The sequence below is a fragment of the Cherax quadricarinatus genome, chromosome 7 (genome assembly GCF_038502225.1).
Source record: "Cherax quadricarinatus isolate ZL_2023a chromosome 7, ASM3850222v1, whole genome shotgun sequence".
Taxonomy (NCBI): Eukaryota; Metazoa; Arthropoda; class Malacostraca; order Decapoda; family Parastacidae; genus Cherax; species Cherax quadricarinatus.
In genome coordinates, this window is record NC_091298.1 from 34,293,828 (window position 1) to 34,365,916 (window position 72,089).

Sequence of the window (72,089 nt, forward strand, 5' to 3'; positions counted from 1 at the left end):
AAAGAGCGTTAGTCTGGTGAAAAGAAAGTCTGATGTCTAAGGAACGGAGAGAGTTGTTGAGATTAGAAAGTCCGGAAATGTAGGGAAGACAGAGGACAGGAGAGTTCCCAGGAATAGAGAGTTTGGGAGAGAAGAAAGTCCGTTCAGCACGTGAGAAGGCAGAGTCCAAGAAATGGGAAAGGTAGCCAAGACGGGAAAATGAATTATGAAGAGTGAAAATTTCTGACTCAAGGAACTGAGGATCACAAATACGGAGACCACGGAGAAAGAGGGGGCTATGAACACCTTTCTTGACAGAGGAAGCATGATAAGAAAAGTAGTGGATGTACACCCCACTGTGCATAGGCTTGCGGCACACGGAAAAGGCAAAACCTGTATCAGAGTGGTGGATGTGAACACCAAGGAAAGGAAGCAAGGAATTAGATTCCCATTCAGCTTTAAACTTAATGGAAGGGGTAAGATTATTAAGAACATCAAGAAATGGTTGGAAGAGAAGAGAGTCATGAGGCCAAAGAGCAAAGATATCATCTACATAGCGGAGCCAGAGTGAAGGGCGCACATCAATAGTAGGAAAAAGAACAGTCTCGAAGTATTCCTTGTAAAAATTAGCAAGAACAAGAGAGAGAGAAGAGCCCATAGCGACACCGAAGGTTTGAGAATAATATTTACCTTGGAAGGAAAAGGAAGCTGAGTCCACGCAAAGGCAGATAAGATCAAGAAAGACATCAGTAGGTATAGGTAGATGAAGTAACCCTTCACTGTCCTTCTCTCTGAGAAAATTAAGAACATCATCAAGAGGGACATTACTGAAGAGGGACTCAACGTCAAGACTAAGCATCTTACAGGTCGGGAGAGAGCGAACCCGTTCGATGAAGTCTTGAGAGTGACGAGAAAAAGTACCAAGACAGGGAGTGAGGGTTTTTTAGTATTTAACTGACTCCACTACTACTACTACTACTACTACTACTTCCTCCACTACTGTCTCTCTTGCTCCCGTCAAATGTCTGCTGGGTTATATATACTTCCTCCTCTCCTTTCTGTTACTGCGACTTTGTAAATGGTCCAAGTCGGACCGAAACGCCGTCGTAAGCTCCTCTCCTCTATGTACGGTTTATTTGTGTATTGTTCCAGTCACGGCATTGTGCCTTTTTTTGTTATTTATATATGTTGTGGGTGGGTTAATTAAAAAAAAAAATACGTTTTAGTAAGATAATGATGATTAATCAGGAATAGTCTCAAAATACATATGACATATATGTTGTACCGAATAGGTAAAATTTGAGATTTTGGCTTAAATAGCAAAGCTCTTCTTGCCGAATAAGGCAAGCGAAATTTGAGTATGGAATAATTTCTCAAAAATCATTCTGAACCTAACGAAAGAAATATATTTCATTGTGTTTGTTTATTACTAAAATATTGTAAACTTATCTAAAATATATTTAATTGGATTAGGCTAAATTAAATTGCGCTTGTTATAATAAGGTTAGGTAAGTTTTCTAAGGTTCTTTTGGTACAAAATTATTGAATTTTAACAATAACATAAATGACAAAAATATATCTTTAAACGTACAAGAGCAAAGAGTATGCTATTAAAAATATTTACAGAAAGTATGACAAAAACTTTTCTTGAAATAGCTTAACTACAGAAATTATTAACTATTTTGAATGGTTCCACTTATAAAAAAAATCATGATGACTAATGCAAGAAAACGACTTCAGCTTCAAAATCTCTCTTCTATGTCAGTTGCTTTCTGTGAATCAACTCATAGAATATAATATCAAAGTGGTTAATTGGATACTAGGAAGTGTATTTTTCTTGTGATGACTAAAGTGACAACCGACTTAGGTTCAAATCCTCTGCCAGAGGAGGTCAGGAATACGATATCCTAGGAATCAAACCACTGTACTGGCGGGGATTGAGCTCGTGGCTAGTGTCATGACGATTTTGTGAGTCATAATACTAGGACCCTTGTGCAGTGGTCACGATTATTTCATCATCATTATTTCTACAACATTAAGTAGGGAATCTGACCCTATCTGACCCTAAGGTCAGCAAAATCATGTATCAATGCTCAACTGGAAACATAAAACAGTAGGAATTTTAAGCTTCCACTATTTTCTATGTCAAAGATCTGTTTCAGCTGCCTGTTAGGTTTTGAGAATAGTACTATAGTTTATTATTAAGAAAACCGACATTGTAGTTATTAGTCAAGATACCATTATCAAGATTATTATTTTTACTTTATTTATTTATTTATTTATTTATTTATTTATTTATTTATTTTTGGCAATTTTAATTAATTTTAGGTTAAATCTAATACATATGAATTTATTAAATATTCTGAATTGGAACTTTTTATATACCAAATGTATTTGCTGCAACTTATTCAGTAAACGGAGTCGTAGCTAAATTAAAGTCATGATAATCAATTATTTAGGTATCTTCATGTTCCTATCTTGATTTTCTGTTTTTCCTTATTTTTTCCCACTCTTTTTTTCCATTTTTTTTCCTTCAAATCCCGAGAATTCCTCAGCAAGTCTGTTTCAGATTTTCAACAATGGCCAAAATTCATGCATACCCTGGTACTCCATGGATAAAGTTGCAGTAACCATTCCACGATTTCTATTATGTGTCTGATAACTTTCACTTGCTTTAACAATTCGCTAACGGTGCTTCGTGCTACAACCACAGAAAAGAGTACAAATGAAGTGTATTGGTCAAACCTGTAGTTTTTTTTTTTTGAGGGGGGGAGGGGTAAAATATTGTGAAAATTTTATTACAAATAAATCACGTGAAAAATATTTGAATCTGCCTCTGGTGAATGGATTCATTATTTAATAATTAGTGCATCTTATGGATGATTCAGTACCCACTGAATTTACTAATTATTTAAAAACATGAAATAGTTGCAATGCTTGTGATACACAGGAGAAATTTTTTTCTGACTGGTTTTAAAATCTTAGTCCTGGAGTGATTTCCAGACAACAAGACATTTTTGCATTCTTTAAGATTTAAATAAATTTGTTAATTTATAACAAAACTGATAATGATTTCTTTTAAATAACTAAAGGAAACCTCTTCCAATCGGCTTTAAAATAATAACGCTGACACACTTGTTAAGAAGGATGACACCCTACAAGCTTACATTATTATATTCAGGGGTTGGAGTAACGTACGTAGATACCATTCTTGAGCAGCAGAGCGACCAAACCACATCTAGTTTACTTTTTCAATAAATCACAATTCCTGGAGGATATTCCCAACGGACGAGGTACCTCACACCCACCACCTCCGTTGTGTAAAACCGAGGACCTTGTTATTAGAGTTAACTTTCAATATTACCACGCGTTGGTAATATAATCTGCTTGTTAGATTTGAAGTAGACGAAATAGTAACAGCAGTTGATGTCGATCAGATAATCTTGTATTAAGATAAAGAGCTTCCTTCATCAAATTCACAGCCAGCGTTCTGTCGACGCAAAAAAAGGGCCGTATTAATGATAGTACAATTGCCGACAATATGTTAGGTAAAAGGAAACAAGTGCAACTAATGTGACATTTTATCGTGGCGACGTTTCTCTCTCCATAAGCTTAACAAAGCTACTGGAAAGTGAAACGTTGTCACTATGAAATCTCATATTGGTTACACTTGTGTCCTTTAATCTAACAAAAAAAGGGTCTCATAAGGATGCCGGACCACAGGAAACTCGTTTCTGATTTGGTGTAAGATTATTGTAGTGATGTGAAGGTCTTACAAGGGTTTCTGGAAGTCTCCCAGCGTGATGATGAGGGAAGATTTGAATTTAGGGGAACGGGGTGATTCTGCAGTTTATGAGCATGCATCACAAAATTTATTGCCATCAACAGAATACATATTGAAAACGTATGTGTAGTAGAATTTGACAGGTTAACACGTGCTAGAAATTTATAGACCTATTTACACGTTGTTACAGACACTGCGAATTGCATGCTGAGGGAACTGACGCAGGATGGTTCTTTTGGTTTTATTAAATCAATTTGTGCTAAATTAAATACTCTGTTATACATAAATCAATATTTTGCCTAGTAAAGAGTAACATATCTGAGGATCGTCCGCTTGAAGACAAAATTAAACAATAGAGGGCGTAGAGCAAGATAGTACAATGGATTACCAAGGCATTGACGCTGTCAGTAGAGTATCAGATGAAGAGTTGGAAGAGCTTTGATTAAGTTTATTCCAAACACTCTGCACAAGTTGCAAGAGAATTTGTACAGATGGTTAATGGACAGCGTAGGCACCTTGGGATCCGTATTGAAAGCATGATGGCTACTATACTGATACGAGGATCAGTAGCAACATCTGCTCCTAGTCCGGGTTAGTGTTAGGTTAACATCATTACTATGGACCCCATACCCATCCTATGGACGGTAATCAAAGGATTATAGATGTACATAATGGGTCCAGGGACTGGACCGCAAAGTTTTGATAACTGAACAAGTTACAGTAGTAATGAACTATTTACATGTTTAAATCTGGTCACAATCGTAATGAGTTGTTTATACAAACATTGATTAGGTCACACACACACACACACACACACACACACACACACACACACACTCCCACCCACCCACACACACACACACACACACACACACACACACACACACACACACACACACTCCCACCCACCCACACACACACACACACACTCCCACCCACACACACACACACCCACTCCCACCCACACACACACACACACACACACACACACACACACACACACACACACACACACCCACACCCACCCACACACACACACACCCACACCCACCCACACACACACACACACACACACACACACACACACACACACAAACACACACACACACACACAAGACTAGTTCCAGAGCTAAGGGAAATGTCCTATGATGAAAGGCTAAGGGAAATCGGCCTGACGACACTGGAGGACAGGAGGGTTAGAGGAGACATGATAATGACATGCAAAATACTGCGAGGAATAGATAAGGTGGACAGGGACAGGATGTTCCAGAGATGAGACACAGAAACAAGTTGAAAATTGAAGACTCAGATGAGTCAAAGGGATGTTAGGAAGTATTTCTTCAGCCATAGAGTTGTCAGGAAGTGGAATAGTCTGGCAAGTGATGTAGTGGAGGCAGGAACCATACATAGTCTTAAGACGAGGTATGATAAAGCTAATGGAGCAGGGAGACCGAGGGCCCAGTAGCGGTCAGTGAAGAGGCGGGACCAGGAGCCGAGTCTCGACCCCCGCAACCATAAATAGGTGAGTACACGCACACAAACATTAGTGGAGATTTCAAAATATGAAAGTAGTAACTAATGAATTTTATTATTAATATAATCAAAAAGAAGCGCTAAGCCACAAGGGCTACACAGCGCTGCAGTAACTAATGAAGTATGGGCGTCCGCCCACAGCCTTTGGATGTGCGTTTGCCACCTTCCATGACAGCTAAATAATGCCATTAGAGTTACTTGCTAAAACGTTTAATCCTGAATGTCTAGGTGAATTTAGACTAATGATTATTTTTGGTATAATTGTTCGGGTCTTCCATAAAATATTAACATCCATATTTGTTAAAAGTGTTTGGCTTCGCCCTGCTCAAAGGATCTTCCTTCTTACTCGTGGTTAAGACACAACGTTTTATTATTAAATGCTTGCATCAGCGAGAGTGAAAGAACTTAAACAACCGATGTTTACATTTTTGTTTAGATGTCAGTCTTTCGTAGACACTGTATAATCACTGTGTTCCTAATATTTTGATAAAATGTTTTATGTGCACTTTTGAAGGGGCCACAACTACCGTATTGGGTAAGTGTGGCCATATAAAGTTACCATATATAAATATAAGGTGATTTTCTCTCTTGTGTTTTAATGAACATGGTGATGAGTAATAGGCTCGGATAACAACTATGGTAAGATGCTTCGGGCGTATGATAAACGAATTCCAGCACTACTCTTAGCAGATCACATGGTGTTGTTGACGGAGACGGAGGCTGGTTTGAATGCCCAGCTTAAGACCTTGCAAAATTATACTGCGGCAGGATCAGAACCTAACGCGCAGAAATATCCATCCTATTAATTTAGGACAATTCCTAATTAACATTATTTTGCTGATGCTATCAGGGCGACATATATCAGGGAGATTTTAGATTTTGCCACCGAAGTGGCTCTACCATCCTGTGGATGGTAGAGCAAGGAAATGTGGATACACAAAAGGCCTAGGAACTAGACCCCAATAGGGTTAGCAGGAGTATATTTTGATTTATATCTGCAGTTCACTTATATTAAACAAATTTGATTGTAACAGATATCTGTGTCACATAGGCTATTATACTGTCTATCTCCATATTCCTTAATAAGTGGACAATTACGCACATAGTGTTCAAGATAGTGACCATAGGGCTGGTCACATACTTTGCATTTGGTTTGATCATCATGTATTTGTCTGCCAAACTGCTAGAAGTACTTGTAATCAAGCCTAAGCCTGGCCACAGCAATATCAGTCTGTTCACATTGCAAGTTGCTCCATAAACGTACTTATGTATGTTTGCATTATCATAGTGGATTATAGATCTACTCATGCTTCTAAATGAATTCCTATAACATTCAGTTTCATGATTTACTTCTCTCCTAATACTAGTCCTAATGTTAGACACAGATATACCGGTTATATTCTACATTCTCCTGTGTGATGGAATCCATATCTATTAGTATCTATATCTGGCTAATCCATTAAAACATACAGGAGTGCAAAAGTATCTTAAAATGCACTTCACATCAACCAAGAGAGTTAAACTTCCTTCTAGATAAATGAGGAGCGTTTAAAGAACTGAGATAATGCCTCTCTAAAGCACCAACAGAGAATGTATTTACTAAATAATAAATTTATAGCGGTAAGATTTATTCCATGGTGCTGGGCGGTGTCCATCAGAACACTTCAAAAGCAGGAGACAGATTGTTTAGATCCGAAGTCTCATAAAAGTTAAGCTTTCAAAGGATACAGTACTTTTTGAGCGTTTTCTACGCCCATTACATATGGTACAATGGGATATGCTTGATTACATATCCACTGGAAGGAACACAATCGACAGAATGACTGGACAACCTGTATTTGCTTCTGTTAGTATAGACAGAACCAAGAACCTGGGAAATTCATCTGCTGTCTAGGTTTCTCCTTATAGAGCTATGATTCTGGCCTACGATACCAGCGATTCCTTATGGTGTCCAAGATAGGAAATTTGTCTTGAAAGGAGGTGATGAGATATATACTGGGCCAATTCCCGTCGTTCTATTATGAAGACATCATCATCTTGAGAAATGCCGACAAGCCTCTACTAGCCCGAGTTATCGAAGCCCATTGTAATATGATAACAACAAGTGAAATAACATCAGATGTCATCCAAAAGGCGGAATGGTATGAGCCTGACGGAGGATGCTTACTGAGCAAGATGAAGATAGGGTTCAGAGATACTTAAGTAAAATAGCCAAGTCATATGCTGACTTTAGAAGTAAGTATTTTTGGGCAGCAACCGCCTTGTGTGACTGGTATGGAGGGGTCTTTCGATAAAGGATAACGTACAGCAGAGCCGGGGACAAACTTCCAATTATTCGGCTGTGAACATCAGGAGTGAAATGGAATTAAAAGGGAAGCAGGAAGAATTCCCTTGAAGGGGAAGTAACAAGCAGGAAGTAATCAGTTACATCAGGTATAAACTGAAGAGAGTGGGCTGTACGGACATTTAGGCAGAAAACGCTGATGTGGACATCGTTAAAGCGGCAGTTAATACAGCATGTCCATATTCCACCACTCTGAGCGGAGAGGAAACTGAATGGTTCTACGTTCTTCATTACTGTACGGTAGATGGTAAACCACTGTATTTTAGATAGGACAGTCAGTCAAGAGGAATTCCAAAAGTGCACAATTGCATAACGCGTAGTTGGCAAAGATTTGTGTACACAATTGTTATTTCGTATCCACAAAGGAACACCTGTAAGAAATCACGGAATGGGTGGGGAGTGAACACATGGCAAGTCCTAAAACTCACAGGCCAGCGTGTTAATAATTCTGCCAGCTGGCCTAGTGGTTAACGCACTGGTCTGTGAGTTTTATGAGTTCAAGCCCCGCCCATTCCCTGATATGTTTGCAATCGTGTTATTACGATTTCTTGAGACACCTAATGGTTGTTGCTTGATTTTATCTTTTTATTCTTCCTTCAGCCTAGTCCAACCGGCTTCAAATTTTCATTGTTTTAATAAAAAACTAAACTTTATTTCTACAAGTGCATATGCAGGATATACAAACCTAGTTGGTATCACTGACATACTACTATATAGAAAGCCCCTTGTTAGGCAGAGCATTTCGGGGAAATTAGGTCAATTTTGTCCCAGGATGCAACCCACACCAGTTGACTAACACCCAGGTACCTGTTTTACTGCTGGGTAAGCATGGACAGCAAGTGTCTTAAGGAAACACGCCCAATATTTCCACCCATGCTGGGGGTCGAACCACGGACCTCACTGTGTGAGGTGAGTGTGCTAGCGATTGACATGTTCACTTGCTCTGTGACTAAAGTTGCTGAACCGATTCCCAGTTTCCTGAAATTGTTTGGATAACTTTTAAAACCTGTGTTGTAGTCGCAAACAATGCCGCCAGAGACTGAAATTCTCGTGTGTACGAACAGATTAGACCATTTTCTCCCAGTTAAATCATATTAAATAAATCTCAGTTTACCTCTTTACGGCTTCAGTATATATAAATTTAATGGGTTATGCAGCTTCAGGCAAGAACAGAACCCATTAAGTTTGCAAAGTTTGCAGGAAGATTTGTTAGTAAAGTGATATAGTAAAGAGTTTTATAATCCTTTGAATCCGTTTCATAACTGAGGAATGAATCATATGATCGGCTTCACATTTTTACTATTGGTGTGGTTCCATAATCACAAAACTCACGCTGCTATTGGCAGGCGCAAATACCAGTTTGCAAATTTTAATGAATAGTGTTATTTATTTTTATTCAATAACTAAAGATTTTTTTTCTGGCTGCTTTCACAATATTAATGACGATGCGTTTTGTTCAAAGGATGATGACCTATAAGTTAGTCTGAGTTACTTTATATTTGGAATTTTACTGAAATTGTTACATAACTTGGAATCGGTGGCAACAAGGCTTTGCTGAGAGTGTAGACAGTAGCAAGAATATGCTGATGGTGTAGACAGTAGCAAGCGTACGCTGAGAGTGTAGACAACAGCAAGAGTATGCTGAGAATGTAGACAACAGCAAGAGTATGCTGAGAGTGTAGACAGTAAGAAGAGTGTGCTGCGAGTAAACTTGAGAATACCTCTTCAGATTGGCTTCAAACCCGAAATACTAGTGAATTTCAGTGAGAAATATATTTGAAATAATTTTTGGGAGTGTGAGTGCAAATTTGTTATTTTTTGCTGATTTCATCTAACTGGATTAAAAAAATAATAATTCAAATATTTATCTGTAAGGACTGAAGAGAACTGCAAATAGGATGTAAATAAAAGGAAATGTAAACTGTCAAAAAAAAAAAAATGTCCTTAGGGTTTTTAAATTTAGAGAGTGGAGACTTTTATTTTTCTGAATATTCACAACACCAGTATATACCTCCTCACAACTTTTCGTTTATTTCTAGAGAATGCCTTTATCGATCGGCCTTTTTTGATGGATAATAAGCAAGCTACTGCCGCCATCTTGATATTCAGAATCACCATCATCCTTGGAACTATCTTAGTGTTAAACTCCTTCCAGTGGCCAGATTTCAGTAGACTTATTTCTGTCCCTCACTGCACCAAGTAAGGCCAAAAACCGCTGACAGAACTTCCGTTAGAACTTTTTCAGGAGCCTCATGATATACTGGTCAGGCCATTTAACCTTTCTTAATCCTCTCCCTGTCCATCCACTACCTAGTATGATGAAAATGTTATACAGAGGACAATAGACCTTAACTATTGCGACTGATGCAGTGCAGTGTGTGTCATGGATGCATAATGCAGTTAAATATTAGTGTTGGATATTTGAAGCGAATGAGATGAGGCATTTACAAGATGTCAGATGAAATTTAATATCAAATTTTTTTGAAAGAAAATGGAAAATTAGGACATACCCCAAATCTAATTCAAACCTTTCATCAGATATTAATTTAAATAAAAGAAGCATTTTTTTCAGAGTATACAATAACGTAAAACACACAAACTACTCAGAAGTTGCGTTAGCAATTTGCAACATTGAACGCTTCAACCTAATTGGATGAGACACTGACAATTTTTCGCATGAATAGCAGCATCTCAGTTTTTACTATTTCTTCCATCATCTAAAAAGCAAACTTTCAGCAACAGAGGCTAAAAATCAATCCAAAATTTTCTCTAAGACTGACCATCATTAAGTAAGAAAATAAAAGTAAGCGATTCATCAAGTAAATTAATAAAAAAAAGTGGGTGTCGGTGAATACAACGATTTAATTTGTAGCAGTTTTATCATAACTCTAGAAACTATTATTTGATAACATCCACAAAAGCTGTACCCTGACTCTACTGTCTACAATTCTCCCATATCAGCGTGGTTTCAGACACGATCAGACCGTATATAACACTCATTTAGTTTAATGAATTTATGAGTGATAAAGAATTAGTTTCAGTTAAGGTATCAACCTTAGATACTTATATTTATTTGAGTGCAAGGAATACAGCAAATAGTTTATTCTGAAGGGTAGTCGTTCAAGTGTTGATGCGTGCTCAAATTTCAGTATGAGAACCATCATTCCGTACGACTATATAGGCACTAACAGGTGAACCAGTGCGTTGGTGAACAGCCAACAATGTACTATACATAATTTGTGAAAGAGAATTTTGTGTAATTAATGCCTCAGTACAAACTTAAAAGTCGAAGCTTTCGCTGAGATTTAACAAGCTTCTATGGGAGAAAGTGAGGATTAGTGGTATGGAATAAGTTTTCCATGGAGCAGTGAAGCCTTGTTGTTGTCTTACTTGACGATGATCCTATGTATGACTAATTCGAAGGTCAGTTCCAGTTTTCATTGTCCATATAGAGTGCTGGAAAAAGATTAGAGATCTACGCAAGGGGTTTGATGGGTTTGCTTGAACATATAAAGAACAATCCTGACATTTCTTTTAGTGAGAAGATCTTTGACGTTTAGAATAACAAGTCCTTTCTACATGTTGCGAATTCTGGCTGTACAAGGATATCTTGTGTGTTTCAAAAATTTTCAAGACTTTCAGTCTTAGAGTTTGACACAAAGGGAAAATATTGGGCGTCATAACCAGTGATCTAATGTAAGCAAAATACTTCATATTACAGTGTCAACATTAGTTCCATACCTGGAAGAAAGCCTGCAACAGCTCCAAGGGCTCTCAATTTCTCTTCTCATTTGCGAATTTCTGGGTTCTCATTATTCCCATTTAAATTTGGTTGTGTCACTTTGACTCTTTTGTGTTAGTCTAGGTAATTTACACAAAATATTAATATTGTATTTGCACTGAGCACTAAACCCTAACGAATCAGAGGTGACAGAGCCTTGTTATAACAAGTCGAAGTAGTTGGACCTCGAAGCCAAGACCCACCAAGCAATTGGATTGTGTGGACTGTGCCTCTCTGTCGGGAGGACACCTGTAAAGTATCTTCGATTTCTCAGCTGAGATGATCAACCCCAGGCAGCTCTTGACTCGAATCTAGTACATTGTTAAGGATGATGTTTTGGGAGTTGAAGAATCCAGTGGTGGGACTTTTCAATCATCAACAAATCTGTTCATATAATGATTGGGCTGAATATGCATAGCATTTATCAAGATATTGAATAAGGTTGTATTTTGAATTAATAACCCACTTACCTGTGGAGTTTCTAATTCAAAATCTTTAGTTACACTTCTAGTCCCTAGAACAGCAAAGAATATGTCTTGACACTAAGCCTTTAATCAGTGGAGAAGCCATATTCCGTAGTATATTCTTGCAAATTCGGTGATGATTATATAATGACTAGCTATATCAAGGGCAGATCCAAGGTCAAAGAAGGTGAGAAAGGTGGTTGTGTAATGATGCACATTCCATCATTGCATAAACTATGCAGCCGGGAAGACAGAAATTGTTTCTATGCTTAATTAAGATGTAAGCTTATTCTCTCAAATGGTTTACACAAACACCTACTAAGACATATTAGGCGAAATGTACTATGCTGACTGGGATTTAGAATGGAAAGAGCGACAATATTGGTCTATGATTTAGGGAGCTGTGGAGTTACATAACTCAAGTCGTATATTTCAAATAAAAGCTCACAGTAGCGGAAGCTTCCCCTCTTTCACGTATTGACAGTCTAGTAGACTTTGTGGGTAAGGCCCCTTTCGTTTCTAAACCTGATCTCCTTAAAGGATACTACCACGTACATTTAACGGATAAAACAGAAGGAGATTTCTGCCTTCGTAATTCCAGTAGGTTACTATCAATATACTATGACCCCATTTTTAATGAGGAACTCGCCCTCCTCATTTGAGCAATTGACCCATCAGGTTGGCCGACACCTTCTCCACATTGTAATTTGTTTAGATGTTTTAGGAAAAAATGGGTAGTAAGTTATTTTTTATTCCTTATGGCTATAAATTAAGATTTGAGAAAATCTGGCCATTTTTTTTTTAGTGAGAGGACACTGCTCCCGTTTGCAAGTGTCTTCAACCTTCGCTATCCCTACTGTCTGCTGTCTTACTCTAAGATCGTGCCTGACATGAAAGTCCCTTGGATGCTTAAGAGGAAAGACGATTCCATTAGCAATTCGTGCCAAGGTGGTATACTACCAATTCAGGGACGCCTAGCCTTGACTATTACAACTCTTTTGGGATAGGGGTGTGGCATGCTAAGGATACGTTACGTTTTATTTGGCGTATGTCATACATCCATATAGGCGTGTCCTAGCGACTAGCGAAACAGATAAGGGTATAACGAGTAGGGGCCCATTGTTATGTTAGCACCTTGGTTCAACCCAGCCAACGACAAGGAAGCCCGCCAAAGTTGTGAAGAGATGTTAGACACTCGAGAATCATCACTGGGAGACTTACCTGCAAGTGTGGCAAAAGACAGTTCTCACCGTGACTCTTGCTTGCATATTTGCCTTTCTGTACATATCCACTGTAACATTGTACATATAACTGGTTGTTGTTTACTGAAGTAAATATGTGAGTATTTACTCTCTACTGTATTTTTCTCTTTCTTCGTGCAGTTGTATGATGTTGTAGTAAGTAGTGTACTGTAATGAGCAATGGTGTACTCTAATATAAAGTTGTGCACAGTAATGTAGTCTAATACACAGTAGTGTACCGTGCAGTTTAATGCACTATAATGTAATACACAGTAATGTACTGTGTTGCTTGATGCAGGAGACTGTAATACACAGTAGAGTTCTATCATACACAGTAGTGTGCTGTAATGCACAAGAGTGTGTCGTAGTGCGCAATAGTGTACTGTAATTCACAGTAGTGTACTGTAATACATAGTCAGGGCTTGTAGAACAGAGTAGTGTACTATCAGTGACGGTATTATACTGTATTGCACAGTAGTGTACTATAATGCACAGTAGTGTACTATAATGCACAGTAGTGTACTATAATGCACAGTAGTGTACTATAATGCACAGTAGTGTACTATAATGCACAACAGTATATTGCAATGCAAAGTAGTGTACTATAATGCACAGTAGTGTACTATAATTCACAGTAGCGTGCTATAATGAACAATGGTGTATTGTAATGACAGTAGTGTATTGAAATGCAAGGTCCTTGATCTGTATTCCCTCGAACACAGGCAAGAGAGAGATACATGACAATATACACTTGGAAGGTCCTGGAGGGATTGGTACCAAACCTGTACACGAAAATCACTCCATTTGAAAGCAAAAGACTCGGCAGGAGATGCAACATTACCCCGATCAAAAGCAGGGGCGCCAAGAGAGAGACAACACAGTAAGTGTCTGGGGCCCAAGACTGTTCAATTGCCTCCCAGCATACATAAGGGGGATTACCAATAGACCCCTGACTGTCTTCAAGAAGGCACTGGACAGGCACCTAAAGTCAGTATCTGACCAACCGGGCTGTGGTTCGTATGTCAGCTTGCGTGCGGCCAGCAATAACAGCCTGGTTGATCAGACCCTGATCTCCCAAGAGACTTGGTCTCAGACCGAGCCGCGGGGGCGTTGACCCCGAAACCCTCTCCAGGTAAACTCCAGGTAAACAATAGTATACCGAAATATACGGTTGTGTACTACTGTAACGCACAGTAATGTACTGTAATGCACAGTAATGTACTGTAATGCACAGTAATGTACTGTAATGCACAGTAATGTACTGTAATGCACAGTAATGTACTGTAATGCACAGTAATGTACTGTAATGCACAGTAATGTAGTCTAAAACACAAAAGTGAATTATAATACACAGTATAATACACAGTAATGCACACATATAACAATGGTTATAAACGACCATAGTTTTTAAAGGGGTGGACCGGTAAGCCAGATGACCAAAAGCTCCAAAGGCGGGTCATCATCTGACTAAGACCCGCGTCAGGAAACATTTGTCCTGTTTCCTGACGAACCTTACCTAACCTAAGTAATGCACAGTAATGCACAGTAATGTACTGTAATGCACAGTAATGTAGTCTAAAACACAAAAGTGAATTATAATACACAGTAATGCACAGTAATGTACTGCAATGCACAGTATTTTACAGTAATGCATAGTGTACTATTGTGAACAGTAGTGTACTCAAATGCACAGAAGTATACTATCATGTACAGTAGTGTACTGTAATGCACAATAACGTACTATCATGTACTGTAGTGTACTCTAATGCAATGTAATGTACCATCGTGCACAGTAATATACTGTAATGTACAGTAGTGTGCGATCATGCACTGTAGTGTACTGTAATGCACAGTAGTATGCTATCGTGCACAGCAGTGTGCAATAATGCACATAATGTACAGTAGTATAGTTTGGCAAGTATTATATAGTTAGCTGTGTGGAGAGAACAGAAGGACAGAGTACTGTAGTGAAGAGCAGTATAGTAACAAAATAGTAGGTCTTTAATAGTAGGTCTTTAATAGTAGGTCTTTAATAGTAGGTCTTTAATAGTAGGTCTTTAATATTAGGTCTTTAATAGTAGGTCTTTAATAGTAGGTCTTTAATAGTAGGTCTTTAATAGTAGGTCTTTAATAGTAGGTCTTTAATAGTAGGTCTTTAATAGTAGGTCTTTAATAGTAGGTCTTTAATAGTAGGTCTTTAATAGTAGGCCTTTAATAGTAGGTCTTTAATAGTAGGTCTTTAATAGTAGGTCTTTAATAGTAGGTCTTTAATAGTAGGTCTTTAATAGTAGGTCTTTAATAGTAGGTCTTTAATATTAGGTCTTTAATAGTAGGTCTTTAATAGTAGGTCTTTAATAGTAGGTCTTTAATAGTAGGTCTTTAATAGTAGGTCTTTAATAGTAGGTCTTTAATAGTAGGCCTTTAATAGTAGGTCTTTAATAGTAGGTCTTTAATAGTAGGTTACAGTAGACTGAGTAGAGTGTACGAACTTGTATTGTCTAGTACAGAGTGGTGCTGTGAAATGACATGTAGAATAACATTATAATGCAATTTAATGTACATAATTGTGTGGTATAATGTTGAGTACAGTGAAATACGGTATAGTGTAGGATAGTGATGTGTAGTGTACCGCACAACAGTATAGTGAAGTACAGTGTAGTTGGCTGTGATGAATAGTGAGTAGTGTTATTTAAAAGAGAGATGGTAACATTACAGGTCTGGCGAGTGATGCATCACAGGTGGGGTGAGTGATGCATCACAGGTGGGGTGAGTGATGCATCACAGGTGGGGTGAGTGATGCATCACAGGTGGGGTGAGTGATGCATCACAGGTGGGGTGAGTGATGCATCACAGGTGGGGTGAGTGATGCATCACAGGTGGGGAGAGTGATGCATCACAGGTGGGGTGAGTGATGTGTCACAGGTGGGGTGAGTGATGCATCACAGGTGGGGTGAGTGATGCATCACAGGTGGGGTGAGTGATGTGTCACAGGTGGGGTGAGTGATGCATCACAGGTGGGGTGAGTGATGCATCACAGGTGGGGTGAGTGATGTGTCACAGGTGGGGTGAGTGATGCATCACAGGTGGGGTGAGTGATGCATCACAGGTGGGGTGAGTGATGCAGGTGGGTGATGAGTGAGTGATGCATCACAGGTGGGGGAGTGATGCATCACAGGTGGGGTGAGTGATGTGTCACAGGTGGGGTGAGTGATGCATCACAGGTTGGGTGAGTGATGCATCACAGGTGATGCATCACAGGTGGGGTGAGTGATGGTGGGGAGAGTGATGCATCACAGGTGGGGTGAGTGATGTGTCACAGGTGGGGAGAGTGATGCATCACAGGTGGGGAGAGTGATGCATCACAGGTGGGGAGAGTGATACATCACAGGTGGGGAGAGTGATACATCACAGGTGGGGAGAGTGATACATCACAGGTGGGGAGAGTGATGCATCACAGGTGGGGTGAGTGATACATCACAGGTGGGGTGAGTGATGCATCACAGGTGGGGAGAGTGATGCATCACAGGTGGGGTGAGTGATGTGTCACAGGTGGGGTGAGTGATGCATCACAGGTGGGGTGAGTGATGCATCACAGGTGGGGTGAGTGATGTGTCACAGGTCACAGGTGGGGTGAGTGATGCATCACAGGTGGGGTGAGTGATGCATCACAGGTGTGGTGAGTGATGCATCACAGGTGGGGTGAGTGATGGGTGGGGAGAGTGATGCATCACAGGTGGGGTGAGTGATGCATCACAGGTGGGGAGAGTGGGGTGAGTGATGCATCACAGGTGGGGAGAGTGATGCATCACAGGTGGGGAGAGTGATGCATCACAGGTGGGGAGAGTGATGCATCACAGGTGGGGAGAGTGAAGCATCACAGGTGGGGCGAGTGATACATCACAGGTGGGGTGAGTGATGCATCACAGGTGGGGTGAGTGATGCATCACAGGTGGGGTGAGTGATACATCACAGGTGGGGAGAGTGATACATCACAGGTGGGGTGAGTGATGCATCACAGGTGGGGTGAGTGATGCATCACAGGTGGGGAGAGTGATGCATCACAGGTGGGGTGAGTGATACATCACAGGTGGGGAGAGTGATACATCACAGGTGGGGTGAGTGATGCATCACAGGTGGGGGTGAGTGATGCATCACAGGTGGGGAGAGTGATGCATCACAGGTGGGGTGAGTGATACATCACAGGTGGGGAGAGTGATACATCACAGGTGGGGTGAGTGATGCATCACAGGTGGGGTGAGTGATACATCACAGGTGGGGTGAGTGATGCATCACAGGTGGGGTGAAGGATACATCACAGGTGGGGTGAGTGATACATCACAGGTGGGGAGAGTGATGCATCACAGGTGGGGTGAGTGATGCATCACAGGTGGGGTGAGTGATACATCACAGGTGGGGTGAGTGATGCATCACAGGTGGGGTGAGTGATGCATCACAGGTGGGGTGAGTGATACATCACAGGTGGGGTGAGTGATGCATCACAGGTGGGGTTAGTGATGCATCACAGGTGGGGTGAGTGATGCATCACAGGTGGGGTGAGTGATACATCACAGGTGGGGTGAGTGATGCATCACAGGTGGGGAGAGTGATGCATCACAGGTGGGGTGAGTGATACATCACAGGTGGGGTAAGTGATGCATCACAGGTGGGGTGAGTGATGCATCACATATGGGGTGAGTGATGCATCACAGGTGGGGTGAGCGATGCATCACAGGTGGGGTGAGTGAAGTGTCACAGGTGGGGAGAGTGAAACATCACAGGTGGGAGAGTGAAACATCACAGGTGGGAGAGTGAAACATCACAGGTGGGAGAGTGAAACATCACAGGTGGGAGAGTGAAGTATCACAGGTGGGGATAGTGAAACATCACAGGTGGGAAGAGTGAAACATCACAGGTGGGAGAGTGATACATAACAGGTGGGGAGAGTGAAACATCATAGGTGGGGAGAGTGAAATATCACAGGTGGGGTAAGTGAAATATCACAGGTGGGGTGAGTGATGCATCACAGGTGGGGTGAGTGATGCATCACAGGTGGGGTGAGTGATGCATCACAGGTGGGGTGAGTGATGCATCACAGGTGGGGTGAGTGAAGTGTCACAGGTGGGGAGAGTGAAACATCACAGGTGGGAGAGTGAAACATCACAGGTGGGAGAGTGAAACATCACAGGTGGGACAGTGAAACATCACAGGTGGGAGAGTGAAGTATCACAGGTGGGGAGAGTGAAACATCACAGGTGGGTTGAGTGAAGCATCACAGGTGAGGAGAGTGAAACATCACAGGTGGGGTGAGTGAAGTATCACAGGTGGGGATAATGAAACATCACAGGTGGGAAGAGTGAAACATCACAGGCGGGAGAGTGATACATCACAGGTGGGGAGAGTGAAACATCATAGGTGGGGAGAGTGAAATATCACAGGTGGGGTAAGTGAAATATCACAGGTGGGGTGAGTGATGCATCACAGGTGGGGTGAGTGATGCATCACAGGTGGGGTGAGTGATGCATCACAGGTGGGGTGAGTGATGCATCACAGGTGGGGTGAGTGATGCATCACAGGTGGGGTGAGTGATGCATCACAGGTGGGGAGAGTGATACATCACAGGTGGGGTGAGTGATGTGTCACAGGTGGGGTGAGTGATGCATCACAGGTGGGGTGAGTGATGCATCACAGGTGGGGTGAGTGATGTGTCACAGGTGGGGTGAGTGATGCATCACAGGTGGGGTGAGTGATGCATCACAGGTGGGGTGAGTGATGCATCACAGGTGGGGTGAGTGATGTGTCACAGGTGGGGTGAGTGATGCATCACAGGTGGGGTGAGTGATGCATCACAGGTGGGGTGAGTGATGGATCACAGGTGGGGTGAGTGATGCATCACAGGTGGGGTGAGTGATGCATCACAGGTGGGGAGAGTGATGCATCACAGGTGGGGAGAGTGATGCATCACAGGTGGGGTGAGTGATACATCACAGGTGGGGTGAGTGATGCATCACAGGTGGGGTGAGTGATGCATCACAGGTGGGGTGAGTGATACATCACAGGTGGGGAGAGTGATGCATCACAGGTGGGGTGAGTGATACATCACAGATGGGGTGAGTGATGCATCACAGGTGGGGTGAGTGATACATCACAGGTGGGGTGAGTGATGCATCACAGGTGGGGTGAGTGATGCATCACAGGTGGGGTGAGTGATGCATCACAGGTGGGGTGAATGATGCATCACAGGTGGGGTGAGTGATGCATCACAGGTGGGAGAGTGAAACATCACAGGTGGGAGAGTGAAGTATCACAGGTGGGGAGAGTGAAACATCACAGGTGGGGAGAGTGAAACATAACAGGTGGGGTGAGTGAAGCATCACAGGTGGGGAGAGTGAAACATCACAGGTGGGGTGAGTGAAGTATCACAGGTGGGGAGGGTGAAACATCACAGGTGGGGAGAATGAAACATCACAGGTGGGAGAGTGAAACATCACAGGTGGGGAGAGTGAAACATCACAGGTGGGGAGAGTGAAATATCACAGGTGGGGTGAGTGAAACATCACAGGTGGGGTGAGTGAAACATCACAGGTGGGAGAGTGAAACATCACAGGTGGGAGAGTGAAACATCACAGGTGGGAGAGTGAAACATCACAAGTGGGGAAAGTGAAACACCACAGGTGTGGAGAGTAAAACATCATTGGTGGGGAGAGTGAAACATCATTGGTGGGGAGAGTGAAACATCACAGGTGCGGTTAGTAGAAAATCAAAGGTGGGGTGAGTGAAGAATGGCAGATGGGGTGAGTGAAGAATCACAGGTGTGGTGAGTGAAGAATCACAGGTGTGGTGAGTGAAGAATCACAGGTGTGGTGAGTGGAGAATCACAGGTGTGGTGAGTGGAGAATCACCGGTGGGGTGAGTGGAGAATCACCGGTGTGGTGAGTGAAGAATCACAGGTAGGATGAGTGAAGAATCACAGGTGAGGTATGAAGAATCACAGGTGGGGTGAGTGAAAAATCATAGATGGGATGAGTGAAGAATCACAGGTGTGGAGAGTGAAGAATGGCAGGTGGGGTGAGTGAATAACCACAGGTGGGGTGAGTGAAGCATCACAGGTGGGGTGAGTGAAACGTCAAAGGTGTGTTGAGTAAAACATCAAAGGTGTGGTGAGTGAAACATCACAGGTGGGGTTAGTGATACATCACAGGTGGGGTGAGTGAAGAATCACAGGAGGGGTGAATGAAGAATCACAGGTCGGGTGAGCGATGCATCACAGGTGGGGTGAGTGATGCATCACAGGTGGGGTGAGTGATGTGTCACAGGTGGGGTGAGTGATGCATCACAGGTGGGGTGAGTGATGCATCACAGGTGGGGTGAGTGATGCATCACAGGTGGGGTGAGTGATGCATCACAGGTGGGGAGAGTGATGTATCACAGGTGGGGTGAGCGATGCATCACAGGTGGGGTGAGTGATGTATCACAGGTGGGGAGAGTGATGCATCACAGGTGGGGTGAGTGATGCATCACAGGTTGGGTGAGTGATGCATCACAGGTGGGGTGAGTGATGCATCACAGGTGGGGAGAGTGATGCATCACAGGTGGGGTGAGCGATGCATCACAGGTGGGGTGAGTGATGTGTCACAGGTGGGGTGAGTGATGCATCACAGGTGGGGTGAGCGATGCATCACAGGTGGGGTGAGTGATGTGTCACAGGTGGGGTGAGTGATGCATCACAGGTGGGGTGAGTGATGCATCACAGGTGGGGAGAGTGATGCATCACAGGTGGGGTGAGCGATGCATCACAGGTGGGGTGAGTGATGTATCACAGGTGGGGAGAGTGATGCATCACAGGTGGGGTGAGTGATGCATCACAGGTTGGGTGAGTGATGCATCACAGGTGGGGTGAGTGATACATCACAGGTGGGGAGAGTGATGCATCACAGGTGGGGTGAGTGATACATCACAGGTGGGGTGAGTGATGCATCACAGGTGGGGTGAGTGATGCATCACAGGTGGGGAGAGTGATGCATCACAGGTGGGGTGAGTGATGCATCACAGGTGGGGTGAGTGATACATCACAGGTGGGGTGAGTGATGCATCACAGGTGGTGTGAGTGATGCATCACAGGTGGGGTGAGTGATGCATCACAGGTGGGGTGAGTGATGCATCACATGTGGGGTGAGTGATGCATCACAGGTGGGGTGAGTGATGCATCACAGGTGGGGTGAGCGATGCATCACAGGTGGGGTGAGTGAAGTGTCACAGGTAGGGAGAGTGAAACATCACAGGTGGGAGAGTGAAACATCACAGGTGGGAGAGTGAAACATCACAGGTGGGAGAGTGAAACATCACAGGTGGGAGAGTGAAGTATCACAGGTGGGGAGAGTGAAGCATCACAGGTGGGGAGAGTGAAACATCACAGGTGGGGTGTGTGAAGTATCACAGGTGGGGAGAGTGAAACATCACAGGTGGGAAGAGTGAAACATCACAGGTGGGAGAGTGATACATCACAGGTGGGGAGAGTGAAACATCATAGGTGGGGAGAGTGAAATATCACAGGTGGGGTAAGTGAAGTATCACAGGTGGGGTGAGTGAAACATCACAGGTGGGGAGAGTGAAACATCACAGGTGGGGTGAAAGAAACATCACAGGTGGGGAGAGTGAAACATCACAGGTGGGAGAGTGAAACATCACAGGTGGGAGAGTGAAACATCACAGGTGGGAGAGTGAAGTAACACAGGTGGGGAGAGTGAAACATCACAGGTGGGGAGAGTGAAACATCACAGGTGGGGAGAGTGAAACATCACAGGTGGGGTGAGTGAAACATCACAGGTGGGGTGAGTGGAGTATCACAGGTGGGGAGGGTGAAACATCACAGGTGGGGAGAGTGAAACATCACAGGTGGGAGAGTGAAACATCACAGGTGGGGAGAGTGAAACATCACAGGTGGGGAGAGTGAAATATCACAGGTGGGGTGAGTGAAACATCACAGGTGGGGTGAGTGAAACATCACAGGTGGGAGAGTGAAACATCACAGGTGGGAGAGTGAAACATCACAGGTGGGAGAGTGAAACATCACAAGTGGGGAAAGTGAAACACCACAGGTGTGGAGAGTAAAACATCATTGGTGGGGAGAGTGAAACATCATTGGTGGGGAGAGTGAAACATCACAGGTGCGGTTAGTAGAAAATCAAAGGTGGGGTGAGTGAAGAATGGCAGATGGGGTGAGTGAAGAATCACAGGTGTGGTGAGTGAAGAATCACAGGTGTGGTGAGTGAAGAATCACAGGTGTGGTGAGTGGAGAATCACCGGTGGGGTGAGTGGAGAATCACCGGTGTGGTGAGTGAAGAATCACAGGTAGGATGAGTGAAGAATCACAGGTGAGGTATGAAGAATCACAGGTGGGGTGAGTGAAAAATCATAGATGGGATGAGTGAAGAATCACAGGTGTGGAGAGTGAAGAATGGCAGGTGGGGTGAGTGAATAACCACAGGTGGGGTGAGTGAAGCATCACAGGTGGGGTGAGTGAAACGTCAAAGGTGTGTTGAGTAAAACATCAAAGGTGTGGTGAGTGAAACATCACAGGTGGGGTTAGTGATACATCACAGGTGGGGTGAGTGAAGAATCACAGGAGGGGTGAATGAAGAATCACAGGTGGGGTGAGTGAAACATCAAAGGTGTGGTGAGTGAAACATCACAGGTGGGGTGAGTGAAGAATCACAGGTGGGGTGAGTGAAACATCACAGGTGGGGTTAGTGATACATCACAGGTGGGGTTAGTGATACATCACAGGTGGGGTGATTGAAGAATCATAGGTGGGGTGAGTGAAGAATCACAGGTGGGGTGAGTGAAAAATCACAGGTGGGGTGAGTGAAGAATCACAGTGAGCTGTGAAGAATCAGAGGTAAGGTGAGTGAAAATCACAGATGGTGTGAGTAAAGAATCACAGGTGGGATGAGTGAAGAATCACAGGTGGGGTGAGTGAAAAATCACAGGTGGGGTGAGTGAAGAATCACAGTGAGTTGTGAAGAATCAGAGGTGAGGTGAGTGAAAAATCACAGATGGGGTGAGTAAAGAATAACAGGTGGGATGAGTGAAGAATCACAGGTGGGGTGAGTGAAACATCAAAGGTGGGGTTAGTGATACATCACAGGTGGGGTGAGTGAAGAATCACAGTGAGCTGTGAAGAATCCGAGGTGAGGTGAGTGAAAAATCACAGATGGTGTGAGTAAAGAATTACAGGTGGGATGAGTGAAGAATCACAGGTGGGGTGAGTGAAACATCACAGGTGGGGTTAGTGATACATCACAGGTGGGGTTAGTGATACATCACCAGTGGGGTGAGTGAAGAATCAAAGGTGGGGTGAGTGAAAAATCACAGGTGGGGTGAGTGAAGAATCACAGATGGGGTGAGTGAAGAATCGCAGGTGGGGTGAGTGAAGAATCACAGTGAGCTCTGAAGAATCAGAGGTAAGGTGAGTGAAAATCACAGATGGGGTGAGTAAAGAATCACAGGTGGGATGAGTGAAGAATCACAGGTGGGGTGAGTGAAGAATCATAGGTGTGTTATTGCTGTTCTTACTGTTGAACAGCGGTTTAGTGCCGATGAAGGTAGCGTAGGTAGCAATGATACGGCCGTGGACTAGATTGGCTTTAATCGGGTAGGAGTGAGTACACAACGGGCAGTGTGAGGAAGTGACCGCAAGCCAGTCCGTGGAGGGGGAGTACCTGTGTACCTCAAGTCGGTCGAAGCGGGAGTGAGAGAGGGTGGATTGTGTGTCCCACCGACCTAGGTAGGCCTACAGAGGGCAGCACTGAATGCCGCGAAATATGAACTAGTCAGAGCAGACGGCTAGGCTGTGTGCTCTGCCAGTACAGGCTGTCTACATTTGCTCGGCCACGCACCTCGCGTCGTCCCGACGCGACAATACTGGTGGGCCCATAGGTATAAAGGAATTACACTAGCTACCCCAGAGAGGGACTGGCTTTCGCTCACTGGTAAATAAAAAATGGACAAAAAAATGCAACAGGCAAAAAAAAAAAACTCTCCCATCCAGGGGAAGAGAAAACTGGTTTGCCCGCGCTGTTTCATCGAGTAGAGAGCCGGGAGACGTCAGCACTGGAACTAAAATCTTCTATATACAGGTTGTCCGCAGGGCTGAACATCAGTTGACCACTCGTCTACTAACGTTGTTGCACGCTCACATCTGCAAACAATGACTGACAGTAGCATTTCCTAAGGTGTGACATGTAACTCAGAGGGCAGCACTGCCCTGACCGTAATACAGGCTTTTTCCTTTAGTTAAAAAAACACTGGTGCACATACATACAATAATACTATATCCATGGAATTCATTACACTCTGGGTACCCTTCTAAAAGTATTTACATAATTACATGATGTTGTCCACCCTGACTCTATTATCGACTAGCTATACAATGTGTGTGCATTTATACCCATTTCTGCAAGCAAACAATTAGCATAACTAGCGTAGGAGTCGGACAAGTCAGTAGGTACGTCAATGTCACAGAAATGTACTGTTGTCCTGGGTCGCAGGCCATAAGTATGGAGCCTTACTGGGCCGTCTTCCGTACCAGCAGTAGTGGGAGAAGGGGTAGACGGTTTGTCCCTAACATTAGTCTGATCGTGGCGTTGCAACGCACGCGCCTCCAGCTCTACTTCGGCCTGCATATGGTCCACATACTTCATGTGATCAAGGTGGGCTTCCTTGATAGCTCCCGTAGCAATCTCCCTCACCTCGAACTTATTGCCACGGAGCTGTCGTAGGACACGGTAAGGACCCACAAACTTTGGGACAAGTTTGTGCATACCTGGGGTCTGCACTGGGTTGAGCAACATAACTTTGCAACCTGGTTCCACTTTGCTTTCCTTGGCGCGGGCATTGCGCTCTGACGTGAACCTATCAGTAGCTTTCATAAGGTTCTCTCGTACCCGCTGGAAGACAAGCTGCGTTGTCCTCATCTTTACTACACTGGGGTTATCAGTATCGTAAGTAGGTCTAGGTGGAGTAAACAGAATTTCATATGGTAAGCGCTTGTCATAGCCATACAAAGCAAAATGAGGTGTCTCACCGATCGAGCTGTTGAGGGAGGAATTTAATGTACACTGAACATCAGGGATAGCCTCATCCCATGTAGTACAACTTGGGTTAACGGTTACTCTGAGCACCTCCAGGACTTTGCGATTTGTACGTTCAGCAAGACCATTACTCGCAGGGTGGCGTGGAGCTACTGGCGCTTGATGAATGTTGAACCTGGAGCAAAGATCCTGCATTATGCCATTTATAAACTCAGACCCATTGTCTGACAGAAGGACACGTGGGCAAGTATGACGAAGAACAACATGCTCACGGAAAGCACTAGCGACCGTTTCAGCGGTTTTATCAGGAATGGGTACTAATTCACTGTACCGCGTCAAGTTATCTACCATTACAAGCAGGTGCTTATTTCCCTTCTCCGAGGTCGAGAAGTTCGTCAACAGGTCGACAGAAGTTCTCTCCCAGGGCTCCTTTGTAATGGGATACTTTAGAATGGGGTTAGGACCTGTAATGGTACCCTTGTGCTGTAGGCAGACAACACACTGGTGTACATGCTTGGCAATGTCCGATGCCATCTTAGGCCAGAAATATTTCATTCGTGCCTGTTTGATACTGCGGTCCTTCCCGGGGTGCGCTACACCTGGGACATTGTGGATCAACCTAAGAGTAGCTGGTATCATGGACTCTGGTATCACCAGTTGGTATACGGTTCTGCCGGGGTCCACCAGCTGTGCAACACGGCACAGTACTCCTTGGTTGACCACTAAATCCTTCAGTGGAACGGGAGACTTGACCTGTAAGTCAACGTCCTCCTTGGTAAGGAAACGAAGGACTGGAGACCACACAGGGTCCTGTCGTTGGGCTCTCTCGAGATCCTCAACAGAGAACGAATTGCCGACACTCACGAATGCTATATGTCTCGACAGGGCGTCAGCTACAACATTTTGCTTACCTGGGACATAGCAAATTTCAGGGTTGTAGTCATTGAACGTGAGCGACCACCGAGCATGCTTTCCCGAGAGGTTCTTATTTGCAAAAAGGGCCAATAAGGGTAAATGATCTGTATAAATCTTGATAGGATAATGATAGATGATATCCCGAAAATGACTCAGGGCCCATACAATGGCTAAAGCTTCTAGCTCTGTCACTGAATAATTGACTTCCGCTTTAGTAAGAACACGGCTAGCATAGGCAATAGGCTGTTGCTTACCATTAGATTCCTGTGACAAGACTGCACCGATGCCAACTTTGCTGGCATCAGTCGTCAAGGTAAATGCCTTGGTGAAATCAGGGAATCTAAGGGTTGGGGCTGATGTTAACTTGTTCTTAAGAATGACAAAAGCTCGTTCCTGATCGCACGTCCACTCAAAAGGGGCATCCTTCTTGAGTAAGCGTGTCAGGGGTGCCGCAATGGTGGAGAAACCTGCGATAAAGGTGCGGTAGAAACCCGCCAGGCCTATGAAGGACCGGACTGCATCCGCCGTCATGGGTCTGGGGAATTTCTGCACGGCCGAGATTTTAGACTCGTCCGTCTTTATGCCATTCTGAGTTACTACGTGACCCAGAAATTTTATTTCCTTCCGGAGGAAATGACATTTGGAGAGCTTTACCTTAAGATTTGCCTGAGCTAGCCTGTCCAATACCCTGTCAAGTTTCTCAAGATGTGACGGGACATCTTGCGACATGACTATGAGATCATCCAGGTAGACCATGAGCGTGCCACCTAGGAGGGTACGGAAAATTGTCGTCATCAAACGACTAAACGTGATTGGGCTTCCGCGCAAGCCGAAGGGCATCCTCCTGAACTGGTAATGACCAGTTGGAGTAGAGAAAGCTGTCAACTCTCTACTCTCATCATCGAGGGGGATCTGCCAGAACCCTTGAAGAAGATCAAGAGTTGAAAAGACCTTATTATCGCCGATGTTCTGCAACAGGTCGTTCAGAACTGGCAATGGAAAACGGTCTGGGATGGTACATGCATTCAGTTTCCTGTAATCGATAACAGGGCGCCAGGTTCCGTCTTTCTTGGGAACCAGAATAAGGGGAGCATTCCACGGGGAAGTGGACTCCTCAATAACTCCATCACGGAGCATCCGTGTAATGAGTTCTTCGGCGAAGACTCTTTGCGCATGTGGCAGGCGATACGCAGGTACATAAATGGGTTTAGTACCTTTGTCAAGTGGAATACGGTGAGAGATCAGTGAGGTCAAACCCATTGACTCACCATCTAGTGCAACTGCAGAACGTGCACGATTGAGAACCTGGAGAAGTTTTGGAACCTCTTCAGGATAGTCTGTCAAAGCTAGATCATCTTCCTGCACTGGCCGGGTGTTGGAAGAGTCAGCAGCAGACTCGCCTGGGAGAACTGCACTCACAAGGAAGTCAGCTGGGGCTTCACCCTCCACTCTCACCGGGAGAGGGAATCTGACAAGGTCAACAAGTGAGGTATTCTTCCGCAGGGGAAATTCTCGACTATGCATGTTGACAACAAGGACTTGCAACTTACCACGTTGCACTGTGTGCAAGGATGGTTCAAGGGAGAGGCCCTTGACTCGGCATGTGTCGTTGTCAACCAGCACATGGTCTCCTTCAAAAGCTCTGCTCACGTACACCGTAACAGGAGTGAGCGAGTTAGCTGACAAAGTGACGTCATACTTTGTACAAGCAGTAACTCTGCTCGCTGATGCCATGACACGAGTCAGACAGTCGCCTGCCGACAGGGATACTGCGGCTTGACAACTGCTGGTCTCTACAACAGCGTCAGAGTTAGAGTGAAGGTTAGACTGGGCGTCCCCAGACTGGGTTTCACTGGTAACTACGCGCTGATGGCCAGGAGGTGATGGGCAACGAGCTCTACTACGAGGTCGATCAGGACGAGAGACCGACCCCGGGGAGAATGTGCTATGGAAACCACCGGTTTCCAACGATTCTAGGCACTGTGCGTACTCTGAGACGGAGTAGCACGTAGTGGATCCTAAGCGCACGCCCCAGAAGGGCACATCCACTCCGTTGAATTCCGCTTTCCACTCAGCTGGATCTAAACGGATCCTAAGATCTGCCATGGTTTTGAACCCTATGAGCAGGTCACCATGGAAAACAATACCATCTACGACTAAGAATTTTGCGGACAGCTTGTGACCCTGGACCACAAATTCTAGCGTTGTGCGACCGCGAACCGTCAGCGGTTTACCTGAGACTCCTCTCAAGGTCTGAATGGCAGATGGCTCTGTCAACATGGCCGCGTGAAGGCCAATGTCTCGGAAAAAGGTGGAGCGGACAATGTTAACCACCGAACCTGTGTCTAGGAAAAGCTGAACAGGCTTATTGTGGACAGTGGACTCGATGAGCGGTCCACATGGGTTGTCATACCGAACATGAAGGCATGACAGGCCGACGAGGTCCCCGGAGTCACAGCTGCTCGAGGCTCGACACTTGTTGACGAGGCTCGACCTGGAAGGTACGGTACGAGTCTCAGCAACAACGTCAAGACACTCGGTTTCCTCACTGTCGGCAAGCGTATCACTGCCCAGGGCGGCGAATGCATTGCGGACAGGGACGGAATACAGCGACTCCGACAGGGTTACTACGTCTTTCGTTGGTTTTGCGGACGCGCCTCTTCCCCCGAACTAGTGGAAGGGCTTCTACGAGCATGTGCATTGCGCGACGACTGCTTGCTCCACTCAGCTGTCAGCATACTTCGCAGCTTGTTACACTGATGGGAGGTATGACTGGAAGTGTTGTGATAAACACAGATTCCCTCGCGAGACTGGGCATGGGGACGGTGACGGTTACCTTGATACTGAGCGTGGGGACTGTGACGGTTACTTTGCGGGGACTTAAGTTTGTAACACTCAGATCGGTAGTGCCCTCGTTTGCCACAGTTGAAACAAGTCACTACACGCTTAGCGGGTGAGGTTGGGGGTGGTGTCTGCTGGCGACGTTTCGCCCTGGTCCAGGAAGTCGATGACTGCCTTTTTGTATAAGACCGACTGTTGTTACTGTGGTCGCTATTTTTACTTAGGCGCGTATTAGTGGGACTGGGGTTAGAACCTTTGTGGGTTGGCTGTCTGACAGCAGCAGCAAAAGTGACTTCCGGCTGCGACCGCGGGGTCACTGCGGACGGCGCTGCAAGGATGGGTAGGGGATCATCCGCAAAGCGGCAAACCTTGCCTTGCTCGGAAGGCGGCTTGAGCGAGTCGATGGCGTCATATGCACCCAGGACGTCGTGCTGAGGGCCGAGTCCTAGCGCATCAATGGCAGCCCAGAGGTTAGGGGCGGAATCCCTCCGCATGATGCCGACAGCCAGCATGGGGATGATGTCTTTAATAGCCATACGGCCATCACCATCCGCCCACTTAGTGGAGTTGACGGCATCAGTAAAGTCCGTGGCGGCTTGCTCGAAACGGCAAACGCAAGCCAGGGGGCTTTCGTGCCGGTATTGACATTCGGCCAAGACGCTGGTAACGATGTCAATGTAATGGCGTTGGCGACTACGCCGAAAATAACGCCTAAATTCCTCCTTAAGTTCACCCCAAGACTGAATCTTACAAACGCGCTTGAGCTGCACAAAGGCACCTATATCACCCTGGGTGAGATCCACTGCTGCAACAGCAGCACGAATGTACTGTGTATCTGTTGGGCTATCAAATAGAGCCTGAACAGTCGCCTCGACTGACTGCAGCCATGGCTCTAAACTATTTGCACGACCGTCAAAAATAAGGGTCAGGTATGGACGATGAGCCGGCCCACTGGTGGTCGAGGCTTGAGCCACAAGTTGACCAACTGTCGCTGGGGCTTCGATGCCCTGCCGCGTGCTCACGCTGGCTGAGGCACCATTGCTGGCACCAGCAGAATCTGGGGTAACGGCATGGCCACTGCGTGTCTTAGTCATGACGTCAATTGTTGAAATGCAAGTAGGTCACGAAGATGGTAAACAGGTCAGAGCAAGAAATGGTATGCACTGGCTACAATTCAAAACAGAGTCAAAGAGAACTCAGCACCACAGTACTAGGTAAACTGCTTAGTGATAGAAATAATTTGAGCAAAACAACAATAAAAAGGGAAATAGTGATACACTCTGAACACCAAATAAGAGATGTATGCAAGTGAATGTACTACAGGGAAGTGCACAAAATGAAGCTAAGGATAGTCAATAATTTCACCAGGAATCTGGCAACAAAATTTATGAAAAGGAGCTGAACTGTAACACTGGTAGCAAAAATTGCACAAAATTAAAATAAATCAGGTACTACACAACACTAAACTGTGCTGCAAGCACAGTTTAAAAAGATTGCGGGTGCTAACAGTTGCAAATTGAAATGCAAAAAAAAAAAGGGGTAATTCACTTGCACAAGGGAAGTTGGCACAAAAAGGATATCAGAGTATGGAATAGTGCCAAAACTCACAGAGAAAAAAAAAATACACTGTCCAGAATTGCTATATTGCACACAAAATAAAATTAATAAAAATGCAAATTATTAAATTCAAGAATATGGCAAAGGTTAACTGGTGTTAGCAGGGTGTACACTGGCAAAAAGAAAAAAAAAATTTGCACAATCTCAAGGTCAAAATTAATTAACTTCACAAGGAATTTTGGTAATTAATGGTAAATAAGCAGGTTCCCAAAAATACACTCAATGACTTGGGTATATAAAATAGCAAAAAGCAATGCACATAGGTGAATATTCACTGATAAAACATAGAATATATGTAGAGCAAAATAAATGGGGGAACAGAAAAAAAAAAATTTAATGGGCTAGGCACAGATTGTATGACTGCAGGTAGAATATACTAATACTTAAGTACTTGAAGATTACACTTATTAAAAAAAAACTAACAAACAAAACAGTGCAGGGGTGTCAACAATCTGTGGCTAACTTGCAGGTGCAACTAAAAAAAAATAACAGCACACAGGAATTACATGAAAACTGTATGTGAGAGGTAAATTGTATAAATGGTTAACACTGAACAATTTAAATCAATAACTGAGGTGCAAGAAGCAGAATAGAAAAAAACTGGAATTTAAAATGTAGGAGTGCAAAAATAAATTCACAAAATTTAAGCTGTAGGTAAATGGCAAAATGTGCACTGATGACACTGAACAATTTACTGAAGTATGGCTTCAGTAACTAACTGTATTGGTGCAGGACAGTTAAATAATGTCACAAAATATTAGGAAATGCTAGGTAAGTCACTGTTTACTTAACTTTGAGTGCAGGTGGACGAAGGTACGGCAGGTGCTGGAACTTTCAGTGATGTTCTAGTGACACTACACGCCTCGTAGCATTTGTATACTGCTATGGGGCTTCAATGTCGTAGAAAAAAAATATCAGAAAGGACTTGGGAAGAACAGGAAGGACCGGAGTAACTCTGTGGAGGTATAAGATATTAGACGTGGGTACCCGGCGTGAACCACAGCTGGTGTATGGTTGTTTACACTGGCAAGCGTGTCTGGGCGCGCTGACTGACTGCGGCTTCAGCACACGGAGAACAAAACATTTACTGCACTACTCGAACGTGCTAAAAACAAGCTTAAGTGAAACTTTGAACTGGGACGAGTAAGTTTTACTTTAACAGATCACTGGGGAAAACAGAACTGGTGATAAAACAGCAAGGGAAAGGGAAAAAAAAACATTTAAACTGGGCAACACAAAAAAAAAACTGCACTGGCTGGAGATACGTAGGCGCTGAGTAGTAGTAGACACTATGATGAGTCACGAGCTGCTGTAGACGCTGAACTTTGCTGGCTTAGGGGCTAAGCCAACTGGGTTCCCACGTGGTTAAGCCCGGTAGAACTTCTTGGAGGAACTGGGAAGAACACAACACACATGGACGGCGAGAAGGACGTCTTTGCCTAGCAGATAAGGCTGTATAGAGGGCTGGTGTGTTTACACGCTGATTAGGGTATAAACCAACCCGAGAGCTGCCTCGTGGTCACTCGTGGAGCCACACGAAGCCAACACACTAACGACCTCACCTCTACTTCTTGTAGCTGAGAAGGGCGTAGGGACGCTGTAGGAGGCAGGAGAATGGTGCTGGAGAGTGTTGAAGGGCTGTAGAGAGGGTGATGAGGTGAACACGTGACTGCTACGGCTGGAGATGACGCCGTGATGCCTATGTCCAGATTTTGTGGGAAAAATCTAGGACGAAGATCTATCTCGGGTCCCGTCAAGACGCTGGGAGTAGCAGATAACTCTTTAGGCTAGCAGGTGCGTTGGATGACGACGGATGATGTTGACTGGTGTCGACCGATCCCCTCCACCCTGAAGAGGCTCACAAGGCCGCTGACTCCGCTGTCACCACTGTTATTGCTGTTCTTACTGTTGAACAGCGGTTTAGTGCCGATGAAGGTAGCGTAGGTAGCAATGATACGGCCGTGGACTAGATTGGCTTTAATCGGGTAGGAGTGAGTACACAACGGGCAGTGTGAGGAAGTGACCGCAAGCCAGTCCGTGGAGGGGGAGTACCTGTGTACCTCAAGTCGGTCGAAGCGGGAGTGAGAGAGGGTGGATTGTGTGTCCCACCGACCTAGGTAGGCCTACAGAGGGCAGCACTGAATGCCGCGAAATATGAACTAGTCAGAGCAGACGGCTAGGCTGTGTGCTCTGCCAGTACAGGCTGTCTACAGGTGGGGTGAGTGAAGAATCACAGGTTAAGTGAAGAATCATAGGTGGAATGAGTGAAAAATCACAAGTTAGGTGAGTGAAGAATTACAGGTGTGGTGAGTGAAACATCACAGGTGCAGAGAGTGAAATGTCACAGGTGGGATGAGTGAAACGTCACAGGTGGAATGAAACATCACAGGTGGGGTTAGTGATACATCACAGGTGGGGAAAGTGAAACATCATACGTCGGGAGAGTGAAACGTCACAGGTGGGGAGAGTGAAACATCACAGGTGGATAGAGTGAAACATCACAGGTGGATAGAGTGAAACAGCACAGGTGGGGTGAGTAAATTATCACAAGCGGGGATAGTGAAGAATCACATTTAGGATGAGTGAAGAATCACAGGTGGGGTGAGTGAAGAATCACAGGTTGGGCGAGTGAAGAATCACAGGTAGGGAGAGTGAAGAATCACAGGTCGGGCGAGTGAAGAATCACAGGTCGGGCGAGTGAAGAATCACAAGTAGGGCGAGTGAAGAATCACAGGTCGGGCGAGTGAAGAATCACAGGTAGGGAGAGTGAAGAATCACAGGTGGGGGTTGAAAGGGTATCATAGATAAGGAAGTGGTTATAACATGGTAGGTGTAAGGAGACCACCACATCATCTCCAGACACTATAGTAGGATCGAGAAAATAACTGCAATCACCAGTTAAACCTCTTTGAATCTTTAGAAATATATATATATATATATATATATATATATATATATATATATATATATATATATATATATATATATATATATATATATATATATGTCGTGCCGAATAAGCAGAACTTGCGATCTTGGCTTAAATAGCAACGCTCATCTTGCCATATAAGACAAGTGAAAATTTGTGTATGCAATAATATCGCTAAAATGATTCTGAACCTAACCAAAAAAATATATTTGATTGTGTTTGTTTAATATTAAATTATTGTAAACAAATCTAAAATATATTTAGTTGGGTTAGGCTAAAATAAATTGTTCTTGTTATGATAAGGTTAGGTAAGTTTTCTAAGTTCCTTTTGGTGCAAAATTATAAATTTTTACATTAACATTAATGAAAAAATATATCTTTAAACGTATAAAAGAAAATTTCAGAAAAGACTTAATTTTAAATGAGTTCTTGCCAATTGACCAGTTTTCCATATTCGGAACGACATATATTTATATATATATATATATATATATATATATATATATATATATATATATATATATATATATATATATATATATATATATATATATATATATATAATGTGTGTGTGTGTGTGTGTGTGTGCGCGCATTTATATATGTATGCTGTGTCGAGTTAGCCTATTCGGCAAAGTTAGCCTATTCGGTAAAGGTTTTCTCTGCCGAATTAGCAGAATGGAAATTGCCATATATCACAGGAAAAAAATCTGAGCATATACATCATTATATTTTAGTATTAATAAATAAATTTAAAATTACCTAAGCTATACATAGTAGAATTAAAGGTAAAAAAACTCTCTTCTTTTAAGTTAGGTTAAGTGAAGTTGGAAGGTTGTATTTCTCCTAAGAGCATAATGTTTCTCTTCGTTGTCAACTATCATTATTTTTATCGAAACTAAGTGGCAAACCACCAGTAAAGAGTGCTTAAGTAATTGTAATCAAAGGCTGTGTAATAAATCTGTTGCTGTCAAAAGTTCAAAGAATGATTCTGTGTTAAAGGTGGGGTCGTCAGCGAGGAGGGAAGAAAGAGTAAGAGTGTTATAGAGGTGACAATGAGACACGGTGACAGCTGGTGCAACTTAGTTCCTGTATTCATACTAAGTTATCACGGTCCTTTGGAAGAATTTGCTTTATTAGCTCTTCTAATGCTATGTAGAAGGATAAGAAAGGTAATAGGACAGTCTGGGAGGCTGTACAGTAAGGTTATAACTTTATTACAGCGTAATATTCCTGTATCTTAATCAGATGAACATTTACCTAAAAGCAAAGAAATGACCTTTCATTTCAATATCTCTTTAGAAAATGTCATCCCTAAATGAAAAAAAAGAGTAACAAAAACAAGTAACTTAAATGCATATTACATGTAGTATTAATAAAAAATATTACAGCTTACAGCAACATTATCATGTTTGTACATATATTACTACTTATTGCTTAGAATAAACCGAAGTTGCAGTTTGTTTTTGTCTCTGCAGGCAGTATACAGTTTCTGCATAACTTTGATTACATGTTCAGCACACAGATTACTTCTTGGTATATTGAGTGTGGACGGCTCCTGCTTCCAGTGATTTTTCAGTGAGTTCAGTGCTTTATGGTAAAGTTTCAATATTTCTGACAAATTCTTGAAGTGATTTTCATCGTACATCTGATCAGTAAAGTATTAATCTGCACAGATGTATGAAATGAATCTGCATATCTTCTTCAAAGTCTTCCGTCTTGTAGGTATAAGAATGAATGCAAGAGTAGCTAGAATGGCTTTGAATTCCACCTTACATTACAGATGTCTGGAATTTTCTGAAAGTTAATCAAAGGAAAGTGCCCTTTTTCTTCAAAGAATCTTAACACTCGTGTTAGTACAAAAATTTCATATCATCTCACCATCCTCATTTATGGAGGATCTTTCTGCCTTTAATTCCTCATAATTCTTCACCAGTTGGGATACAAAAGGATATTCGATGTTTGGAGAACTGGTTTTAGTACCAAGATTATCATCCATTACCAAACGGAGAATCCTGTCCAGAACATGGTGCTGATAACTGATAAATTGTGGTTTGCCAATTAGTAATTTGCTGAGTTGCTACTCATGATTAGTAACGTAAATATATGGTGATAAATATTTTACATTAATTTAAGTTGCCAATTAGTACTTTCCTGAGTTGCTACTTGTGAGCAGTAATGCAGATATTTGGTGATTCATATTTCTCATTTATGGGACCTTTTACGAGAACTCAGAGGAATTGGGGATTTTTTCATTGTTTTTAAGCAAAATTTCATCTATTTATGACACAGGAAATGTTTTATTTGGGAAAGAGTAAAAAAAAAATGATAACTATTGTGTACATACTCCCAACCTCCCAAGCATGACTGGAAGTGAGGCTTGCATGCCCTGTCCACCTTCAAGGGAAAGATTCAATACACTCTCTAGCATGGTTCTTAAGAGGGAGTCATATTCCTTTAGTTTTGGACTGTCGGGCGCTGGGGAGCATCACAAGATTTATGTGAGTTTTGGGAGGTGAATAAGTAGGTAGAAGGTATCATGAATATCAATGTCTTTCATCCTGTCTTCCATCATCCTGAGGTCTGAGAATTTTTCCTGGAATCAAAACAATAGCATTGGACCTGAGAACAGCGCCAAGGAGAGTGCAGTTGGCTGGATCATTGGGAAGTCCTCCTGGCAAAGCAGTACTAATATCCACAATGATCTGTCAGTTAATAGAAGCTATTTAGCATTTGGTGGGCTGAAATTATGGTCTGGAGTTATTCAGATCCTTATCCTTGATTGAAGGTGCTCAATCCATTATATTAAGGCTAAGGGACTAGCCATCTTCCGTCAAGGCCAAGGAACTGAACTTATTATAACTAAACCCTCCACTTCGTCCTCTGTCTCCTGTATAAAAGTCATGTCCCTATTCGACTGAAGTAACCAACTACAGAGGCGCAACACAAAAATAAAAATACCAAAGTGTTGGACATGTATAATTTTCATCGGTCATTAAGTACCTATTTACAGTGCAGAGAACCACTTTAACAACAATGTGCACAAGCTCGAAGATGACTAACTACTTATGTTTATAGCAAAAATGCTTTTCACGAAATATGTATATCTCGCTTCACTCAGTGGTTATTGTATTACATGGATTTTGTTCCTGACCCTCATGTGTTTTCCAGTTTCGACTGAAGACGACTTAGGTGGTGTGTAAATACTCAGATGAGGAATCGAGATGGTAGTTTTAGAGTGGATGGAAAAAAAGAATCATTAGATGAAGATGTGATGGAAGAAATTAGAATATTTAACAATTAAAGAAGTTACAAAAATGTCCAGGTGGGCGGATATAAGTAATTTTAAGAGTAGTTAGGAGCAAGCACGCAACTATTTGAGATCCCTGAAGCACATAAAACGAGAGTAAAAACAAACACAAAACACAGCACCATGTGACACAGAACAGGACGCTGTCATCCAGCACAGTGGCCAAACTAGGACACAGGCGAAGGTATTACCAAGATTTTGTTTATTGAAATATATCTGACGGATAGAATAATTAGTAACAATTATATGCATGGCATGGCACATAAATTATGATGCACCATGCATGCCTGGTAAGTCCGTGATGGACGAGGGTATTGCCTGTGGCAGCTGCACTAGTGCACCAGTTTTTGGAATTCTTTCATAAAAAATTGGTGTATCAGTATTGATTTTTTTTTCATATAAAGTTATCATACAAAATTCTCGTATTTTTTTTTTTAAAGAAAGATGTAATGCAAGGATTCGTAAAATTACTACTTTTATTTGTTTAGTCAGAGGACGTAAACATAATGAATGAAAATGAGATAGAAGTTTTTAGCATCTTTTCATATTTATTTTTGAGAAATATACATGTCAAGGTAAGGTTTGTCGACTGTAGTCGAACCTTGTGACTAAAACTGCAGCTCTACTCCAGTCTGTAGTGACATGATCATCTGACCCTCCTGTAATGACATGATCATCTATCACTCCTTCCTGTAGTGACATGATCATCTTCACCGGTCTTCAGTAGCGACATGATAATCTGCCCTACTCTTGTGTAGTGACATGATCATCTACCCTACCCTCCTGCAGACATGATCTTCTGCCCCGCCCTCCTATAGTGACAGGATCATCTGATCCTCCTATAATGACATGGTCATCTGTCACTATCCTGTAGTGACATGATCATCTTCCCTACCTTCCTGTAGTGACATGATCATCTGTCATGCCCTCCTGTAGTGACATGATCATCTTCCACGCTCTTCTGAATTAACAAGATCATCTGTCCCGCCCTACTGTCGTGACTTGATCATCTCCCCTGCCCTCCTGTAGTGACATGATCATCTGTTATTATATAGTGACATGATCACCACATCCCACCTTCCTTTATTGACATGATCATCTGTTATTATATAGTGACATGATCACCACATCCAACCTTCCTTTATTGACACGACCATCTACTCCGCCATCCTGTAATGACAGGTTCACCTGTACCTCTAGTAATGACAATCATCTATCCCTTCCTTCTGTAGTGACATGATCAGCTGCCTTGCCCTTCAGTAGCGACGTGATCATCTGCCCCGCCCTCCTGTAGTAGCATGATCGTCTTCCCCACCCTAATGTTGAGACATGATCATGTGACCCTCCTGTAATGATATGTTCACCTGAACGACCCTTCTGTAGCGACATGCTCATCTGTACCACCCATCTGTAGTGACATGATCATCTCCCCCATCCTCTTGCGGTGACATGATCTCCCCCATCCTCTTGCGGTGACATGATCATCTCCCCCATCCTCTTGCGGTGACATGATCATCTGCCCCTCCCTCCCTCCTGTAGTAGCATGATTATCTGCCCCTACCTCATGTAGTTACATGATCATCTACACAGCCCTCCTGTAGTGATATGATGGCGTGCCCAACCCTCTAATAGTGACATGATCACGAGTCTCTCGAACCAGTTGTGCCATCACGATTCTTTATTTTACATTGAGTAATAGAGGAAATGTACTCATAAAGTTATGTGAATTCCACAAAATATAATACCATATAAGAAAGTTATACGAAAAGACAGATAATCTACTTATATTCACATATTTATGAAATAAAACAGTAAATATGTGTACACACACACACAAATGAGTGGGGAAGAAAGCTAGAAGAGCTTAGCATGAAAATGGAGGAGAGGATAGCTGAAGTGGGAGACACAAGTTGCATCAGCAGAAGCCAAGATTCAGAGATTAGAAGAGGATCTGAAAAATCTAAAACAGCCTAAATATCTAAAGAGTAATGCGGGTATGACATCAGAAACAGCTATCTAGGCCCTAACAGACCACAGCAGTGCCCAGGGAAAGCTGAGAAAGGAAAATGACAGACCACTGGGCCCAGGGACAACAGATAGTGAAGAAATTGAAGAAAGGAAAGTTGCAATGGAGGCAACTAAATCGAATGAGGGGATATGTAGGGATATGTAGTGGGAAAATGAAAGGGATACATCAGTCTTTGTTCATGGGCTCCAGGAAGTTGAAGGGAAAACTTACGAAGCAAGAGGACTAGGGGAGAAAAAAGCAATTGAAAGCATCATGAAGTCAATAGAAGATGACATGACCCAGCTATCAAATTTTCTGAGAATAATGGGTTATGCAAAAGGAAGACACCGAACAGTCAAAGTGATTTTCAAGGCAGAAGTGGCTCGAAGCAGGATCCTGAAAGAGACAGCAAGACTAAGGAACATCTCGGCATACCGTAGGGCATTTGTCGACTGCGACAGAACATGAGAAGAAAGGCAGAAACTGAAAGAAAGGGTACAAAGACGAAAGGAGAAAAGAGAGGTAAAGATGGAATTGGACAAAAGAACCCAGACTCAGGAGGAAGATCAAATACAACCTCCCCCACAACCACCTACAGAAACCCCCCCAACCAGGACAACCCCAATGCAACAAACATTCAAACCCAAAACACACATGCCATGTCCAACGCCCCCACCCACCTCGTTTCAAACTCCACCTCCACAGCAACCAGCCACCCATAGTTGCTCATCAAGTCTGCTGCTTCCCCACATAAACAAACCCCCCAAACCACAGTTTTGGAAAAGAAGTTGAAGGGTTGGTATACAAATTCAGACAGAATAACTAATAAATATGAGGAGTGGCATGAAAGAATCAAGGAGACATCCCAAGACGTAATAGCAATCACAGAAAAAATCTTACCAGGATGATAACAGATGCAATCTTTCCACCAGGTTATAAAATCCTGAGGAAAGATACAGGGAGCAGAAGGAGGAGTTGCACAACTCATTAAAAACCGGTGGGGATTTCAGGAAATGGGGGGAATAGATGGAATGTGCGAAATGGACTACATAGTAGGAACAATCCAGTCTGAGGGCCATAAGGTGGTAATTGCAATAATGTACAACCTGTGTGTGTGTGTGTGTGTGTGTGTGTGTGTGTGTGTGTGTGTGTGTGTGTGTTTGTGTGTGTGTGTGTGTGTTTCTTGGGAGAGGCATGCCGATACTGCATTTCAAAAGCTGCATCCCCCCTCCCCTTCAGAGTGCAGACACTATACTTTCCACCTCCACGACACAAGTCCGGATAACCGGTTTCCCTGAAACCTTTCATAGATGTTGCCTTACACTCCAACAGCACGACGAGTCATAAAAAATCACTTACCTCCGCTCACTTATATCTAACACGCTCCCACACACTTGTCTGTTGTCTAGCCGGCTTGCACGAAACCTCCTTTACTCTCTCCCTCCAATCTTTCCTATGACGACCTCTGCTCCGTCTTCCCTGCGCTACAGATTTATCCGCCTGCCAAGTCATCTTATTTTGTTCCGCTATCTCTAAAATATCCGAACCACCTCAATATCCCCTGCTCAGACCTTTGAATAATAATTTTAATTATCCCGCACCTGTTTCTAATCTTTAAGCATAGGATTCTCTGCATAATTTTCATCATACATTGCCCTAAGACCCAATATTTCCACCGCTTCCAGCCACCTTGTTGAAACATTCGCAACCCATGCTTCACCCTCATATAAGAGCATTAGTACCATTATATTGTCATAAATTCCTTTTTCACCCCCTTCATGGATAACGTTCCTTGTCTCCACAGACTCCTCACTGCAATCTTCACACTTTTTTTCTTCTTCAGTTCTATGGTTCACCTCGTATTTTAAAGACCCATTTGCTGACAAGTCCACTCCCAAATATTTGAACACATACACTTCCTCCATACTCCCTCCACTCTGATATTCAATCTTTCATTACCTCAATTTTTTTGTTACCCTCAACATCGTGCTCTTTCCTATGTTCACTTTCAATTTTCTTCTTTTACATACCCTCCCAAATTGGTCCACCAAACTTCACAACTTCTCTTGAGAATCACGCAAACGCACAGTGACATCAGCAGAAAATAACTGTGGCAACTTCTATTTTGTATTCCATTTGGAATATTTAAACCCCACACCTCTCTCAAACACCCTAACATTCACTTCTTTTACAATTCCATCAATAAATATGTTAATCAACTATGGTGTAATCACGCATTTCTGTCTAAGGCTTACTTTCACTGGAAATAATTTCCCTATCTCCTATATATAACCTGAGCCTCACTAGTCTCTTAAAACTTCTTAATTGCTTCCAGTAACCTACCATCTATTCCATACACTTGTATTATCTACCACATTGCTTCCCTCTCCATCCTATCACATGCATTTTCTAAATCTTTAAAGGCAATGAAAACTCCCTTAGAATTATCTAAATATCGTTCAGGTGTATGCTTCAGTGTATACATTTACCTTACTCTTCCTAAAACCTCTTTGTTCATCTGTGATCCTGGTCTCCGTCTTACCCTTAACTCTTTCAATAATAACTTTATCATATATTTTATCTGGTATACTCAAATGGATTGTTCCTCATTAATTCTTATACTATTTATAGTGCTCCTTTCGCATATACAAAATAACTAAGAGAGCTTTCTTCCATTCCTTTGGTACCTTTCCCCGTTTCATACATTTGTGAACAAAAACTCAAATACTTCTAAACTATATGACCACCTACTTCTAACATTTCTGTTTGATCTCATCAATTCCAACTGCTTTATCACATTTCATTGTTCCCACTGCCTCACACACCTTCCCAACAGTTATATCTGACTCTTCCTCACTTCTAAAAGATGTTGTACCTCCCTGGCCAATAAATGAATTCACTGCCTCCTTCTCTTCATCAACATTTAACAGCTCATAATATTTCTTCCATCTTCCCAGTACATCAGCCTCTAAATCTAATAACCCCCTCCCCATTCGTTCCCTAGGCTTTCTTAACTTATTAGTTTCACTCCAAAACTTTTTCTTATTCTCAGAGAAAATTGTTGATATCTAACCCACTCTCTCTTAGACTTCCTAACCACTCTCTTAACCTCTCTTTTATCCTCTCCATGTACTCCATTCTCCTTACATCACTTCAGCTTTGTAAGAACTTTTCGTAAACTGGCTGTCTCTTTACATCATTCCACCAATCGCTCCTCTTCCCACCAGTACCCATCCTCCTGAATCCATACACATCTGTTGCACACTTTAAAACTGTATTTTTAAATCTACCACATACATCTTCAACCTCCTTGTGATTACTTTTGCTCTCACTGTCTCTTTCGTCTCCATCTGTTGTGTTTATTGCTCTAGAATTTGTGTTTATCTCCTCTCCCCACTCTGCATCCATGCTAGTAAAAAATGTTGAGCATAGCTCTGATCATTTACCTGGTAGTCCATTGTTGAGGAGAGACATGGCGGCAGTCGAGGTGAGACTTGGAGTGAATCTGTTTCTCTTGTAGTCAGATTAGCAAAGTTTAGTCTCGAAGAGATTGAGGAGTAACATACAGTTTCCAAGGAGTATGAAAGTGAGGAGTGAACATCGTACCATTGATGAGAATTTCTGTGTAAAAAGAAAGTTGCCCCATTACTACAAAGTTTTTTGAGGCTTAGCCTAAACAATGTTCCGAAACGTAAGATAATCAGGCCAGAGGTTTACACTGGCCAATTGAAAACTGGGCAGCACTTGTTCACACAGCAATATATGGGTAGGCACAAGAGTATACATCTAGCTTGTGTGATAGGGACTTTGTGAGTTATAGAGTTATGTTTCACTAGCTACAGTTATCTAACGAAAACGTTCTTACTAGACAATTAGCCCAGATGACTGCATATTTTAGAAGATCATGTTCTAACATTAGCAAGAGAGTGCTACCTCGCCAGACACGTTTGAAACTAAAGCATTCCTTTCTGACAGAGCACATAAATTTGCACCCTCTACCTGACAGTATTTTGGTAATATTTCATTTTCCATCTGTACACGTGATCACCCAACAGTATTGTGGAGATCAAGTTTACCGAGGAAAAAATTCTCCAGTAGATTCAAAGTGACACTGTAGGTGAAAACCATCGAAGTACATAAAAGGAACAATCACAATCACAGGCAAGTGCTGGTTATGCTGTCACCAACTTTTTCTTTCTCCAGAGGCAATCTTCAGGTATTGGTAAATCCTAGAGAATGGTATATCCACTATTTAGAATCATTCAGAAAACGTTTCTTAATAAGGACTTATTATTATTAATTGCTATTGACGTATTCTTTACCAGATTTTGCCCAGATTCTGTAGTGGAACTGAACAGACTCTGGACAAAATCTGGTAATGAATACATCAATATCAATGAATAATAATTCATTCTTAATAAGAAATTTTCCTACTGTGTAAAAATTTGAATGAATAAAGAATCTATGTATCAGAAAAGATCACCTGAACTAGTTCCAGTTACAGCCGTAAAACGGACAATGTCCAAGCGACATCTCTGTTCCAGAGTACGTAAGCTTTGCTAATCTGCGTAAACGACAAACAGATTCTCCCCGAGTTGACCCAGGACTGCCATCACTTCTCTACTCAACAGGCGGATTGCCAGATAAATGCTCAGAGGTATGCTCACCACTATTACTAGCAAGAAAACGGAGTGGGGAGCGAAGATTAATAAAAGTTCCCAATACACGAAACAACAGATAGAGACACAAAATCCACAGTAGATTAATCAGACTTGACCTTGTTGCACATTAATTCACGAAGCTGTTCAGTGGTAAAGTGGCACGTCTAGGCAATCGTCTACGCAGAAAATACAATGAATATGTCGTCAACAAGCGACTGACTGACACTGTGACATTACCCAAGTGTCAAACAACAATAAAGCAAAGTAGTCGGCACTGTGGAACAGCAATAAAGCAATGCAACTGGCTAGCCTACCACATTACATTTGCGCAGTAAAGTGAGAGCCTTGGGAGTAAAAATTAATAGAATATAATGGAAAATAAGCCACGCTAGGGCTACCCAAACAAAAAAAAGAAAAAGAGAAGGCGCTCAACCAGTGCTCACTACTCGAGGTTTGGTTATCAGAGGTTTCAGGCAAAATTCACTATTAGAAAAATTATGCCTTTAATGTTCAAAATAATATTATACAAAGACACACAACCTTCCTTCAGCACTTACACCTGAACAAAAGATACACAGGGGTGCCACCTGGCTTAAACATAAAAGAAAACAATAGGAAAATACCCATACAAAAATATGGTGCTAAGTCCCAGCGGGCGCCATTAACTCACTAGCTTCTTAGGAAAACTTCACTAGCTCACACAAATTTACTGGTCTCATTCCACAATAAGAGCCAGGGCTATAACAGAGCCCTGGTGAGTTCCAAAATAACCTACGTCCTCCCTAATGTTAAAAAACAAAAATGTGTAATATGGGGAACTGCGTCTGGTCTACATGGTGTTCACTTACGTTGTCCCCGCGTGACCACTCACGTTCACACAGACCCACGCTGTTCCCCCTCTCCTGTGGAAAATAAGTCACAACTGACTTCACGTAAATTCTAATGTTTAAGCTAACTTATTTATAAAATTATGGCACTCTTGCCCACAATACATTCATATACCACAATGCAGTAACCTGCATAATATTTACCAACACATGTACCTTTAAAAGTCTTGTTATACCTAGCTTTGAGGTATACCAGTGCAAGAGCAACCAGTTGAGCAATGAAGACTGTAAGGAATAAAGCATACACTACAAGGAACCTATATAATAATTGTATATCCCTGCTACCAAACGTATTTACTAGTATTTACTCTATTTAGAGTGGGTTTCACGAGTGCAATAGAGAGGGAGAGAGAGCTCAATTATGAGGAACTAAAGTTTTAAGTGTCCAATAAGTGTATCGTTAGACTATCCTGGCACTAACCTGGTACTACCCACCTCACCCTGACATGCAGACTCTCCTGGTACTACCCACCTCACCCTAACATGAACATATGCTGGAGCTACCCTCCTAACCAATGACATGCAGACTATCCACAGAGGTAGTAAACTACCATGTTTATTGGTTATTGATGGAATGTAGGATTGTGGCTACAGGTAATGCACATTCATTATGATAACGTTCCTAGAATATACCACAGACACTAAACCCTCAACAGGGAAAGAGTTTTTATATATTTTATTTAAAAACAGTACAGCAGTACATAATTCCAGAATATAAATAGACAAAAAGATAACAACATAAAATTCTCAGAACCAATGGCTCTATAACACCTCTGAATAAATGTCAATAAATAAAGCAAAAACTTAAAACAAAACGTCTCAAAACAACTACCAGTAACAGAGTATTAACCTATCATATATAACTTTAAAACAATATTAACATACCCATATAAGGAATGTACAGGAGCCTAACATTTAATAAAGGCTCAAAACGATATTTAAAGGGTAACAAAAGAAAAAACTGATTTCACAAAAAAGTAAAACCCATGCATGTGCATACATGTACGCAAACAAAACAGTATATAAAAATATTTTAATCTACAAAAATCTAACACATATCATGACCCCATAACAGATAATAAACATAACCAATTACATATACCATTGAAAACATATGACTCAAGAATCGGGTCATTACAAGACAGGAATAGCTCCAAATACATGACAAAACCTTCGGGGTTGCGCTTTCATCTATTACACAAAAGTAACAATAAGTATCAAGGAGCTCTCAAAGCTCCACAACCACACATCCATGACAACCAGGAAACACAATCCATACCAACATTCACCACACTCTCATGCCCTCCGCCCACTGACTTACAATCAACCAATTTAAATCCCATAAATAAAAAGAACCTTACCCTTCGTACATTCATATTCATTCACAGATTCACGAGGATTTCTAACGTTAGCCTCATATATCCTTCCGATAATACCTGATCCCACCTCTTCCCGTACAATTCCCGGTTACGACACATCGTATGATAAAACGTTATCGCAGGAACGCGCCTTCGTACCTCACTAACCCCTTTCCCCCTCATCACCCACGATATGTAGATATAATCCACCATGATGTAATCTAAAGCTCTTATGACTTCCTCATCTAAACCACCCATGTCAAGACTTAAAGCATGCAGAACCGCCACCCCTCTCCCTCCCACCCTCTGTACCAACCTCTGACGTCTTCTAACCCTTCACAAAAATAAACTATACGGAACGCCGTGTCGTCCCCTCCACAAAAACCACACCCCTCTCCCTGTACTACTATCCTGGTTCTTAGTATGGCCCCTGATGGCAAAAAATGAAACATAACGTCACGCACTCTAGGCAATAATTTCAATTTGCTAAATCTTTACCAAATGTTTCTCCACGAGTACATGGGGAACAAACCCTCAACAGGGGCAACGGCACTTACCCACGAGTAACCTACACAAAACCCGTATTCGAATGTTTCTCCCATGGAACAATTTCACATTTCCTCAATTCAACTCCTCCATACCACTTCTTCAACCTCATATATACCTGTTCTATATTTCCTGCCATCACGCTCACACGCAATACCTCCCATTTAAGAAACACACATTTAGCCCTCCGTCTTAGATCCATCAATCCCAACCCACCCAGGCACACCGGTAACATAACAACCTCTCTTATTAACCAATCACAACGTGATCCCCACAAAAATTTAAACACACTTCTCAAAATTCCCGCAATCGCCGTCCCTGTAATCGGGAACACAGCCGCAACATGCCAAACCTTACTATACAATAAAACATTTACAACAATCACACGTTGGGAAAGAGTGAGATCCAGGGGCCTCAAAAACTCAGACGTCCCACGATCCTTTCTAACAACCTATCCGAGTTTTCCTCACGCGCCACATACATGTCATCCTTGTATATAATACCACAAATCTTTAGCGACACTGCACACTTTTTAACAACATTACAACTCACCTTACCCTCCCCTTTCCAAGTGCCCAACCCCATGATCATTGACTTCTCACTGTTTACCTTCATACCCGTGGCACGTTCAAACATTTGCACAACATCGTCCAATACTTTCATAGACATCCTTTCATGAACCAGAACAGTCGTATCATCTGCATAACCTATTAATCCCGGCCAAAGCGTCCCTCCCTCAACCCCACCCTCCCCCCGGGTACTGACAGTACGATCAACCATTCTATAAAAGGGTCCTGAATACACGCAAATAAGATCTGTGACATGGGACACCCCTGTCTGAGACCTCTACCCATCGCAAATTCCCTCCTAAACCCATTTATTTGTACCCTCATTTTTGCTCCCCTACACAGCGTATTTACCCAATCAACTATTTCTTCCCCATAACCTTGACTCCTAAATATAACCTGCAGTGCACGCCTTTCCACTCTATCATAGGCTGCCTGCAAGTCCAAAGCCAGTAAAGCCGCCCCCTTCCCCCCACCTTTTGACTCCACAAAACTTCTCAGAATCCCATGGCCTTCAATCATCGACCTTCCAGGCAGCCCAAACTGCGATTTCGAAACGACCCTCCCCACTACACATTTAACCCTATTACCTAAAATTTTTGCAAAAACCTTATAGTCCGCACATAGCAACGATATTGTTCGATACTCCCGAAGGGTGGGCTGCCCATTACCTTTCGGGACCAGCACCACAAATGCTGTAGTCTGCTTATCTCCCAACTTACCCTTCTCCTAATACAGTTAAATAACCTAACCATGAAATTTCCTATCAACGCCCAATGCTGTAAATAAAATTTCACCGGTAGACCATCAATACCCGGGGCTTTTCCCTTCCTCATGCCCTGTAAAGCAATCTCTATTTCCTCTGCAGTAATAACCCCACCCAAAGCCGTCCTATCACTATTACCCAAGTTGCACGTTGCATATGTACACACCCTGTCTAACTCCACATTATCCACACCCCCACTTGTCCAGTACTTTTCGTACCACATATCCGCATATGCACTCATACCCTTCGTATTTCTTATCTCATTTACCTCCAATCTCGGGATAGCCGTCAGCGCCTGCCTTTGCTTTTGATGTCGCAACACACACGCTGACGGTTTGTGCCCCCACAAAACTTCTAACCCTGCTTGCACCCTTACCACTTGAAACCGATCATTTTGCAACGTTCGCAATCTCTCTTTTATGTCAACTATTTCGTCCATGGGAAAAACACCACCAACCATCCCCTGCCCATAACAACCTTTTAACCGATCCTCTAAATTATTCGCAAGCCCATATTTTAAATTGTTTACATGTTTACCCTCCCTCACATAATACTTTCTTATCCTTTCTTTAGCCACATAATCCCACCATGTTACAATGCCATCCACCTCCTGAGCTTCCTCGTAAAGTTCTTTCCATAGATTAGAAAAACCCTCCAAACCTTCTTCATCACTCAACACACTAATGTTCAATTTCCACTAAGTCCTATATATTTCCGCCAGCTCCTCCCACCCTACTTCCACCACTACAGCTCTATGATCTGACATAGCCGCCTCAACGGTATTAACAGACTTCACAACAACCCCTCCTAACAAAAGTATGTTCTGTTCCCCCCCCCATCCCGAAACACATCACGTAACCTAACGTCCCTCATCAAATCCGTGAGAGTTAGACATATGTCCTGCCCCTTTTGGTTCTATGTCAGCTGCCCTAGTAACACAGTTCCAGTCATCCCCACTATTGCTAATTCCGGAAGTGCACGCAAAAAATAGACAAGATCCTCTCACAAAAAATCCTTCCTTACCTGCATGCTATTCTCCACAGGCGCATACAAACTCACAAAAGATACACGCTTACCCATCCACGACCCATCTACACGCAACACCCTCCCCCCTCCCCCTCACTTCTCTGCAAAACAAACGGGCTCATCTCCTTTATTAAAATACCCACACCACCTTTTAAACAGGTAGTTGGCAGGGTCATTACTTGATAACCTGCTACCTCTAACACCTTACCCTCCTTGAAATTATGTTCCTGGAGGAACACAACATCCACTCTATATTTATTAAGAAACATACTGAACCATTCTCTCTTTATTCTGCTACATAAGCCATTAACATTGACAGTCATACACCAAAGGCCTTTTAAATTTTCCACCCCTGCCTTTTCTCTTCACTCTTTTCACTACTAGAATTAGTATTTCTGTATGTTATCTTCACAATACCTTCTTTCCCCCCTCCCTTCTTCCGATGTCTCCTATCATGACCTCCCCATCGCCACCTCTTCCCTCTCTTACCATCCCAGTCTGCTTCCCAGGCCTCTGCGCTGGCGTCAGGACATCATCCGAGTCTGACGTAGCTGCCCGTTTCCTTGTTACAATGATGTGCCCTCCGGAGAAAGGATGGCGGAATCAGGTGCATTGCAGTAGGTAACACCCTTCTGCGCCTAGCCGCCAAGGCTACAGTAAGAAGGGTGAGTCAAGAGGCTGCTGCACTGCTGAAACCAACTCTGCTCTGATTCGGCTATCAACAGGGCTGTGAAGCAGCTGCCCACGCAGCACGAGTATGTATCAAAAACATGTCCGATGAAAAAGCCTTGGTCAAATTGGACTTTGCCAACGCTTTCAACTCACTCAGAAGGGATGCTGCTCTCCAAGTAGTTTATAAAAACTTCCTCTCCCTTTATCCCTTCATGGAATCGTGTTATAGTGTGACTTCCAAACTATTGTTTGGGGACCATGAAATTGACTCATGTGAGGGCGTGCAACAGGGGGACCCTCTCGCCCCCTTTTTATTCTGTTTGGTATCAAGGAAGTCACAGAAGCACTCTCCAGCGAGCTCAATATCTAATTCCTGGATGATGGTACCCTAGCTGGCACAACAGAATCTCTCCTAGAGGACATCAGTAAAATTAAAGACATGGGAGAAAGCCTGGGCCTTTCATTAAACCCCACCAAATGGGAAATAGTTTCTACAAATCAACAGATGATCGAGAATGTTAGCTCCGTTTTACCAGGAGCACGAGCCATTGATCCAGCCAATAGCACTCTCCTTGGTGCTAATCTTGGGTCCAATGCCATCGATCTGATCATAGAAAAAAAAGTCTCAGATCTCTGGACGATGGAAAGCAGGATGAAAGACATTGACACACATGATGCCTTCTACCTACTCACCAGGTGTCTGTCAATCCCAAAACTTACCTACTTTCTGAGATGCTCCCCAGCCTTCAGCAGTCCAAAACTCAAGGAATATGACCCTCTCCTGAAGACCATGCTAGAGAGTGTATTGAATCTTTCTCTTGAGGATGGACAGTGGTTGCAAGCCTCACTTCCGGTCAATCTTGGGGGGCTAGGAATAGGCAGATACCCCCAGATTGCTCTACCAGCTTTCCTATCCTCTTCCATAGCATCAAACGAGTTGATAAGACAAATTCTTCCTGATAACCTCAGTGACTCAGCAGGAATACAGGACCCTAGCTATGCCAGTGCCATCACTGAATGGGAGATTCTTGCTGCTCCAGCACCAATCCCTAGTGCAGCACTGGCTCACCAACAGTCAAGCTGGAATTGCCCGATCGCTGAAAAGGTGCTTGCCAACATGCTCAGGGCTGCAACATCAGATAGGGAGACTGCCCGCCTCCAGGCTGTGAGTGCACATCACTCCGGGGACTTCAAACAGTTCACATATCGGCAATTGGAAAGTGACTCGACTCTAAGACCCTCCATATTGCAGTGGCTCTGCGCCTTGCTGCCCCAATTCACACAGAATATACGTGTATTTGCGGCGAAGCGCAAGCAGACCAATATGGTCTACATGGTCTTAACTGTTCCAAAACCAAGGGCTGGCATGCAAGACACAATAAGGTCAACGACATCATAAAGAGAACCCTTGCTACAGCTGGATGCCCAGCCGAGAGGTAGCCCTGATCACTAGCAGCCAACAATACCCAAAACCCAGCAAACCACCCCGACGGGATCACAATCTACCCTTGGAAGAATGGCAAGCTCTTAGCATGGGACTATACCTGTGTGTCCACACTGGCTGACACCTACATCCATCACAGTGTTGGGCGAAAGGGAGAAGCTGCTGACCACATGGAGGAGTACAAGATCAGCAAGTACAGGGACATAAACCAACAGTGTCAATTTGTCCCAGTGGGATCAGAGACCTTGGGAACATGGGGAAAAATGCCACATGTTTCCTTAAAGAATTGAGTTCCAGACTCATCGACACCACCAGGGGCCCAAGGGCAGCCACTTTCATGTTCCAGCGCCTCATCGTGGCTATCCAGAGGGGAAATGCTTGCTGCACACTTGGCTCGCGTCCAGCTTCGGAGGAGCTGGAGGAAATTCGTGATCTTTAATACATTGTACCATTGTATTCATGTTTGTGTTTTTCTGCAAATGTATTCTGTTTATTAATAAATGTTCACATATATATATATATATATATATATATATATTTATATATATATCGTGTCGAATAAGTAAAGTTGCGATTTTTGCTTAAATCGCAACACACTTCTTGCCGAATAGGGCAAGCGAATATTTGTGTACACAATAATTTCACTAACAAAAAAACATTCTGAATCTATCGAAAAAATATATTTCATTGTGTTTGTTTATTATTAAATTATTGTAAACTTATATAAGATATATTTTGTTGGCTTAGGCTCAATTAAATTGCGCTTGTTTTAATAATGTTAGGTAAGTTTTGCAAGGTTCTTGTGGTACAAAATCACATACTTTTTTATTAACCTAATGAAAAAATATATCTTTAAATGCCTAAGAGGAAATTTTAGAAATGACTTAATTTTAAATGATTTTTCGCTAATTGACCGGTTTTACGTATTCGGTACGATATATATATATATATATATATATATATATATATATATATATATATATATATATATATATATATATATATATATATATATATATATATATATGTCGTGCCGAATAGGCAGAATTTGCGATCTTTGCTTAAATAGCAACGCTCATCTTGCCGTATAAGACAAGCGAAAATTTGTGTATGCAATAATTTCGTCAAAATCATTCTGAACCTAACGAAAAAAATATATTTCACTGTGTTTGTTTAGTATTAGATTATTGTAAACAAATTAAAAATATATTTAGTTGGGTTAGGCTAAAATAAATTTTTCTTGTTATAATAAGGTTAGGTAAGTTTTCTAAGATTCTTTTGTTGCAAAATTAAAAATTTTTACACCAACATTAATGAAAAAAATCTAGCTTTAAACGTATAAGAGACATTTTTGGAAAGGATTTAATTTTAAATGAGTACTTGCTAATTGACCAGTTTTACATATTCGGCACGATATATATATATATATATATATATATATATATATATATATATATATATATATATATATATATATAGATATATATAGATTATATATATATATATATATATATATAATCTATATATATCTATATATATATATATATATATATATATATATATATATATATATATTGATGGGGTCCGGCTCTGGTGTAAATTGTTAGACCCATAGCTTCGGAGAAGTTGGTAAAAAGACTTCAAGGAAGAATATTTGGATATCTTCCTGAAGCCGTTTGAATATTCCACTTCCCCTACCACCCCATCTTTTTATTCTTTTTTACCAATAGGAATATTTTATTACGCAATATGGTACAAAATGTTTAAGAGATACATTGTTGATATAAAGATGGCATATACAGTACATGAGATGTGAGTGATACATGTCTAGTACAAATTGTTACGTGTTTGTCACTGCTTATAAGGTGAAAATCTCATCTAGCTCCTCAGAACTGGGGCGCGTGCTCAAAACACAGCAGGCATTACCCCTCTGAACAGCAGCGCTGAGTCGCTGAAACAAAAAACTAGCTGCCCTGGGATCCCTAGTTACCCTGATGAGTCTTTTGCCTAGCTCCTTAAGGAACTTAGATGCACTCTTTTCCCATGAGCCAAGGGTCTATGAGCTTATGGGAACAAACATATAGTGATGGGCACGTTATCCGTATTTTCTATGCTTTTGGGACTCCCTGAAGCTGGCGGCTGCCCCTCCTTCCTCCCTGGTGTATTGGAGATAGGTATCAGCCAAGGTAGATGCACATGTGTAGTCCCACACCACCTGCTTACCGTCTGTTCCAGGCTTGAAGGGTGATACCATCTGGACGCTTCTGGCTGCCATGAGAGCTGCATTGTTGGGGTGGCTCCCTTACTGCTAAACATCCGGCTGCTGTGAGGCTCCTCTTGATAAAGTTTTTAACCTCCTCATGTCTTGCAGAATCTTTCCCTTGAATTTACGGCACACAAGACCATAGTATCCGAATCGGTCTGCTGCTTCACTGCCACAAATACGCCTGTGTTCGGCGAGAATAGGGGCGGCAAGTCGAAGGGCAACACCAGTGCGGATGGTTTGTGGGTCGAGGCGTGTTTCAAGGCTGGAGTTGGGAACAGAACAGGGAACAAAGTTCCCTGCATATATATATATATATATATATATATATATATATATATATATATATATATATATATATATATATATATATATATATATATATATATACATATATATATATATATATATATATATATATATATATATATATATATACATATATATATATATATTTTTTATTATCACACTGGCCGATTCCCACCAAGGCAGGGTGGCCCGAAAAAGAAGAACTTTCACCATCATTCACTCCATCACTGTCTTGCCAGAAGGGTGCTTTACACTACAGTTTTTAAACTGCAACATTAACACCCCTCCTTCAGAGTGCAGGCACTGTACTTCCCATCTCCAGGACTCAAGTCCGGCCTGCCGGTTTCCCTGAACCCCTTCATAAATGTTACTTTGCTCACACTCCAACAGCACGTCAAGTATTAAAAACCATTTGTCTCCATTCACTCCTATCAAACACGCTCATGCATACCTGCTGGAAGTCCAAGCCCCTCGCACACAAAACCTCCTTTACCCCCTCTCTCCAACCTTTCCTAGGCCGACCCCTACCCCGCCTTCCTTCCACTACAGACTGATACACTCTTGAAGTCATTCTGTTTCGCTCCATTCTCTCTACATGTCCGAACCACCTCAACAACCCTTCCTCAGCCCTCTGGACAACAGATTTGGTAATCCCGCACCTCCTCCTAACTTCCAAACTACGAATTCTCTGCATTATATTCACACCACACATTGCCCTCAGACATGACATCTCCACTGCCTCCAGCCTTCTCCTCGCTGCAACATTCATCACCCATGCTTCACACCCATATAAGAGCGTTGGTAAAACTATACTCTCATACATTCCCCTCTTTGCCTCCAAGGACAAAGTTCTTTGTCTCCACAGACTCCTAAGTGCACCACTCACTCTTTTTCCCTCATCAATTCTATGATTCACCTCATCTTTCATAGACCCATCCGCTGACACGTCCACTCCCAAATATCTGAATACATTCACCTCCTCCATACTCTCTCCCTCCAATCTGATATTCAATCTTTCATCACCTAATCTTTTTGTTATCCTCATAACCTTACTCTTCTCTGTATTCACCTTTAATTTTCTTCTTTTGCACACCCTACCAAATTCATCCACCAATCTCTGCAACTTCTCTTCAGAATCTCCCAAGAGCACAGTGTCATCAGCAAAGAGCAGCTGTGACAACTCCCACTTTGTGTGTGATTCTTTATCTTTTAACTCCACGCCTCTTGTCAAGACCCTCGCATTTACTTCTCTTACAACCCCATCTATAAATATATTAAACAACCACGGTGACATCACACATCCTTGTCTAAGGCCTACTTTTACTGGGAAATAATTATATATATATATATATATATAGATATATATATATATATATATATATATATATATATATAAATATATATATAATTATATATATATGTGTGTGTGTGTGTGTGTGTGTGTGCATGTATATATATACATATTGTAGCCAATATTTTTTAATTTGTTGAAACTGAGTCCCATATTTTGCAGTATTTACGTGCACCTATGATTTCATGTGAATAATATATTGTAAATACAATGATAAATTTGCATATCGCACAGATTTGGTCATATTACAAAAGCCTCGTCGGAGTATTGACTGTTGAATATTCAACAAAACCATATTCAATAATGCAACATAATTTAAACCATTGTAACGAGTTAAAAAAAAGTATTTTAAAATGATTGATAGATCTAAATACATCCTTATTCGTGCGTTTTTAATAATATTTACATTTTATACGCATTTCAAAATGCGTCTAAAATGTAAATTCAGAAAGCCATTTAAGGTGATAAATGGGGAAAGCCTAGTATAGATAATGATTTACACTGTTATCGAGATATCGCTTTAAATCATTCCTTTGACAAGAAAAGTATTTATATTAAATATATTATGAGTCCTTGAATTTCTTAAGATATTAATTGTATTATGAAGAATTTCACCCTTTGCAACTACAAAAAAAAATAATATTAGAAATTTTAAGAATTTTCGCCATGAAGTAAGAAAATTCCATTGAACAGTGTCACAAACATCCATTGTTTTTCCTGTTTCAGTGATGCCGCTTTCCGCTTACTTCAGTTTCGAAATTCAAACATCATTTATTTATAATTTGTAAATGATGAGAGCTATTGAAGTTCATTCCATTTGCATGAGTATTTTTTTCAACAAAAAGTTAATTAAGAGATACTGCTACTTTTGAACAAGTTCTATCCTTTATAATTCTGGTTGATTAGTAATTCGTTGAGCAAGATTCAGACCATGGGCTGACTTGGGCAAGAAATTATGTAACTCATGGGACTAGTGACTATGTACTTAGTTCTTGCTGGAAAAGATTCGCAACTCTTCCACGTAGATTCTCAAGGTTTCGTAAGAGTCAGTGATAATCTTCATGTACAGCAAATTATGAATTGCTCATGATAGCAGGGATGAAAATTAATCAATTTAACTCAGTACGTACTCTCAGAGTACATTGACCTCTCAGTGTGAAGGCTGTCACCGGATATTTCTTCTCGTACGAGGCATTGCTGAGAAGCTGTTTGGATCAGTGACTGTCCTGTGATGTGAGGAAGATTCTCTGTGGGACTATTATGTATTTACTTCTGTAGTATGAAGAAAGTATACCTCTTTGATTTACAGTGCACTAGAAGCGTCTGCTTTTCCAGCAACTTAAAGGAACAAAGTTGCTGACATTATAAAATTAATTAGAATTTTCAATTAGTATCGCTAATTTACTGACATATTAGAGAAACTTCCATAACAAAGAAGGAATAACAAGTAAAATTCAGTGACTCACATACTACAAATCGTACATAATTCTCTACAAGTCATTGAATAAAACAATACAAAATAAAAGAAGAATAAAAAAATGAAAATACTCCTACAAGATATACCAAAAATGAGGTACTTCATTCTGAAGTACAACACCTGAAATAGAATGGTCACTCTCCGCATGGTACAAAGAGCTTAAACAAGACCAATGTATTAAAGGTGACGCAGCGTTAACGGGAGGCAAGGTGGTCGATGTCGCTCCATCAATGTCAGGGATCTACTTCATATCTTCCTGAGGTTCTCGCGCCTGGTTCTACGTCAGCTAAGTTTGGTTATACGTATCATATAATGTAGACAGAGCCTTCCTAAGCCATAGAAACAAAGATAATTTTTGGTAAGCCAAGTGTCATAAAACATCATTATATATAAAGGATAATTTTTTTTAATTGTTGAAGTTAAAATTGCGTTTTGTAATGGTGATGAGCGCAATGATTTATAGGTTCAGTGTATATTTTTCCATGATTTATACAATGTCAATGAGACAGGAACAAAAAAAGGAATAATTGCCTTACTTGAAGATGAAGTAAATACCTCGAGTTTGTTTGATGTTTATGTAAAAAAAATTTATTTCAGCAATTAAAGTATGTTGTTCATACTACTAATAAAATTTAAATGTACAATAAATGGCAAAGACAAAAATAAATGATTTTGATATTTACTGTTAATATTGACAAAAAATGAATGAATTAAAATATAATTTTACTGATAATGTTTCGTTTATGACTTTTTTTCCATTATCAAAAGTTGCTTTCTTCTGCTACCATTTTTAATGCCTTGTTCTCTCTTCCCTCTCACTCTCCTGCCATCTTCCCTCACCACGTCTCCTGCCATCTTCCCTCACCACGTCTCCTGCCATCTTCCCTCACCACGTCTCCTGCCATCTTCCCTACAACCTTTCCCTGGAGTTTACCTGGAGAGAGTTTCGGGGGTCAACGCCCCCGCGGCCCGGTCTGTGACCAATCACGAAACGGATAGGCCTTGAACCCATTGCAAGTGAGTCCTAAAACTCACAGGCCAGTGTGTTAACCACTAGGCCTACTGGCTATAATGAGATTCATTCATCTATGTATATTTCTATACACCATTTGAAAGTTAGCATAGGCCACAACTGTGACCACATATGTAGGCTAATTACAGACCCATCTGTGGTCACAATGAAACCAATACTAACCTCCCTTTGTTGTATATGAATGTACCTAGTTGTATGTATCTTATTAGAGCCAGCTGCTGAAGGGGTTACCGCACTGGACTGTGAGATTTGGGAATCACTTGCCATGGGTTCAAACCCTACCCTGTCCGTGATTTGTTTGCAATCATTATATTAAGATTTAATGTATGTTTCCCTCTCTCCAATACTATCTTGGTCTCTCTCTCTCTCTCCCCCCTCTCTCTCTCTCTCTCTCTCTCTCTCTCTCTCTCTCTCTCTCTCTCTCTCTCTCTCTCTCTCTCTCTCTCTCTCTCTCTCCCTGCCATACTTGCCCCATACGCCCACCCTCATCCCTGCTTCCATGTTTTCCACTTTCACTTTTTCTTAAATTATGGTCATTAGAGTCTGAAGAATGGAATGCATTTAGGTTCGATTTAATAAAGCCGAGGATAAATGCAGCTCTCTTGTTCACAAACCCCTCACAGCCTCAACGCACCTTCCCTTTCACAGCATCAAGGCACCTCTCTCTCTCAGCATCAAGGCACTTCCCCTTTCACAGCATCAAGACACCTTATCCCTCACAGCATCAAGGCACCTCCCCTTTCACAGCATCAAGGCACCTCCCCCCTCACAGCATCAAGGCACCTCCCCTCTCTCAGCATCAAGGCACCTCCCCTTTCACAGCATCAAGACACCTTATCCCTCACAGCATCAAGGTACCTCCCCTCTCTCAGCATCAAGGCACCTCCCCCTCACAGCATCAAGGCACCTCCCCTCTCTCAGCATCAAGGCACCTCCCCTTTCACAGCATCAAGACACCTTATCCCTCACAGCATCAAGGTACCTCCCCTCTCTCAGCATCAAGGCACCTCCCCCCTCACAGAATCAAGGCACCTCCCCCTCACAGCATCAAGGCACCTCCCCTCTCTCAGCATCAAGGCACCTCCCCCTCACAGCATCAAGGCACCTCCCCTCTCTCAGCATCAAGGCACCTCCCTGCTCAGTGACTACTAACACTATTTCCTCAACTGTCTAGTTTCTCACAGCCTCCGTCTACACTACAGGATTTTTCTTTCTCGTGTTCCCTACTCCTACATCTTATACTAATGCGTGACGCATCACTCCTATGACCTGCCCTCTGTCTGGCATCCCATCCCTACTACATTACTACTCTCTCTATCAATCTATATATCTATCTATCTGTCTATCTCTATCTCTCTCTAAACAAACAAAATAAACAAACAAATTTTATTTCTTAGCAAGATCACATTGAGATTATGAAATTACAATAACGAGTTACAGTGCAAAGAGCCACTATCATGCCTAGGCATTATGGGCAGACTTAATTTAATGCCTTACAGACCTTTTAATACTAAAGAAATTGATCATAGCTTTTTTGTTTACAGCAGACAATAATTTTACTGTCTTGCTATTATCTATATACGAAATGTTATACGTCATTTCATTTCATAATTTTTATAGTTAATAATTTGGCTCAGCGAGTGGAGTTTAGACTAGAAACTCTATCCAACTATCAACTATCCAGACACAACGTACCTAGACTATAGCTTGTCTTTCTTAGCAGACAAGTTCGATATGAATAACTATAATAATGAAAACATTAATAATAATAATAATAATAATAATAATAATAATAATAATAATAACATTAATAATAATCATCATAAAAGGTAAACGATGCATTGCGATGGTAGACGTGGCGTTAATAGTAACTTATGAGTATTAATATTCAGATGAATATTTGTATTCATAATTTGGCGCAAAGTGTTTTTTCTCTTCGTGATTAGAATCTATCATTTAATGATCGATCGTCACACTGGTAATTGATTAATCTGATTTCATTTTGAAAAACTAGGAGAAAAGAATAACATTCCCTTCCCTTTATGATTTCCCTTGTGTAATTGTTTTGCAGAAATCCGATACTAATTGAGAATTCATGTGATACTATTTTAAGAATTCCTGACTTAATTAAATTCCTCACACACTGAGTTTTATGATTATTTTTTACGATATCTGATATTATTGTTTAAAATTTGAGGACACCTTCTCCTTCTTGAGTCGTGGGAAGACTGAGCTCCGACACTAACAGCTCTCAGTGACACTTCACCAGGACTATGTGGATACAGAACGTATGTTTATTTCCTTTTGTTTGATTGTGATACAATATTAGTGAAGAATTGTATAAATGTTCATAGGAAAGTTTATACATAAAACATCTGGAGTTTTATGACCATAGCTGCTAAACACTCAGACATTATTTACACAGTACACATCTAGGTCTCCAACTGCGCATAAAATGTTACACTTAATAGAGCTGCAGGATGAAGCTGGACTGGGACAATCGGCACGTGTATAGCCAGCATGTATCCAACTTGCACTCAACATGCAAGCAACATTCATGCAACATACGTGCAACATGTAAGCAACATGCAGGCAACAAACAACTAGCAAGCAACATGCGGCCGACACGCAGACAACATACAGCCGACATGCAACCAACATATAGGCAGTATGCAAACAATATGCAACCAATATGAGGGAAACTTGCAGCCAACATGTAACCAACAAACAACGATCACAAAGCAATTGACCATCAACAGCAGTGACAACATCAGCAACGGTGAGAGCATCAACAATGGTAACAACATCAGTGATGACAGCAACAGCAGTGGCAACATTAACAGTGGTGGCAACAGCAACACTGGTGTATGACGCAGGTTTCTGCATTGTGGTATAATTATGTATTGTAGACAATTGCACCATAATTTTATAATGTTATTAATTTGTGGGCACTTCAAGTTTAAGCTAACATTAAATTTTAGTGAAGTCACACCAGGACTTAGTTTCCACTGGAGTGTGGGAATAGCGTGGGTCTGAGTGAGCGTGGGTTGTCACGCAGGAACGGCATTAGGGCCAGGTAGATCAAACGCAGTCCCCAGAGCTAGGTATCCCACACTTTTTTCTCATTAGGTTGAGGGCGTAGGCTATTTTTTGAGTTCACCATTACGGTCACCAGGGCTCTGTTAGAGGCCTGGCTCTTACGCTGGTGTGGGGTCAGTTAATTTGGGTGAGTTAGTGAAGTTTCCGTAAGAAGCTAGTGAGTTAATGGCACCCCATGGGACCTAGCACCATATGCATGGGTATTTTCCTTTTGTTTTTTGTTATGTCTTAGCCTGGAGGCGTCCTAATGGGTCAGTGTTTAGGTGTAAAGTGCTGGAGGAAGGTTAAGTGTGTTTTGTATAGTGTTTATATATATATATATATATATATATATATATATATATATATATATATATATATATATATATATATATATATATATTATGAATATTAAATGTAAGGACTCCAAGCCCATGATGATTGTCTTCAAATTGCTTGTTTTCTCTAGGCTGGAATATTGCTGAACACTAACTGCCCCCTTCAAGGCAGACGAAACTGCAGACCACGAGAGTGTACAAAGAAGTTTCATGGCACGCAAAAGTACGATAAGGCACCTAAATTACTAGGAACGGTTGAAGTCCCTTGATTTGTATTCCCTGGAACCCAGGCGAAGAGATATAATATACACTTGGAAAACCCTAGAGGGATTAATACCAAACTTGCACACGAAAATCACTCCCTATGAAAGCGAAAGACTAGGCAGGAGATGCAACGTTCCCCCAGTGAAAAGCAGAGGCACTATGAGTACAGTGAGCGACAGCACAGTAAGCGTCAAGGGCCCAAGACTGTTCAACTGCCTCCCAGCATACATAAGGGAGATTGCCAATAGACCCCTGGCTGTCTTCAAGAAGGCACTGGAAAGACACCTAAAGTCAGTACATAACCAGCCGAGCTGTGGTTCGTATGTTGGATTATGTGGGGCCAGCACTAACAGTCTGGTTCATCAGTCCCTGATCCACCACGAGGCCTGATCTCAGACTGAGCCGCGGGGGCGTTGACCCCCGAAACCCTCTCCGGGTATACTCCAGGTATACTTTTCTAATAGTGAATTTATTGCCTGACCCTCCTGATAATCAAACCTGGAGTAGTGAACGCTGGTTTAACACTCTCGTGAATTAATCATGACAGACCTGGGATGGTTTATTTTCCATTATTTTCTATTATTATACATTTGCCCATAGACAAGGCTGTTAACCTCCCTAGGCTCCAACATTTTTGCGTAACATGGTGGCAGCATCAACAATAGTGACAATATCAGTGATGGCAGCAACAGCAAAGAAAGTATCAATAATCGTGGCAGCATCAGTGACGATAGAAACAGCAGTGAGAGCATCAACAAAGGTGGCAGCATCAGTGAGGGTAGCAACAGTACTGGCAGCATCAATATTGGTGGCATCATTTGCAATAGTATAACAGTAACAGCGGTAGCAGTATCAATAATTATTGCTACATCAGTAATGGCAGCATCAGCAATAGTAACATGAACAGAGACTGCAGCATCAGTGATGGCAGTAACAGTGATGATAGCATTAACAGTGGTGGGAATGCCATTGATAACGTCAGCAACAGTGTCAGCATCAGCAATGACGGCAACATCAACAATGATGATAGGATTGACAGTAGAGGCAACATCAACAGTATCGATAGCATCAGAAATGATGGCAGGCAGCATCAACAGTATCGATGGCATCAGCAATGATGGCAGCATCAACAGTGGTGGCAGAATTTTCAATGATGACAACAACAGTTTCATTATCAACAACAGTGATGACAGCAACAGTGTTGGTATCATCAATATGGACAGCAGCAATGATGACAACAACAATAACAGTGCCATTATCAACGAGGGTAGCAACAGCAGTGATGACAACAACAACAGTGTTGTGTCAGCAACAGAGACAACATCAGTGATAACAACAGTGTGTCAGTAACTGTCACAACAACAGTGATAACAACAACAATGTTTGTGTCAGCAACAGTGACAACAGCAGTGATGACAACAACAACAGTGTTTGTGTCAGCAACAGTGACAACAGCAGTGATGACAACAACAACAGTGTTTGTGTCAGCAACAGTGACAGCAGTGATGACAACAACAGTGTTTGTGTCAGCAACAGTGACAACAGCAGTGATGACAACAACAACAGTGTTTGTGTCAGCAACAGTGACAACAGCAGTGATGACAACAACAACAATGTTTGTGTCAGCAACAGTGACAACAGCAGTGATAACAACAATAGTGTTTGTGTCAGTAATGGTCACAACAGCAGTGATGACAACAACAACAGTGGCTGTGTCAGCAACAGTGACAACAGCAGTGATAACAACAACAACAGTGGCTGTGTCAGCAACAGTGACAACAGCAGTGATGGCAACAACAACAACAGTGTTTGTGTCAGTAACGGTCACAAAAGCAGTGATGACAACAACAACAGTGGCTGTGTCAGCAACAGTGACAATAGCAGTGATGACAACAACAACAGTGTTTGTATCAGCAACAGTGACAACAGCAGTGATGGCAACAACAACAGTGTTTGTGTCAGCAACAGTGACAACAGCAGTGATGACAACAACAACAGTGTTTGTGTCAGCAACAGTGACAACAGCAGTGATGGCAACAACAACAGTGTTGTGTCAGTAACGGTCACAAAAGCAGTGATGACAACAACACTGTTTGTGTCAGCAACAGTGACAACAGCAGTGATTACAACAACAACAGTGTTTGTGTCAGCAACAGTGACAACAGCAGTGATGACAACAGTGTGTCAGCAACAGTGACAAGAGCAGTGATTGCAACAACAACAGTGTTGTGTCAGTAACGGTTACAACAGCAGCGATGACAGCAACAACAGTGTTTGTGTCAGTAACTGTCACAACAGCAGTGATGACAACAACAACAGTGTTTGTGTCAGCAACAGTGACAAAAGCAGTGATGACAACAACAGTGTTTGTGTCAGCAACAGTGACAACAGCAGTGATGACAACAACAACAGTGTTTGTGTCAGCAACAGTGACAACAGCAGTGATGACATCAACAGTGTTGTGTCAGCAACAGTGACAATAGCAGTGATAACAACAACAGTGTTTTGTCAGCAACAGTGACAGCAGCAGTGATAACAACAGTGTTGTGTCAGCAACAGTGACAACAGCAGTGATAACAACAACAGTGTTGTGTCAGCAACAGTGACAACAGCAGTGATGACAACAACAACAGTGTTGTATCAGCAACAGTGACAACAGCAGTGATGACAACAACAACAGTGCTGTGTCAGCAACAGTGACAACAGCAGTGATAACAACAACAGTGCTGTGTCAGCAACAGTGACAACAGCAGTGATGACAACAACAGTGCTGTGTCAGCAACAGTGACAACAGCAGTGATAACAACAACAGTGCTGTGTCAGCAACAGTGACAACAGCAGTGATGACAACAACAACAGTGGTAGGATGAAAGACACTTCCTTTTATATTTTTCTGTGTGTTTTTAATACTGTTTTGACAGGTAGTTAAGAAATAGTTGAGCCTTAAATAATGTAAAACATTATATTATGTGGGAAATATAAATATTATTCATTCGAGTGAAGATTTAATCCTGTAGGCCGAAGTGCCATGCAGTCAGAACTAGGAACTTGAGACGCCTTTTCAGAAGCCTACAAGACACAGATCTTCTTCATAGCAAAGCACTGCACGGTGTTTGTTGCTAACACTTGCGCAAGATAGATCTAGGCAATACAGTGTTGATCTGGTGTCGGACGTGTTGCGGCGACATCTCTAAATGTATCACAAATCGAGCTTTACTCATTGATAAATAATAATAATCTTTATTTATTCAAGTACATGATACAACCTATAAAGATCATAACCGACATCAGTGACATACTGCAAAGAAAGCCCCTGGTTATGCAGGGCATTTCGTGCAACACAGGTAAAATTTGCCCTCGGGATGCAACTCATACCAGGGACAGCAAGAGTTGCAAGGAAACATGCCCTAATGTTTCCAGCGGGGACTGAGCCATCGACCTCAGTGTGTGAGTTGAGTGCCCTACCACCCGAGCTACGGGACACCCTAATATCTATATTAAGTATAATAATGAAATCCAGTGCGCAATTATTTGCCTTCATAGTAAATTTTGTTACAATGCATTTCACAGAGGCTACACCCATCACAGCTAGATCAAATAATCAGCGATCCATGGATCAAGAAACGATCGAGGATACAAAAGGATAAAATTGATTTTAGGAAAATACAAAATAAAGAAAATATAATTTGACAGTCATTAGGAGAGAGTAAGTAAACCTGTCTGACACAACAATACAACGGTATGTTCGTTTCATGAAAATTTTCCACAGTTGCATTGGTTAACACTACAGAAATAACCCGCACTTAGGAGACTTAAACTTATGACGATGTATCGGTCAGATTTTGACCACTAACAAGTAACACAAAGAAAAATGGAAGGAAGCCGGAATATTTATGAGAGGTAGGTATGAGGGACAGGAGTGACCTTCTACTGTATCCTAAGTGTGGGTTATATGTGTGTTATTCCTGCCACGGTACTGTTTTTATTCTTCATTCGTAAACCAGTATGCTTGCTAGAATGCTCTTCAGTTCTTACGTTATTGCTTCTACTAGAGGGGCCTGCCTCCTGCGACGGCTAAGAGACTTTCAATTCCTCACTTTTGGCAGTATATAACACTCAATTCTCAAACTTCAGCTTACATTGTTCCATACACAATTTTTCTCCAAGCTGAAGGACTGACCACTTCAAAAACTACTTCAGTATAGATTGCCTAATCACATCATCATTACCTCGTCACTACTACTGCTGCCTCCATATTTATTTTCTTGGTATTTAACCGAGGAAGAATTAGTAGATTAGTAGAATTTGTAGATTATAACTTTGGTGTATCTGTGTCTAGCATTAAGAGTAATATTAGGAGAAAAGTAAATAATGAAAATGAATATAGGAATGCAGTTAGAAGCTTGAGTAGATCCATAACCCACTATGAAAACGTTAACGTAGATCAATACCTTAATGGAGCAATTTGCAGTGTAAAAATACTGATGTTGTAGTGGCCAGGCTTAGGCTTGGTTACAAATACTTCTGGCAGTTTGGCAGGCGAAATATGTGGGCCAGCCCTACGATCACTATCTTAAACACAATGAGCTTAATTGTCCACTTACTGGGGAATGTATAGATAGACCCATGTGACATGCCAAGATATCTTATTAATGAAAGTAAAATACCATATATATTAAGAACATTTCCTCGATTTGTTTGTAATAAATAAGTGTACTGTAGATATAAATACAGACGTACCCCTGTTTACCCTTTTGGGGTCTAGATACTAGGCCTTATGTGTATCCACATGCTCTCGCTGTACCGTCCACACGATGGATATGGGATGCACAATAAGCGAGCCACATCGGTGGCAAAATCTGATCTTGGGAATCTTTATGTGGAAACATTTCGGCAGTTGTTGGTGAAACGTTTGCACATGAAAGATAACCAGTCTTGCAAAAGTGTCTTATTTCTGCAACTTGTCGATTTTCTTAACCCCTTACAACACGTCTGGCAGCCACAGCAACCTCTTGGTATTGTCGTGCTGAATAGGTAAAACTGGTCAATTATCAACAACTCATTTAAAATTAAGTCTTTTCTAAAATTTTCTCTTATACGTTTAAAGGCATATTTTTTTTTCATTTATCTTAGTGTAAAAAATAATAATTTTGTACCAAAAGAACCTTAGAAAACTTACCTAACCTTATTATAACAAGCGCAATTTAATTTTAGCGTAATCCAAATAAATATATTTTAGATAAGTTTCCGGTTATTTAATAATAAACAAACACAATGAAATATATTTTTTCGTTATATTCAAAATGATTCTTGCGAAATTATTGCATACACAAATTTTCGCTTGCCTTATTCGGCAAGCGAAAATCGCAAGTATTACCTATTCGGCACGACATATATTTATATATTTTCTGGTCAGTGATATTACACCGATTTTAGGTTAAGTTTGTGGTGCTGATTCCGAATATATCATCGATGACCTCTAGTTTTTGAGAAATTTGATATCCCATTGAAAAACATGAAAGATGAGAAAAATATTATGATCAGGCTGAGCTAATTTACAAATCGCATTGAAATTATGTTTTAGTTAATGCAAAAGTCAAATCATGTAATACATACTAGCACTTCATTCAGTACAATAACAGATGAACATAGTAAGATAATTCAGACACCATTAATTAATTTATTATTTTATTAACACATCAGCCGTCTCCCACCAAGGCTGGGTGGCCCGACAAAAAAAACTTTCACCATCATTCAATCCATCACTGTCTTGCCAGAGGCGCGTTTACACTACAGTTACAAAACTGCAAAATTAACACCCGTCCTTCAGGGTGCCGGCACTAATTACTGCATATGAAAACGTTTGTACGATTTTTTTCTCTATTGGTCATCAGCACAGTGCCGTTGGAGGCTCCAACAATAGTCTGTCATCATGTGTGTGTCCCATCTGCCTTGATAGCTTTCCTCCATCACCTTTATATCTTGATGGAAACTCTTCCCTTGCTCCTCTATGACCTCACCAAGACTATGTGGAAATCTATCTAGGTGACTGGAGAAAGTGTAGCTTTATGCTTATATTCGTACCTAAATTCTTCAAGCTTGTCAGCATGTTTTGACCAGTTCTTGACAATTGTTTACTTTCTGATTTCCAAAGAAGTTCTTGACAATTGACACAAAACTCCACCATGCATAAACTTCTATATCATTCATATATTTTGTGAAATTAGAATCATTAAGCTTTCGAATTTGAGGACCATCAAAGATTCCAGCTTACAGTTTTTCCATACTTATTCCAGGGAACGATCTACTAATGTATTTGAACCAATTGCCATCTTTATCAAAGGCCTTAACGAACTGCTTCATTAGCCCCAACTTAATGTGGAGTGGTGGCAGAATAATGTTATCCCTGTCAACTAATGTTTCGTTAATGCTGTTTGCTGCAACTAGAATCATATTTTCTCTTGAAGGACATGTCACTTCTGTTCAGTGATCTGACTTTACGCTACTGTCCGACAAACAGATGAAACAAGGGTACTTTATATATCCACTCTGTTGCCCAAGCAAGAAGTTTACCATCTGCAGGTCAACAAAAATATATATCTTGTGCTCATGATAGCAAACCTTCTGCAACACCATTTTGATATTTTCGCACTCTTTAAGTTTTGCTGAATGAGCAGTTGAAAGAGATTCACATTGTAACACTGTGAAATAAAAAATATTTCAAGCTTCTCATGGAGCTGTCTATAAACAGCCACCAGTCTCCTGGTCGATATTCAGCTCCCATTCGAAGAAGAGGTCCAGGGATGTTATTGCAGTAGACAAGTTCTTTATCTTGGCTGGAGCTGTTATTTTAACTTCATGTTGTGGACAGGTCTTTTCTTTTAGTCTGGATGCTAAAAGTTCAGAGAGTTGCTTTGACGGAACTGCTGGGGTGTTGAAATGCTTACTTCATAATCACTTCAACTGCTAGCACCTGTGTTACCTCACATACCCTGAGATTTTTCAACATCTGACAATGGAAGGCCAGGCAGTGTTGTTAACAGTGATATGGGAACGTCGTCGCTGTGTGGCACAGAGATCTTCTTCCTGACTCCAAATCAGGATATTTAGATTTGACTTTCTTGTATCGACTGACACCTTTCACATTAACCATACCAAGATAACAATCGTCGTGGTGGTTTTTCGCCTCTTCTTTTGCCTATCCTTCCACTTTCATAAGCATTTTACACAGGTTTTGCAGACCTTATGAGGAGCCTACAAATTTTCTTGCTCTCCAAGCACCACTCCAAAAATGAGCAAGATAAGCTTATTTTACAATTTTTTTTTATTTTCGTTTTTGCAAAGAGTATTCGCCATAAATGTTACAAAATGCATTGGAATTATTTAAGCAGGCTCTTCCTGAAGAATTCATGTTTATCTGGAAAAATAGCAAAATAAAGGTTATAATATTGTCACGTTGTAGTTGTTGATACAACTCCTTCCGTTAAAATTAAATAATTTAAAAATAAAATACTGAACGTTATTAAAAATATCAATAAATACAAATTGTCACTACATATACATATACACGCGTTATGGTTAAGTTCTCTGTTAATTGAGAGTAGGTTTGCAATATCTGACAAACTGGAGCCAATTTGAAAGCTTAGTCATTTTCGAATACAGCAACCCCAAAATACCCTAAATGCTTTCAAATATCTTTGACAACGAAATGTTGATACGGGATATGACAACCCATTAATTTTACAGACATTGTATGTAAAAGCAATGGGCGGTCAGTTTTGAACACATTTTGGCAAGTCATTCGTCGTGGTACCAGGTCCTAATAACAACAGCAATTAGCTTATAAAAAGTTGAACAGTCCTCTTTCGCGATTCTACGTTTGGTTATTACCTATAGATTCTTGGTTGAGTTAAGGTCAGGAGAGCTTTCTGGCCTCTATGAATGTCAGCATTTTATGGAAGTGTGGCATGGAGCAAGATCCTGCTGAAAAATGCCTTCACTGTCACAATGGGAAGCAAATGAGTTGCTAAGATTGACTTGTTTTCCCATTGTTCGTCGTTCCCTCAACAACAACAAGCCTTCCATGGCCTTTAGCAGTAAAACCACCACAAAACAGCTTCTTAGGTGAGTGTTTTGACGCTTGTTGAATGTGTCCATTCCGAAGAGGTTCGCCTTGGAACCTTCTCACTACCACTTATCTGTATCTCTGTACTTCAAAATGCGCCTCATCCATCCTTCTCTTATGATCGAGTGCCAACCACATCCATTTTTCTTCATAGCAGCAGTCAATACCGGCTTTCTGGCAGTTCTGCCAGCTTCAAGGAGCCTTCGGCCAACAGTTGAAGAATCAACATTTACGACAGCTGAAGTCAAATCTCTCTGTAGATCTCTGCTGGTTGTCCATGGTATCCTTCAGACTATTTCATATGATAACCTTGACATCGTGAGGTGTTGTCTTACGTTTTCTTCCATATTCCTCGACGTATCGCTCCACAATCACCAGTGTTGTCAGCTCTCATCAGAATCCGACCAACATTTGACGTCGCTACTCTCAAATTTTCGGCGCTCTGTCTAATACTGAAATCAGTATGTTTTCCAAGAGCTACACTACTTGTACTTTTCTTAGGTGCAATATCCATCACGAATTTCCGTAGTAATCATGAATTGAAGGGATGAATTTGGAGAAACCACATTCACTCACAGGAATAAATTTACGTAACAGTAGCTGTTGTAGCCCTGAAGAGAGTAGCAGGGAAACACACAACAGGATGGTTGCCAGAAATCGTTAGCAAACTCTTTAGAAAAGAATAGATCCCAAGCCACAATAATTAAGCCGGAGCTTAAGACATTTTATAAGATAATCTAAAAATTTACTCATGTACCAATTAATTTCCACTCTGATTATATATATATATATATATATATATATATATATATATATATATATATATATATATATATATATATATATATATATATATATATATATATATGTATTAGTGCACAAACGTGGTTAAAGATAGCGTTCATTAGTGCATGTAATCACCCACCAGGGTGGGATGCTGCCCAGATTATAGTACCAAACAGTTCTGTCATGGAAAGAAACATAATTGAATCTTCTCTCTTGAAACATGAAAGGAATACAGTATACTACTCAAATTGTGGGTTATACAAGCTCGATAATTATTTAGTAGAGTCTATTGCACACAATCTTAAACAACAATGATATACAAAATCACAGGAATGTTCAATATGCCAGGTAGGTTAACGGATTGGTGACGCCTGTCCAGTGTCTACGTACCAAAACTTCACACCACGTCAGTTTTGAAGGATATATAACACCTGTAGCTGTTCATGTACCATACAGTGACAAGCACACAAGATAACGTAAGGAGAGGTTAAAGGGTATTAGTAGAATTTAGATCATAGAAATATTATCGGATAGGCATAGAAGTCCCCATGTATGGCATATTAACAGCCACTGAGAAAATGGTAAACAATAATTACTTCTGAGTACTTCGGTAGAACATTCGAGTACCCCAGAGCAGGACATTTAAACGGGCAAAGAGCACATTGTATTCCTATCTTTCATTATTTGAAAAGGTCACACAGAATAATAGCTATCCATGTCTACAGCATCTAATAAGAAAGTTATTTTCTCAAACCACATGACCTGTTATAAACAATTAAAAAAAGCTTTGGGCTGCCTTTTATATCTTATAATTTCATACTTGACATCTCAGAAACCCTTCTGCCCCATATGGGTAGTAGGGGGATGATGGTAGCGTGGGGTTGGCACTGGCCACTAACCCAGTCTAAGGGTAACCGTAGCCGGTGACACCTACGCTACTCTGAGACCTCTCTCCCTGCTTTGGTTGCTCCCTTGCAACATTGCACAGCTCCTGATGACGCACTGTGAAGTGTGAATGTACTTGAGCTAAAGATTTCCACCCCCTGCTTGTGCTGCACAGTTAAGATCGCCCGTCTGCGATTATATATATACATATATATATATATATATATATATATATATATATATATATATATATATATATATATATATATATATATATATATATATATATATATATATATATATGTTGAATGTTTTGTTTTGAGGTGTAGGTGGGGTTACCTTCTCCGTCCATGTTAACATTAAGTCTTGTCATATTTCACTAAGCTTTATGTGTGGTATCGCAGGTCTATTATGTATAATAAACTTCTTGATTATTAGTGATTAACCTTCCTACCTTTGAACTCTTACCTTACCCCACTCACCCTCTATCCTACCTACCCTTCCCCTACTGCTTCTCCCCGTCATTTATAATTCTTCTCCACTATTTTTACCGAATTAATTAACATAATTTTTTAATATTGAGGGTATGTTTAATTACTTTTATTAAAATATTAGAAGCCTGGTGCAGTGCTCCTCACAAAGGCAGCTGGTAAAGGTTGTATATCACGTGAACAACGTGGTTAGTAATAATGATATTAATATTAATATTTATATTATTATTATCATGAATATTATTAACCTGATATAAATGTTAGCGTTATTATTATCTTTACTGTTTTATTATTATTATTATTATTATTATTATTATTATTATTATTATTATTATTATCATTATTATTATTATTATTATTATTATTATTATTATTATTATTATTATTATAATAATAAGTCTGCTGAGTATACCTGGTAAAGTGTATGGTAGAGTTATTATTGAAAGAATTAAGAGTAAGACGGAGAATAGGATAGCAGATGAACAAGGAGGCTTTAGGAAAGGTAGGGGGTGTGTGGACCAGGTGTTTACAGTGAAACATATAAGTGAACAGTATTTAGATAAGACTAAAGAGGTCTTTGTGGCATTTATGGATTTGGAAAAGGCGTATGGCAGGGTGGATAGGGGGGCAATGTGGCAGATGTTGCAAGTGTATGGTGTAGGAGGTAGGTTACCGAAAGCAGTGAAGAGTTTTTACGAGGATAGTGAGGCTCAAGTTAGAGTATGTAGGAAAGAGGGAAATTATTTCCCAGTAAAAGTAGGCCTTAGACAAGGATGTGTGATGTCACCGTGGTTGTTTAATATATTTATAGATGGGGTTGTAAGAGAAGTAAATGCGAGGGTCTTGACAAGAGGCGTGGAGTTAAAAGATAAAGAATCACACACAAAGTGGGAGTTGTCACAGCTGCTCTTTGCTGATGACACTGTGCT

The 72,089-nt window shown here is 41.5% G+C and overlaps 1 protein-coding gene across 1 annotated transcript; it reads right to left on the bottom strand.

Annotated features, from left to right (window-relative positions):
- Nucleotides 1-28,568: 28,568 nt before the first annotated feature.
- On the bottom strand, nt 28,569-30,584 carry LOC138852351 (uncharacterized). The gene is made up of 2 exons (XM_070082390.1): nt 29,000-30,584; nt 28,569-28,966 (listed from the first exon to the last, which is right to left on the bottom strand). Exons 1-2 carry the CDS (start codon nt 30,063-30,065, stop codon nt 28,758-28,760), a joined length of 1,275 nt encoding a protein of 424 aa, XP_069938491.1. The 5' UTR covers nt 30,066-30,584; the 3' UTR covers nt 28,569-28,757.
- Between the last annotated feature and the right edge of the window lie 41,505 nt (nt 30,585-72,089).

Excerpts from the sequence above, each read along its gene's own strand:
- LOC138852351 (XM_070082390.1), bottom strand. The coding sequence starts at position 30,065 with ATGACTAAGACACGCAGTGGCCATGCCGTTACCCCAGATTCTGCTGGT. Across the intron at positions 28,967-28,999 it reads CAAACTTAAGTCCCCGCAAA|GTAACCGTCACCGTCCCCAT; the intron begins GTAACCGTCACA and ends CTCAGTATCAAG.